Source organism: Adiantum capillus-veneris, chromosome 1 (assembly GCF_014529385.1).
Source record: "Adiantum capillus-veneris isolate H3 chromosome 1, ASM1452938v2, whole genome shotgun sequence".
Classification (NCBI taxonomy): domain Eukaryota; kingdom Viridiplantae; phylum Streptophyta; class Polypodiopsida; order Polypodiales; family Pteridaceae; genus Adiantum; species Adiantum capillus-veneris.
The window spans coordinates 106644379-106716467 of record NC_140931.1 but is presented as its reverse complement, the minus strand read 5'-3'; the positions used below and the strand labels follow the sequence as shown (position 1 = coordinate 106716467).

The window sequence follows — 72089 nt, the reverse complement described above, 5'->3', positions numbered from 1 at the left end:
TCTGATGTGACAACTCCGTCTTATAAATGGAATCTCCCCCCACATTTCAACTTTAGTGGGGAGGCCATAACTTCTACAAATCAACTCCAAATTTGTCAGAGTTTGGGGATTTAGAACCTACTTTCTAAGATCTTTCCATTTATATGTTGGTTGAGAGGGTTTTGACAAAGCGTTTATATACTTCACCAAGTTGCCCACTTTGGACAAGAGAGGCAAATACAAACCTCCTTATAGGGCCCCTTTGAGAGTCCAAATTTTCTGTAATGCAAAGCTTGAGGATTGGAGAGCACCATTGGAGCTTGGCATAGAAGCAGGGGGAAAGCAGAGAAAACACAACAAAAACTTCAGCATGTTTTTGCAAATTTATTTTGAATGTCAAAAGGGAGGCAGATTTCTACAAGTCTTGATCGACTTTTTGTGCTCTTCGACTTTGCAGAAGAAAGTTCTCAGAATCCTTACAAATTTTGAGTTACGTTGCTCAGACAGCTTGCAAATTGAGTAGGACATGCTACAGATTCTTGCAGATCAGATTTTTGCTGATAAAAATTAGCATTTCAAGTCGATTTTTGCCACTCCTTACCATTTTCGTGTGCTCTATAACTTTGCAAAAATTTCTTTCTACAAATTCGGCACGGTTTAGGAGTTATCTACTTCAGACAACAGCGTGGCCTACTTTTGTAGGTTCTTTTGCATACAGGTTTCTACTGCAAGAGTTTCTTTTTGATGTGTATATGTGTATGCATACGCAGACATACACTTGCAAATTGATATGCAGACCATGTATGCATATTGTGGTGATTTAGAGTGCTTTTGGAGCTGATTTGCTACATCTATAGAGCTCGGATTGAGCTTGGTTGCTGTCTTGTTTTGTGTATTTATAATTTTCTCTCAGTAAGAGAGTGTCGGTTGATAATTGTAGCAAATTTATGTGCATAAATTAAGAATATTTCGTGGATGTATGCACTCGTGTGGACTCTCAAGATTTGACAGTGGATTCATCACACATTATGCACATTGACTTGTACAATTGAGTCGATTTCGGAGAGTGTGGTGCGTCAATATGCAGAGAGTTTTGCGAGAATTTTGGCATGATTGTGAGCTGATTTTTCAGCTGATTCGGATGATGCACATTCAGTGCATGCTTTGATGCTCTTTTGTATTGCCATGTGGATGCACATGATGTGTGCTTTTTGACGATAATATTCTTTGTTTTGCAGTTGCATACATGGGCTAATTTTCATCTATTGTTTAGTATCAATTTGTGCCATATTTTGGATGGCTTGTATCCAGTTTTGGCCAGGTATTGCCTCTTGTGTATAGTGCAGTTTGATGCCCTATTGCATTTGCACAAGTTGCTTGGATTGCAAGACTTCTTGGTGTAGCTCATGTATGCTTGAGTGCGGATTATTCTCATGATCTTGAGCATGTTAATGGCATGTATGGTTATTATGGTCAAATAGCCAAAATATTGTCTGTCGGATTTTTTTCGCAATTGTGTGTTCATGCGCATGGTTTGCAATCACGATTTGATTGCATTTTGGCATTCAATGGTTGCTTTCCCATAGTGTTTTGGCATTGCATTGTGAGAGTGTTTTCTCTTGTGGGCTTGAGTGTTTGCTATTACCATTAAATGTGGTAGTGATGTGTGTGAACACACTAGGACCGCCGGGGCATTTTTTCCCTCTTTAGGAGGTTTTTCCCCCCGTGCATTGTATATAAGCCCATCACTCTAGGTCTATCTATCTTTCCATTGCACACTAAGTAACACACTCTCTATTGTGTGCCTTGAGCTTCCTTCGTCTTCTCCAAGCTGTGTGCGTTTATCTGCAACCCTAATTCCAACAATTTGTATCATAGCAGGTTGCGTTCTCTCGAGCTTAGTCGCCAGCTGCTCCAGCATACGCCTACTCACTTTCTACGATTTCAGTGAGCTTTGGCGAGCGTTCGCAGGTCGACAAATATTTTGGGAAAGCTCGTAGAGCTAGTAGAGCTAGTAGAGCTTAGTTTGCTCAGATTTCTGATTCGGGCTCATTTCAGCCTCCGTTTCCACTACAGGCAGGTCTGCACAGGCAACTTCGTCATTTTGTGCACAATTTTTGTCAGTTCCGTTTTCTGCATAACAGGTGCCTCATAGTCTTCTACGGTTTGTGCTATATAGCACGTGTTGTTCCTGCTTTGTTTCTCCTATTTTCGGGCAGTTTTCACATCAAGTGCAGCATTTACCATGGCTGACAACAACACAGATTTGTTTAAGATGTTTGCTGCTGAGGATGGGTTGGATGGGGGCAACTACCCTATGTGGGCTTATATGATGCAACATGTTCTTGTGTCAAAGGGCGTCTGGAACATTGTGCAGGGCATTGATGTACGTCCTGGTTCTGAGGATGTAGGCGATGTTGAGGATGTTGCAGGTCTTGAGCAAGGATTGTTGCTATTAGAGTTGTTTTGCCTACGGCAGAACAAGCTCGTTGGGATGTAAAGGATGCGTAGGCTCATGCATTGATTGTGTCGTCTGTGAAACGCACCATTGTTCCTCACATTCGTTCAGCAAAATCTGCAAAACAGGCTTGGGATATTCTAGCAGGTCTTTATGCAAGCTGCAATGAGGCTAAATTTGTTTTGCTACGTAAAGAGATGGCGTCGAAGATTATGCATGAGGAAGATGATATGGACACTTTCCTTGCTAGTGTCAAGGATATCAATGACCAACTTATTTCTGCAGGTGAAGTCATTTCAGATAGTTCCCTTGCGCAGACTGTTCTTGATGCCTTACGAGATTCTTACCAGACTTTTGCTAGTACTTGGAGACTTATGACCCAAGGAAATCCAGAAGTTGTCAAGTTTGATGCATTATGCACATTGCTGTTGCAAGAGTCACTTTCCAGAAAAAACAGAACTAGACAGCGTGCAGTTGAACAGGCTTTTATTGCTTCTCAAAGAAAGGGTGGTAACAGCAATGCAGCCACTTCTTATGGTTCTGGTGCGAGTGGAAAAACTTCTGTTCCCAAAGCTTCTGTTGGCAGCACTTCGTCTGGCAATTCCGGTGATAAGGGCAAAAAGAAGATGCGTTGCCATTATTGTAAACATAATGATCACTTGATCAAGCAGTGTCCTAAGTTGAAGGCCAAAGAGGCTAAGAAGAAAGAGGGTGGTTCCACTGCAAATGTTGGTTCCACTACAAATGCATCCATTGTTGAGTCTTTTGTGAAAGGAGACTGTGATGCTGATGTCGATGCAGAATGGGCTTTTAGCGCAGAGTGCACTTACAATCCTGCTGTCCATGATGCATGCTTGTCAGTTGCTGCAGATTCACATGTGTGGTATTTCGACAGTGGTGCTACAAAGCACATTACCTCACATCGTGAATTGTTCACCTCTCTCAAGTTTGTCCGTCATGGGAATTCTGTCACTTGGGCCAACAATGCCTCTTATCCGGTTCATGGAGTTGGAAAGATTGTGCTTACTGCTGCAAATGGCAGTTCTTTCACACTCGTTGATGCACTTTATGTACCTGGGATCAAGAAGAATCTCTTATATGTATCCACACTTGCTAGACTTGGACTTGTAGTCAAATTTGTGGATGACAGATGTACAGTTCATGATTTCACTTTTGGTGATGAAATTGTTGCATCTGGCCTTTTGTGCCGTGGGCTGTATAAGCTCACTTTGTATGATAAGTGTGGACAAAATTTTGCAAATGCTGTTGCAGATTCAAGGGCTATTTCAGATGCAAAACTTTGGCATGCACGTTTTGGTCATCTGAATTTTGCCAGTTTGCTGCGTTTGCAGAAATCTGATATGGTTGCTTCTCTGACGCCTCTTGAAGCACCTGTCAAACATGTTTGTGAAGGCTATATTTTGGGTAAGATGCAGCGTTCTAAGTTTCCAAAGGATGGTTCAGTTCGGGCCACATGCAGGTTACCGCTTGTGCATAGTGATGTTTGTGGGCCCATGCAAACTCCGTCCTTGGGCAATTACCTTTACTTCGTGACTTTCATTGATGATTACTCCAGGCATACATGGATATTTCCGCTTAAAGCGAAGTCCGAAGTTTTTATGTGCTTCAAACAATTTCTGGCTATGGCTGAAAATGTCTCGAAATGTACTATGGGCACCCTCCGTTCCGATCGAGGGGGGGAGTATATGTCTCATGAATTTAATGCATTTCTGGCTAGTCATGGGATAAAACACCAATGTACAGTGCCTTATACACCTCAGCAAAATGGTGTTGCTGAGAGAAAAAAACAGGTCACTTACAGAAATGGCACGATGTTTGTTCAAAAGTCAATCTTTGCCGCATTCTTTTTGGCTTGAGGCCATCATCTGAGCCACTTATGTACTTATCTGGTGTCCTACGAAAGCTTTGCAGTCTATTACTCAATATGAAGCATGGCATGATAGAAAGCCTTCTATTGAGCACATGCGTGTTTTTGGCTGTTTGGCATATGCTTTGGTGCCACAAACACAGCGCAGAAAATTGGATGATAAGGCTGTCAAATGTATTTTTGTTGGTTATAGTGCTGAAAGCAAAGGTTACAGGTTATATCATCCACAAACAAAGCGTATTCTGGTTTCACGGGGTGTAGTGTTTGTGGAAGATTCTGTTCAGCCCTTGTTGTCATGTACTAGAGATAGTAATGTAAGCTCACAGGACATTTATGACACTTTGTTGCCTCTTTTCAGTGGTGGAAATATGAATCAAATTTCCAATGAGGCAAATGTACAGCCTATGGGGGTTTCTGAAAATGTTATAGATTAGCCTATTATTGATGCAAATGTAAATGATGTACTTGATGAGGAAAGGGCTGAAAATGAGCAGGCTAGAGGTATGCCAAAATGGCTGGTGCACACTTTGCGTGACAGTAAATTGGATGCACCTTTGTCTAGTCATACTCCTTCAAGCTCTCACCATGCATCTTATATCAGATTGTTAGGCTGTATCTAGCTTACATGATGTTGAGGAGCCTCTGTCTTTTGATGAAGCACAGAATTCAAAAAATTGGATGGCTGCCATGCAATCAGAATATGATGCACTTATAGAAAATGACACATGGACTTTATGTGATTTGCCTCCTAGCAAAAAGGCCATTGGTACGAAGTGGGTTTACAAGTTGAAACACAAGCCGGATGGTGAGATCGATCGCCATAAGGCTCGTCGACTTGTTGCAAAGGGTTATGCATAGCAAAAAGGCATAGATTATGAAGAGACTTTTGCTCCCACTTGTCGTATGACTACTGTGCGTTTTCTATGTGCATTGGCAGCTCATTTTGGTTGGGATGTACATCAATCAGACATTGTTACTGCTTTCTTGAATGGTGAAATATTTGAGAAAGTTTATGTAACGCAGCCTCACGGTTTTGTCATAAAAGGACAAGAGGACAAGGTGTGCAGATGTAAGAAGGCTTTGTATGGGTTGAAGCAATCTCCTCGTGCTTGGTATGAGAAAGCTGACACTCATTTGGTCAAACGAGGCTTTCGTAACAGTCCAACAGGAAGCACATTGTATGTAAAGCGTGAGGGTGATGTACTTCTCATTGTGGTTCTTTATGTTGATGATTTGCTGATCAGTGGACCAAATGAGAGACATATTGCTGAATTTAAGGCTGATTTGAATGTACTTTCAAGGTGAAAGATTTGGGGTTGTTGCATCATTACTTGGGTATACAATATAAGCAATGTGATGGTGGTATTGCCTTGTGTCAGAAAAGTTACATAGAGACATTGCTATGTAAGTTTGGACTTGAGGATTGCAAACCTATTGCCACTCCCATGGAAACAGATTTGAAGTTGAGTCTACATGATGCTCGCATCCTGCTGATGTCACTCTTTACCTAACTACTGTTGGCTGCCTCATTTATGTATGCAACACGAGGCCAGATATTCAGTTTGCAGTCTCACAGGTCGGTAGATTTATGCATAGCCCAGGGTCTAAGCATTGGCAGGCTGTCAAGAGGATTTTTCGCTACCTTAGTGGCACTTTACATCTTGGCTTGTTTTATCCCAAGGGGGGATCATTGCCGCCAGACTTACATGCTTTTTCGGACTCAGATTGGGCTGGTTGTTTTGACACACGAGTGTCCACAAGTGGTTTTTGTTTCATGCTTGGCAGTTCATGTATATCATGGTTGAGCAAGAAGCAACCTACTGTGGCCACTTCGAGTTGAGAGGCTGAGTACAGGGCAGTCTTCACAACTACGGTTGAGTGTGTATGGCTTAGACGCCTTATGACTGATTTGGGTGTTGGACAGGACACTGCCAACACTATCTACACTGACAGTCAGAGCGCATTGGCAGTTGCGAGGAACCCAGTTTTTCATGCTCGCACAAAGCACATTGAGGTGCATTACCACTATGTCAGGGAGAGGCTCTCAGCAGGAGAGATCAGCTTGGCTTATGTGCCAACACAGGACAACCTTGCAGATCTTTTCACAAAGGCATTGTCTCGTGAGAAGCTTGAAGCTTTCCGCAAAGCTTTGGGCTTACTCCCCTTTGTGGACTGATCCTGTCCTCAGGGCATGGCACTTCCCTTTACTCATGTGCCAGCTCTCGTTCACCGCATCACTCCAGGGGGGATTTGTTACCATATACATGTGGTAGTGATGTGTGTGAACACACTAGGACCTCCGGGGCATTTTTTCCCTCTTTAGGAGGTTTTTTCCCCCGTGCATTGTATATACGCCCATCACTCTAGGGCTATCTATCTTTCCATTGCACACTAAGTAACACACTCTCTATTGTGTGCCTTGACCTTCCTTCGTCTTCTCCAAGCTGTGCGCGTTTCTCTGCAACCCTAATTCCAACATTTTCTCATTGGATTATGTCATTTGACATGTATGTAGTAATCTCTTAAGGAGGGAGATTGTTGATGATAGATTCATCAGTTATCGCATAGTGCTCTTGGTTACATAGGCTTTTGGAATAGAGTGGTTTTGGCATCATTTGAGTGTCTTTTCTCACTTGTCTCATTATACTGATAACCATATTTGTTGACAATTCTCTTGGACAATTCATGCCAAAATATATGCTTTATTTGGACAGTGTTTGGTGTATCAGTTAACCAAGCTTTGGCGATTGTTAGTAGATCGATTTGTGCTTGATCTCGTTCATAGGTTATCACCATGGATTTGGCAAGTTCATCATTGTCAGAGTTTACGCTTTTCCATAAGAGGTTTGATGGCTCAGACTTCGAGGATTGGAAAGCACGTATACATGATGCATTGACTCAGTTGGACCATGTATTGCCACCACATTGTAGGGCATGGATGCTAGGCCAAAGTGTATGACTGACGATGAGTGGGAGGACTTGGATGAGCTTGCATGTTTGACGATCATGTTGCGCCTTGGTGAGTGTGTCTATTGCATCGGTTTGGGTGCATGCATAGCTAGAGATTTATGGCAGAGATTGTGCAATTCTTTTGACATAGATGAGTCTAGAGAGATGCCTACAGTCATAGGACAATCTCGCAAACACAGAGACATTATGTGTTGGCACTCTGATCACACAGGGCATGTACGCGGGCATTGTTTTTGGCCGATGAGACAATGCAGCGCATGACGTAGTCGATGTAGGAGATGCTAGACTATCATTGTCAAGCAGTGCATCATACATGCTACACCATGTGCCAGGTTTGATGCAGAGCTTGATCTTTATGAGTTAGTCACGAGATAGTGGATGCGAGGTAGTGTTAGACGAGCACTATTCAAGACTACATTGTGGATAGCTAGTCATGGCAAGAGTTGCTAGTGTTGGCACGATTTATGTGACGCGAGTATGTCACGTTCGAGACAACGCAGTCTTTGTGTCCAGCTTGTGTGATATGCCCAACATGGTTGTGAGGAGGAAATGTCGTGCTATTTTCACCGAATGTGAATGCCTTTGGCCACGTTTTGATTTATATATATATATATATATATATATATATATATATTTATTTATTTAAAGTGAAATCTCTTGAGAGGACATAACTGAGTTGAGCCACAAGTATTATTTGTATGAAAGCCAAAGGACAATACTGCGCCTGTCACAAATGCAGCTAACGAAGCACTCTAGTTATTACAAGGGAAGGTTGGTCCGCCTGGGTGTTGTTTCCACGACGTTAGGCTTAAGCTCTCTCTTCTTCTCTGCACCTTCATTACGTTAAGGGTCCGAAATTCAAATTCTCCCGCTCGTCTTGTCAGCGTGCTAGCGAAAACGGGCCTGTGTTGTACATTTTGCTGAGGCCTGGACAGAACGAGAGCCTTAGTGAGGGCTTCCATCCGTAACAAATACACGGCATTGGCGGTAAACTCTGATTGGTTGGAAACTGAAGAAAGCAACAGCTGCTGCAGGATCGGGGAATTCGGAAAGAAGGGCTTATGTCGTTCAAGGCTTGCACTATGTTTGAGAAGCTCTTTCCTGCGAATGCTGTCCCTTGGAGCCCTTTTTTTGCAGAGTTTGCACAAGAAGATGACGTTGCTCTTTGTACTGCCCCAACGGAATGGATTTTCAACTGTGTTAGATGCTGCCAAGGGATTATGTCTAACAAAAACATTTGAGGCCATTTTCTGCATAAAGATTTGGGTTTTTAAGCTGTATTGATGTCAATGGTCTGTACTCAAGGAAGAGAGAGATGTGTTTTATGAGCTATGTAATCAAAGAAAGTCTGTTCGAATGCTTTGAGTGCAGGATTGTCTATTAAGTGCTAGGCAAGCTAGGGAGCAATGATTTGGTTTTACTGAAAGTGGCATGTTGAGATAATGGAAAACTTATCCTAGCTCATGTCGTATGCAAGGATGGTGTAGCATGGCACAGCAATATGAGGACTTGGAGCTATGTCAATGTGGCATGCCACTCTAGGGCAAAGTATATTCACCTGATTAAAGAGTAAAGGGTTATCATTGCACAATCCGTTAAGTGGTCATGCATCATCAAAATTTGAAAGTTATTATCATATAGTGCTGTTTCTTGGCCAATAGCCTCACAGTGATCTGGCCTGTACATCATGGTTCAAGTGAGTTGGCATTAGTTTGGCTTTAAAGTCGCACAGCGTAAGGGCGTCTGTAGTTCTGGCTAAGGAACAAAAGGCATGTATTTATCAATGTCTGGTGGAGAAGTGTGCCCGCCTTATTGGAATTATTGTGCTGTGAAGCTAGTTGTGCATTTACTTGTTGCAACGTGCTAATAAATGCCATGTTCTGCTTATCTTACGTATGGCTATGCTCCTGTTTTTCATTGGATATGGGGAGCTGTTAATGCCGAACAGGTTAGGAGAACACCACAAAGGCAATGTGGAAGCTTGTGTGTGTGTGGGGAATGGTTTTTATGCTCAATGCAAATGATCCAGTCAAAGTTTTGGCTGATCTGCTAGCTAGACTGTTTTCTAATATGCATGGTGCTCGTGGAATTGTGCCCTTAGCAGATATTGGCACTGACAGTTAATCAAGGTTGTTGTTGATAAGTACAATCTTACATGCGGAAGCAGTTACAGGTTAGGATTTCATCTACTGCAATGAGGAGTCAGACAACCATCCTCAACCCAACCTCAAATGCTAATTGTCCAATATTTGCAGGTCAGTGCTCATGCGTGTCTATTTTATAACACTCTTTTCTATTTCTTACATTCTTGACATTGCCTTTAAGGGTATATTTTCACCATTTTGATTGACAAAGAGAAATTTTTTTGTTGTATATACACCATTCTTTGTTGAGAAACCTATACATGTAGTCAAATTGCGTGCATGATTTTATGAGGACAACTTTGAGGAGCCTTTCTGATAAATTAAGGAACTTATTTGTGATACCTCCAAGGTTTGCATAGGAGATCAAGAATAGAGTTGAGTATAGAGTTCATGTAGCATGGGGGACATTTGTTTAAACGCACGCTACTAATGTAAAGGAATCACTTCAAACTGTGAGATTATGTAGTGGAAATTGATTTCAACGAAAGCCTTGAAGATCTCAAGCAATTTACTCAGAAGGGCTGATTCAAGGTACTGTGGTGTACTGTCAACACCCTACGCCAATCAATTATATTTAGGATACTATTTTCTCAATTTCTTGTCAAGGGTTACCATGAAGAGTTATAGCTGTTTGAGGGGTTGCCTCTACAAGGGACATGTCTCCTAGAAAGGTCACAACCATCTGGACAGTCATAACCATCCATTTGTAAAGGACACATGTAATGATCAAGACCCTACATAGTGGTCGACACTTTATTTGTTATGTTTGGTCCTTATTTAAGGAGATCCTCCGTGATTTAGTACAATTTCTTCACGGAGAGAGAGAGAGAGAGAGAGAGAGAGAGAGAGAGAGAGAGAGAGAGAGAGAGACCCCAATTTTCTCGCGTCAAAACCCTAGTGCCTACATCAAAATCCTAACCCTAACCCTCTAGCGCCGCCTCCTCTGCCCTCACAACCGTGTTCCACCTCGCGCATCTTGTTACACCATCGCCTGTGCCATTGTGTTGCCCTAACCCACCCGCGCGTTGCCTTCGCTCTGCCTCCCAAGCCTTTCCAGCCCTTCCCTACCCTCTTCTGTCCGCGTTTGGCTTGCCCCGTCAAGCCCTTCCCTTGTCATGAACACCCAGCTCACCTCACCCCGCCTCTCCCCTGACCTGGCCGTCACTCCCGTGCCTTGCCTAGCCACTCCCCTACCCTACCTGCCTCTCCCCTGCCCTTCCGCCCCCGGCCTTGCCGCGCCCTGTCCACCACCTCTCTGCTCCCTCCGATTAGCCCGGACCTGTCCCACCTTTCATAGTGGTCTGAGAAGCGAAGTAGGGAAGGTTAAGGTTTTGGCCTCATGTATATCTACACCAGCTCCCTCTCGAATGTTATGGCACCTTCAATGGTAATTCCTGAAGAACTTCAGTGTAAAATTGGTGACCGGATTAATATCCTCTCAAATAGGGGCTGTTGACCGCTTAGTAGGTTGCTCCTACCCTCGAGTCAACATCTGAGAGTGGTTCTCATGCACTCTAACTAGTTCGGATGAGGGCAAAGTGGAGGACATCATCTTGATAGGCAAAGATACTTTTATTCCTATTTTCTCTTCAAAGAAACTTGCCTCTCGAGTCGTCAACCGCACTCCTCTCGGCTTCGGAGACAGATTGGTGTTTTTGCACCCGTGGTATGAGGATTTCACACTTGCTGCTTTGAAGTTAGATGTGAGGTTCCGAAGTATCCAGTAAAAATATCTTTCCAAGAGCTGCCTGCACAGTTTTGGTTGCAAGATATGTTGAGGCAAATGGGTTTTGTCTTTGGCATACCATTTATTCGTTCAGTGTAGCTTCAGATATCTGTTCTATCTATGAAGGTGGCTACTACTCCTTCCACAGTCTTTCCAGATACCATCACTTTTGAGTGGAAAGGAGTGTTGTACTCGTAGAAGATTGTGGTCACGGGCAAACTGAACGAGAGCCTTGATTGCCATGAGATGGGGCACCTGGTGAGGGATTGGCCTAGAGAGCGACAAGAGAGACAAACTGCTCGGAGGAGGAGATCCGAGACATCCCTCTCAGCCACAACAAGCCCCATAGAACTCTGCACAGCCACGTGACCGTGTGCAAAGTTAGTAGCAGTAGAGTGCTCAACAACAACACAGTGTTGAGCAGACAACGGTAGAGACGAAAATAGACAGGTTGACAGGTACATACACATCCTATTCTAGTCTACAAAAGGGTAGCGAGACAGAGGTTGGCAGAGGCAGAGCAGCCTCCAGATAGATCTCCAGAGTAGAGGTTACCATACCAAGATTGACAGGAAACACCAAGGCAAGTGGACAAAGAGATAGAGGAGGATCGACAGTCGATGGCAGTTCAAGAGCAAACTGAGCTGCCCCAAGATAAGACAATCCAACAGACTTTAGATCCTGTAAAGATCCAGTCGCAGTTTCCCCTCACAATAGGCATCGTTCACGGAGAGCAAGAGATGGGGTCCTCGCAGTTTGTTGAGGATTTCGAAAATTCGACTATTTAGCAGGCTTCACATCTTTAGCAGATGTCCCGCTTTCTGAGATCTTGCCATTTCAATTCTTTGTGGTTGGTCCTTGGAGATCTACATATGAAAGGAATTGATCAGCTATTTTGGAATCAAGATTTACACACAGAGTAGCTGCACTAGCTCGAAAAAATAATAGAGTACGGGCAAGAACAAGGCATGTCGGACAAGAGTACATGCCTTTGGCTAGGTCCCGGGGCGAGGCTGTGTGTTAACGCCCCCTACAGGGTTGCCCTTGCCCAGGGGGAGACAAGGGGAAAGATGGAGAAACCCTAGGGTTCGAAACAGACGCGCGCGCACGAGAGAGAGAGAGAGAGAGAGAGAGAGAGAGAGAGAGAGAGAGAGAGAGAGAGAGAGAGAGAGAGAGAGAGAGACCCGATGGGTTCACAACCGTCTTGGGGACATGCATACTTCACATCGTGAAGTTTTCATTTGAGTTACAACCACTTGACATTGTGCTAATCCTTTCTATCTTTTCTGGTGCGTATGTCTTATCTAATTTTTTTGATCTAATGCTTCTTTTAGTGCTATGCTTCATTATGGTTGGGTCTGCCCTTGATCTTCGGAGTCATGCCAGAAACTCAGTACGCTGAACTTTGTGTTGATGTGTCATGTGACACATCTAACCCTATGTGTACGTGGACAAGCTACTTCATGATATGGGTTTAGTTCATTTCAGTTCAGTTAGATTAGGAAGTGATCTGGCACTTTTGTGAGTCTGTTCGCAGACCGTGCATGCCGAGACACTTAGATTAGATGCATATCCTCTGGTTGCACACAGCATGATCATCAGATTTCCATTAGAACCCATCAGGAGCATTTTTACAGTGCATAGACCTATTTTCCCTATTTTTGACATTTTTCACTTATTATTTTTGAGTGACTTTTGTTGGGAACTTGGTAGGGCAATTTTACCAAGCAAGTACATAAGAAACCTAGCGCTAGCACTTTCTGGTAGAAGAGGTAGCAGGAACACAACGTTCAACATGCAACTTCTCAGCAAGATTCCCCTCCCGCAACAAACCTAGCGTTTTCAGCCATCTGTAAGCCTAGCGTTTTAGCATCCACAAAAGCTTGGCGTTTTTGCATTTGCAGAACAACCGGCAATAGCAGGACAGCACATCTAGCGTTTTTGCATCAGAGCCCAATTTCAGCCCTAGCGTTTTTGGATTGCAGATCAACCTCGGCTATTTGCAGTTCCATCGCAACAAGACCACAGATAGCACTAGCGTTTTCAGAATTCAGCAGGTAGATCCTGCAGTACAAGTCCCGAACCTCGCAGATCTCACCTTCCCAGAGAAGATCCTCGCCGCACGGTCAGATCGAGCGTAGTTTGCAGTTTCAGCCCGGAAAACGCAGATTTCAGCATCTGCGTTTTTCAACGCGTCATCGTTGCATCGTCGTCATCGCCGTCGTCATTGACACAGAGTCAGAATTCAGCAGATAAAGATTTGCAGATTTCAGCCCTTCGCATTTTCAGATTTCAGCCCATCTCGTTGTCGTCCTCATCGTCGGCAAGTCCAAGCATTGTAGAGATTTTAGCAATCAATAGTGGTAGAGAGTGGGGCCTTCGGAGGAGGGTTTTGACAACATTTGGTGTCGTATTCTTCTCTCTCTATCTCTCAGTCTCATGCACCTTCATTCACAGTGTGCACCACTTTGTCTGTGTCCATTGCACTCTCTCACTAAAGGAACGGAAGGCTCTCCCTTTCGAACCCTTGAGCACAGTTTGGAGCACTCATCTTGAGCAAAGTTCAACATTCACTTCCACTGCACCGTACATGATGTATGCTCATGTGTGTGCGTGTGTGGTGTGTGTTGTGTTTGGGAGCATATGTTAGTACCTAGTTCTACACCCACTATTGGGCAGTGATGACGTTGTGGGGATGTCGTGGTATTTAATCAATACTATGCATGATGTAGCTGATGGTTATATTGTCTTGTGGGTGACTACCATGGGTCTATACTTTGCACTTTCCTTTAAGTGTGAATATGGGCTTATCCTAGATTCATCTAGGTCTAATTTTTAGTTGTATAGCGGACACGCAGACTTCACATTGTGAAGTTTTCGTCTGAGTTAAGACTAGTTGATATTGTGCTAATTGTTTCTATCTTTTGTGGTGCGTAAGCCCTATCAACTACTCATTTTTGTGCTAATTTTTCTGATTAAATGCTTCTTTTAGTGCTAGGCTTCATTACGGCTGAGTCTGCCCTTGATCTTCAGTGTCATGACAGAAACTTAGAACGCTGAACTTTGTGTTGATGTATGCTCATGTGTGTGTGCGTGTGGTGTGTGTTGTGTTTGTGAGCATATGTTAGTACCCAGTTCGACACCCAGTATTGGGCACTGAGGAGGTTAGTCGGGATGTCGTGGTATTTAGTCAATACTGTGCATGATGGAGCTGATGGTTATATTATCTTGTGGGTGACTATCATGGGTCTACACCTTGCACTTCCTCTAAGGGTGAATCTCCCTTGCAGATTAAAACCTTCTAGTGTTTATTGCAAATATCACGTTTTCAAGTAGATCACCATCTCTTTTTCTGCCAGTGTTTTCAGCCCACCAGTGTTTTCTGAGATGCGCATCAAGTCGGGCAAGAAAGGCAGAATGCACCAAGCATGTATGCAAGGATCTTATGCAGAAGAGAGTAGAATAATACGACGCCACTGACAAAGCGATGTTTGATCTTCCCAATTCGGTATAGGAGTAATAAGGCCTGATGTATGTGTGGAAAGACCAAATCTGTATATACATGCCCATCTGTATCTCTCAGTGCACGAGGAGTACTGCCAGGAACTCTCTCTTAATACGATTGAAAGAAATCCTTGTTCATCCCATCCCCCTTAGCAATGTCTCGGTCTCCATCTCTAAGGACAAGGAACATTCACTTAAGATAAGAGAGAACTCAAAAATTTAGTAGAACAACCGAGCAAGTGGGGTTTATGGTAATGTGTTCGGATTTTTTGTCACGTTTCACAACCACTGCACTTGACGTACATGCCCGACATGGCTTAAATTAAAGTGCTGCTCTTCCAACGCCAAACGACAAGAGATTACCTGCATGGGGAAGGTCATTTGCTGCCTGATATGCTTACTAGACAAACTCCATCCTTCCCTTTGCCTTGCTTGTGACAACACTAGGATAGCTACTTCAATCATTGGCACCCGAAAAATGCAACTGGTGGCTCTCGAGGGCTCTCACTAGATATTGGACTCTCAAGGATGTGGCATCCTTGAGAGTCCTCCATGTGGTGAGTGTGTTGACCGGCTGGGCCGGTGCAACAAGTCATCCTTCGGGCACTTGAACTTTGTGTAAGCCCCACCCCTTGCACAAAGGGCGCATGCTCAATCAAAAAAATGATTAAGCATTGCAGCAGATGCATCTGTGAGATTCGAACACAGGCGCCTGCAGGTATAGGCGAAGCCTAAACCACTAGCATATCCGTCTGCTTGTTCCCTGGCCTGTGTTCAAACGCTTTTAATGTTTAAACATGGGGGGGGGGGGGGGGGGGGGGGGGGGTTTACCTTTAAAAAGCATCCGGTTGCCGGTAAGCGGGACTCCCTGCCACGTCGGCAGAGGGTCCGAAATCTAGATCAACCCGCTCTCGAGCTCCAGAGTTGAGAACTGCCCAAGTGACCAACTCATTTAGGTCTTCAGTAAAAGTGTACGTGAATAGAGCATCTCTTGGGTTGCTCTCTCTGTGTGTGTGTGTGTGTGTGTTTGTTTAGCGCCCCTAGTTGTAGGGCTGGCCACCTGCTAGGTGCATTCCATGCCCTTTAAAACAGGCATTTCATGCTTGGTGTCAAGAGATTTTCTGAAAAGTTTTATAAAATTGGAAACATGTAACACATTCATATATATATGAGTAATTAACCGTGAAATTTCTGCATCATTGATTTCATCAATTTCATCAAAAGAATGACTCAATGACTCTTCTTAGCAAGGCCTCCTTTTGTACTATTAGGAATAAGGTCAATTCTCCGATCCTAGGGGTCTAGAAGGTGTAGAGAAAGGACCCTTAGTGTCCTTTCCCATGTCCTTTCCCAGTAATCATGGCAACCGGCGGGGGCGGGAGCCTTGATTACAGGAAAGGACACTAATTCCCAGCCGTCAAGGTCAGGGGCGCCATTCTTGAGGCGCCATCTGGCATTTGCTCAGTCTCTTAGGGTGAGATTCCACTCAGTCTCCAAGGCTGTCCAAGCCTGTCCGATTGGCTGCACTGCTTTCAGAGCCAATGATTGGCTAGAGGTTTATATTTTTGGTGCGCTGATGTGGCGAGCATCTGACTGTGTAGGGGAAGTATTCCTGCTCAGAAAGTACAGTTGATGGACGGCTGGGAGGGGCTGCCTCCCCGACCCCTGACCTTGATGGAGGTAAATGTGGAGGGTAATTATCTCTATATTGGTGCCATTTAGCACATGGCAGTAGAAGCTCCATTCCATTTACTGAGTGAATTGAAATTTTGGAACCCTTAGTCCCAGCTGAAAAGGGCAATAGTCAAGCCGACAGCCACCGAACAAGAACAGAATTGGACTCTCATTAACCTTTGTTAAAACTTTATTCTTGCAAGCCTCTCTTAAAATGGCTTGTTACAAACTTAATGTATGAGGACAAACCTGTGCAGTTGACATTCTTATAGCCACCGAGAGTTTGAGAGGGCTTACTCCCCATGTATTTTATTGGCGATGGCTTAGATAACCAATAAGGCTGGGCACCCTGCACTAAAAGCACGTGCGCACACAAATACCAATTGGGTCATCTTAGACATCAGAAAGTGAGAGTTTGGGGAGAGGAGGTGAGGATTGATTCCTCATCATCTACAAAATGTTTGGCAAATTGAACTCTAAATCATGCATGTTTTCTACTGTGCATGTTTGACAATATTGACAGCTGGTTTTGCATTCACTTCAAACTCCATCTTCAATCAATCCTCTCTCACCATTAATTAGTGGGCTCATTGCAACTTTTATAACCTGGTCCCTGCATCAAAATCAGCCCAATGAGTGGACTGAGGAGGAGGCTGCATAAACACATAGTTGCCCTCTCCGCCAGTTCCGAATAAATTTTCAGAGATCTGCTGCCAGTCATTGACATTAACGAGGTTATTCATGGTGTAATTGGCGCTACCGCTTTCAGAGCTATGGTGGAATCCTCCAGGTTGCATGCTCTCCGAAAGAGCCCTTTCGTGGTCTTTTGGGTGCCATGGATATGGAGAAAAATAAGGGGTTCCACCTAAAGTAGGCTCATGTGTCTGCTTTAGACCTCCTGCTAGCATATGTAAGGGTGGAGGAGGAACAATATGATGATTGTAGTTAACCTCTTGTTGATATAGAGGCAGCTGGCCTGTGATGGGTGTAGGCTGATTATCTGTCTCATAGTTTCTTGGGTTAAAGACAAGATAACCAGGCGTATGAGGCAATCCATGATTAGTATCAGGGGTTGGATTGGGTAAGCCTACATGACTAGCTATAGTACTGTGGTTTACTCCACTAACATTGATGCTGCCAGGTGCTGATGAAGAGGGCTTTTGCTGATGTGCCGATAATGTCGGTGGAGGTGAAGCCGACGAAGCCGCAAGTTTGGTCTTAGATCGCTTGTTCTTCCGTAGACCACCCCCTACTGGCACATTACGTAGAGTGCCCCCGTCTGTCCAATACCTCTTGCAATTCTTGCAAAAGTAGCGAGGTTGCGTAGTGCTGTAGTTGTTGTAGTAGCAAAATTTGGTTTCGGAGGAATTGCAGCGTGGGCACTTGACCATCTGTTGAGGATGGGGCCTCACCGCCCTCTTTGCCTCTGCTGCCATAGAGTGCTACTTCAATTGCCTGAGAAAATCTCACATAGAAGTAGCCTGTGGATTGAGCTGATAAAGAACCTCCTCTACACTTGATAAGGTAGCTTAGATGTATTTCTGCTGCTGCTGCAACCATGAATCAATGATCCATCTAGAACATTTGGTGGATGCAGAGTGGTTGATGTTTGCTAACGTTTTACGGTAGCCTTGAAACCTTAGCCCGGCCTACAAGCTGCTTGATTTCTGCATATCAATGTATGGGTGAGGTTCATGACAACTCAGTGTTTTCCACAAACATTGTGTTGAGCGCATGCACGCACATGCAGGTTGATCACAGATTCATCAACGTAAAACATTTGTGTATGCATGCATTGGCTAGGTATTTATTTGTAGCAAATTTACTGTGTGTTATCGTTCGAACATCGGTTCCCAAGTCTGTCTCTCTCTCTCTCTCTCTCTCTCTCTCAGTTTCTTGTGCAGATTTGAGAGTTTAGATAAAGTGTATAACAATTGGGCTGTGTTGAAGGCTGTATATTGGGCGTATTTTGAGTACTAGTTGGACTGGCGAGTGCACTCAATTACAGGATTTCAAACAACAGCTGCACGAGAGCACGCACACGCACACGCACACGCACACGCACACGCACACGCACACGCATACACACACACACACACACACACACACACACACACTCAATTACATGATTTTAAGCAACAGCATCGCACAAGCGAAAGCGCACGCGTGCACACACACACACACACACACACACACACTGTCTACTCTCTTGAAAGTGGGATAACTTACATAAACTTGCCATTTGTGTGAAGAGTTCACTCCTGCAGCATTCATATCAGAGAGGCGCAAACATTTGTTGACGGCACATGTAGATCAGGACTGGAGAGAGAGAGAGAGAGAGAGAGTGAGTTGCAGGGAGGCGAATTGTCTATGTTTATGAATGAGGGCGGGGGGCAGTGATTAAGAAATAGAGGGCCTGCGGCATCGGTAACAGAGGCAGCAGCAGCAGCAGCAGCGTGTGATGGGCTGCTGATGCAGAGGTTGGCTAGGTGCCCAACTAGCTGATGTCCTTGATTTCATAAGCAAGCAGCAGCAGCAACAAGAGCTGGGCAGTAACTACAACAGACGGGTCAATCATCACTTGCCAGGCGATATCATAGCTGCACCGAGCTGTGCGCGCGCAGTAAGAGAAAGAGAGAAAGAGGGCAGGTAAAGCTTTCCTAGTAAAAGACGAGAGAGAGAGAGAGAGAGGTGCCTCAGAGGTGTACGTCGTACGCAATAGCTCTGTGTGTTTGAGAGAGAGAGAGAGTGGAGAGCACGCGTGATGGATATGTCGACAATGAGGGGGACAATGGTAACTGTATACTCAGCCTTGTACTCGCTCCGCCTTCATCATCATGATAGCACCTCCTCTAGTGGAGATGATGGGCGCTCCTGCACTTCAACTCCCAGTGCCACCACTATACGCACGCACACACTCTAATGGGAGAGGGAGAGAGAGAGCGCCTCTAGTGGCCCTCCACTATTCATATTTGCACGGAGAGAGAGAGAGAGAGAGAGAGAGAGATTTGCGCACCTAATCTAGTAGATATAAAGACTTTGCACTTGTGTAATCTCTACATGGGAGTAGTGACAAACAAGCACTTTCTTACAACCGCATTCAAAACAAGGGAGACGGTAACCACGTGGATATTAGTAAACACCCCATGTCTGTTGCCATCAAGGATTAGTGGTGGATCGTGCTCCTCATGTTAAGTCTACAAATACAATGTAAGGCTGGCTTCAGACTCCAGAGGTGGAAGAAAAGCACGTCCAAGCAGAACACAGGGTGCTGAGCTCTTTCGCCGCCCTAGTGTTCACACAAGGTGATAGCCATAGGGGGTCCCTTTGCTTGCATGGTAATGCTCCATTGGTTGGAGAAGAAAAGCGTCAAGGTGGAAGTGCTCACGAGGGGAAGGGGGGAGGGGGGGATCGAAAGCAAAACATGGCAAGGCGGAAGAGAAAAAGGGAATCTCTTCCTTGATGTGGCTGCCCGATCAACAGTTTCCGCTGCCTTATGTGAACAGGACAGCGAGAGAGAGAGAGGTTCTGATTGGCTCGCAAGAAAAAGTCACCTCTACGGCCATGCGATGTGAATCCAAGTTAAGGGCGTGTTTGCACGGCTAGGATTGAACCCCAGCCTGCATATGTCACCAAACGAAACCACCCTTCTCAACTCTGTTGATTTCGACAGAGTTGCAAAACCCCGTGTTCTACCCCCGCCCTCCGCAAGGCAACCAGAAGAGAGTCCACTGTGTTAACAACTCCTAAACATTTTTGTTGATGCACGGTAGGGGTAGAACACCGCTCGTGCGAATCCACCCTAATAACAATGTTGTATCAAAACCTACTTTGAGTTGACGCCCACCTTAAAGCTTCGGCATTGGCATGGTAGTCCTTTCGGACATCTCTTGGATGGGGGCCTTTTTCTGCCTTGCTCGCCTTGGGCATGGCAATTCTATCGGATGTGGGCCTTTTCCTACCGGTTGAGAATCTTGGACTACCAAGGCATATCCATTTTCTATTGGAATGAAAAGGGTACGACCCTTGTCCTCAAGTGCATCATTGTGTGGGAATGATTCTCCTTTGATTCCTTAACTTCACCTCCGGGTGGCGTGACTAACACGGGGACATGCAATAAATGACATGGCATGAAAATATTTTATACTCTGGCGAGGGAGAAACTTGCTTCCTACCCCCATTGATAGCAAGCCTGTTGGAGGCTCTTTTCCCCTCGTCGGCTCTAGCCTTAGAATATGTTACCAAACCTACTCTTTGACTAATCTTATTGATATCAAGGCTTTGAGCATACACATCGTATACCTCATATCGCCTTTGCCAATTAATTATTTTCAAATATTGGAGGTTAACATGAATATTGTTGTCCCCAAAGAGTTGGTCTAACTGTAAGGTTTTGGCCTCTCAACCTACGGCTTGTGGGTTCAAATGCCCCATTGGGTCACACTCTAGAGGGACACCTTGTGCTCACGTGGTGTTCATGTTGCTAGGGCTCTTGCCCTTGGACACTTGAGTGCATCTGTTACCATATACATGTGGTAGTGATGTGTGTGAACATACTAGGACCGTCGGGGCATTTTTTCCCTCTTTAGGAGGTTTTTTCCCCCGTGCATTGTATATACGCCCATCACTCTAGGGCTATCTATCTTTCCATTGCACACTAAGTAACACACTCTCTATTGTGTGCCTTGAGCTTCCTTCGTTTTCTCCAAGCTGTGTGTGTTTCTCTGCAACCTTAATTCCAACAATTGGTATCAGAGCAGGTCACGTCCTCCCGGGCTTAGTCGCCAGCTGCTCCACCACACGCCTGCTCACTTTCTCCGATTTCAGTGAGCTTTGGTGAGCATTCGCAGGTCGACAAAATTTTTGGGATAGCTCAAAGAGCTAGGTCTGCTCAGATTTTCGATTTGGGCTCATTTCGGCCTCCGTTTCCACTATAGGCAGTACTGCACAGGCTATTTCGTCATTTTGTGCAGAATTTCTGTCAGTGCCGTTTTCTGCATAACAGGTGCCTTATAGTCTTCTACGGTTTGTGCTATATAGCACAGGTTGCTCTCGCTCCGTTTCTCCTATTTTCGGGCAATTTTCACATCAGGTGCAGCATTTACCATGGCTGACAACAACAACACAGATGTGTTCAAGATATTTGCTGCTGAGGACAGGTTGGATGGGGACAACTATCTTATGTGGGCTTATATGATGCAACATGTTCTTGTGTCAAAGGGTGTCTGGAACATTGTGCAGGGCATTGATGTACGTCCTAGTTTTGAGGATGTAGGCGATGTTGAGGATGTTGCAAGTCTTGCTGCAAGGATTGCAGCTGTTAGAGTTGTTTTGCCTACGGTAGAACAAGCTCATTGGGATGTTAAGGATGCGCAGACTCATGCATTGATTGCGTTGTCTGTGAAACGCACCATTGTTCCTCACATTCGTTCAGCAAAATCTGCAAAACAGGCTTGGGATATTTTAGCAGGTCTTTATACAAGCCGCAATGAGGCTAAAATTGCTTTGCTGCGTAAAGAGCTGGAGTCGAAGATTATGCACGAGGAAGATGATATGGACACTTTCCTTGCTAGTGTCAAGGATATCAATGAGCAGCTTATTTCTACAGGTGAAGTCATTTCAGATAGTTTCCTTGTGCAGACTGTTCTTGATGCCTTACGAGATTCCTACCAGACTTTTGCTAGTACTTGGAGACTTATGACCCAAGGAAATCCTGAAGTTGTCAAGTTTGATGCATTATGCACATTGCTGTTGCAAGAGTCACTTTCCAGAAAAAACAGGACTAGACAGCGTGCAATTGAACAGGCTTTTATTGCTTCTCAAAGAAAGGGTGGTAACAACAATGCAGCCACTTCTTATGGTTTTGGTGCGAGTGGAAAAATTCTGTTCCTAATGCTTCTGCTGGCAGCACTTCGTCTGGCAATTCTGGTGATAAGGGCAAAAAGAAGATGCGTTGCCATTATTGTAAAGCCAATGATCACTTGATCAAGTCGTGTCCTAAGTTGAAGGCCAAAGAGGCTAAGAAGAAAGAGGGTGGTTCCACTGCAAATGCTGGTTCCACTACAAATGCAGCCATTGTTGAGTCTTCTGTGAAAGGAGACTGTGATGCTGATGTTGATGCAGAATGGGCTTTTAGCGCAGAGTGCACTTACAATCCTGCTGTCCATGATGCATGCTTGTCAGTTGCTGCAGATTCACATGTGTGGTATTTCGACAGTGGTGCTACAAAGCACATTACCTCACATCGTGAATTGTTTACCTCTCTCGAGTCTGTCCCTCATGGGAATTCAGTCACTTGTGCCAACAACGCCTCTTATCCAGTTCAGGGAGTTGGAAAGATTGTGCTTACTGCTGCTAATGGCAGTTCCTTCACACTTGTTGATGCACTTTATGTACCTGGGATCAAGAAGAATCTCTTGTGTATCCGCACTTGCTAGACTTGGACTTGTAGTCAAATTTGTGGATGACAGATGTACAGTTCATGATCTCAGTTTTGGTGATGAAATTGTTGCATCTGGCCTTTTGTGCCGTGGGCTGTATAAGCTCACTTTGTATGACAAGTGTGGACAAAATTTTGCAAATGCTGTTGCAGATTCAAGGGCTATTTCAGATGCAAAACTTTGGCATGCACGTTTTGGTCATCTGAATTTTGCCAGTTTGCTGCGTTTGCAGAAATCTGATATGGTTGCTTCTTTGCCGCCTCTTGAAGCACCTGTCAAACATGTTTGTGAAGGCTGTATTTTGGGTAAGAATGCAGCGTTCTAAATTTCCAAAGGATGGTTCAGTTAGGGCCACATGCAGGTTGCAGCTTGTGCATAGTGATGTTTGTGGGCCCATGCAAACTCCGTCCTTGGGCAATTACCTGTACTTCGTGACTTTCATTGATGATTACTCCAGGCATGCATGGGTATTTCCGCTTAAAGCGAAGTCCGAAGTTTTTATGTGCTTCAAACAATTTCTGGCTATGGCTGAAAATGTCTCGAAATGTACTATGGGCACCCTCCGTTCCGATCGAGGGGGGGAGTATATGTCTCATGAATTTAATGCATTTCTGGCTAGTCGTGGGATAAAACACCAATGTACAGTGCCTTATACACCTCAGCAAAATGGTGTTGCTGAGAGGAAAACAGGTCACTGACGGAAATGGCACGATGTATGGTCAAAAGTCAAGCTTTGCCGCATTCTTTTTGGCTTGAGGCCATCATGTGTGCCACTTATGTACTTAACAGGTGTCCTACGAAAGCTTTGCAGTCTATTACTCCATATGAAGCATGGCATGATAGAAAACCTTCTATTGAGCACATGCGTGTTTTTGGCTGTTGGCATATGCTTTGGTGCCACAAGTGCAGCGCAGAAAATTGGATGATAAGGCTGTCAAATGTATTTTTGTTGGTTATAGTGCTGAAAGCAAAGGTTACAGGTTGTATCATCCGCAAACAAAACGTATTCTGGTTTCTCGGGATGTAGTGTTTGTGGAAGATTCTGTTCAGCCCTTGCTGTCATGTACTAGAGACAGTAATGTAAGCTCACAGGACATTTATGACACTTTGTTGCCTCTTTTCAGTGGTGGAAATACGAATGTAAGTTCCAATGAGGCAAATGTACAGCCTATGGGGGTTTCTGAAAATGTTTTAGATCAGCCTATTACTGATGCAGATGTACATGATGTACTTGATGAGGAAAGGGCTGAAAATGAGCAGGCTAGAGGTATGCCAAAATGGCTGGTGCACACTTTGCGTGACAGTAAATTGGATGCACCTTTGTCTAGTCGTACTCGTTCAGGCTCTCGCCATGCATCTTATGCATCAGATTGTTATGCTTTGGCTGTGTCTAGCTTACATGATGTTGAGGAGCCTCTGTCTTTTGATGAAGCACAAAATTCAGAAAATTGGATGGCTGCCATGCAATCAGAATATGATGCACTTATAGAAAATGACACATGGACTTTATGTGATTTGCCTCCTGGCAAAAAGGCCATTGGTACGAAGTGGGTTTACAAGTTGAAACGCAAGCCGGATGGTGAGATCGATCGCCATAAGGCTCGACTTGTTGCAAAGGGTTATGCACAGCAAAAAGGCATAGATTATGAAGAGACTTTTGCTCCCACTTGTCGTATGACTACTGTGCGTTTTCTATGTGCATTGGCAGCTCATTTTGGTTGGGATGTACATCAATCAGACATTGTTACTGCTTTCTTGAATGGTGACATATTTGAGGAAGTTTATGTAACGCAGCCTCGCGGTTTTGTCATAAAAGGACAAGAGGACAAAGTGTGCAAATGTAAGAAGGCTTTGTATGGGTTGAAGCAATCTCCTCGTGCTTGGTATGAGAAAGCTGACACTCATTTGGTCAAACAAGGCTTTCGTAACAGTCCAACAGAAAGCACATTGTATGTAAAGCGTGAGGGTGATGTACTTCTCATTGTGGTTCTTTATGTTGATGATTTGCTGATCACTGGACCAAATGAGAGACATATTGCTGAATTTAAGGCTGATTTGAATGCTACTTTCAAGATGAAAGATTTGGGGCTGTTGCATCATTACTTGGGTATACAGTTTAAGCAGTGTGATGGTGGTATTGCCTTGTGTCAGAAAAGTTACATAGAGACATTGCTATGTAAGTTTGGACTTGAGGATTGCAAACCTATTGCCACTCCCATGGAAACAGGTTTGAAGTTGAGTCTACATGATGCTGGCGATCCTGCTGATGTCACTCTTTACCAAACTGCTGTTGGCTGCCTCATTTATGTATGCAACACGAGGCCAGATATTCAGTTTGCAGTCTCACAGGTCAGCAGATTTATGCATAGCCCAGGGTCTAAGCATTGGCAGGCTGTCAAGAGGATTTTTCGCTACCTTAGTGGCACTTTACATCTTGGCTTGTTTTATCCCAAGGGGGATCATTGCCGCCAGACTTACATGCTTTTTCGGACTCAGATTGGGCTGGTTGTTTTGACACGCGAGTGTCCACAAGTGGTTTTTGTTTCATGCTTGGCAGTTCATGTATATCATGGTTGAGCAAGAAGCAACCTACTGTGGCCACTTCGAGTTGTGAGGCTGAGTACAGGGCAGTCTTCACAGCTACGGTTGAGTGTGTATGGCTCAGACGCCTTATGGCTGATTTGGGTGTTGGACAGGACACTGCCAACACTATCTACACTGACAGTCAGAGCGCATTGGCAGTTGCGAGGAACCCAGTTTTTCATGCTCGCACAAAGCACATTGAGGTGCATTACCACTATGTCAGGGAGAGGCTCTCAGCAGGAGAGATCAGCTTGGCTTATGTGCCAACACAGGACAACCTTGCAGATCTTTTCACAAAGGCATTGTCTCGTGAGAAGCTTGAAGCTTTCCGCAAAGCTTTGGGCTTACTCCCCTTTGTGGACTGATCCTGTCCTCAGGGCATGGCACTTCCCTTTACTCATGTGCCAGCTCTCGTTCACCGCATCACTCCAGGGGGGATTTGTTACCATATACATGTGGTAGTGATGTGTGTGAACACACTAGGACCGTCGGGGCATTTTTTCCCTCTTTAGGAGGTTTTTCCCCCCGTGCATTGTATATATGCCCATCACTCTAGGGCTATCTATCTTTCCATTGCACACTAAGTAACACACTCTCTATTGTGTGCCTTGAGCTTCGTCTTCTCCAAGCTGTGTGTGTTTCTCTGCAACCCTAATTCCAACAGCATCTCCCTCTTGGGGTGGGTCACCTGAGGAGGAGGTTCCTAGTTGGTTGCTACGAGTTCTCTTCGTTGTTTATAGCACATGGTACATCAATTAGGTGGCCATGGTGATATGCACGTGGCTCTTGCCCGATGGTACGTTGCCCTTGCCTGACCATGTAACATGGCTAATATTTGGAAGGGATAATCACCTTCCCATATGGGCCCTTTGGTGTGTCGAAAAAACGAAACATGAACATTGTTGCTAAAGCTAAGCTTGCGTCTCAGGTGAGGATGAAGGGTGGTGTATTTTCATCTCATGGGGCTTTACCCAATTTTACTTGCTTTGTCTACTTCGCGATGGGTGGATTGTTTTGATACAGTCCGTTTCTGGGGTTGAGCAAGAAGCATGATTGACGTAGAGAGCGAAAAGAGTCCAATACTAAAGCAAATTTGAACCCATTATTGAAGTCGTCACAAGCACTCCACTTTAACCACTATGTCAATATGTCACTTGCGAATTGCAAGTGCAAAATGCAAGCGTAGGAGCAACATAAGAGGCATCCAATATCAGTAGCAATGGGGGCCATCAATATATGTAGCTCAACAGTAGGATGGCATTAGCTATTTTGACCTTTGCTATGTAGCTTTATCATGGGAAGCGTTAACTTCTTGCAGACACCGTCTAAGGTGATGCCCACATGGAGGGGGTAATCGTTATGGATTATCCCTCCCTCCCTCCCTCCACCAACTACACCTCAAAAGGGTGCAGTTAGAAATGGGCACGCTACCCCCTCCCTTTTTCGCGTGTGTGAGTCTAGCTTATCAGATCATCTTGTCAATCTAATCCTACAAATTACCCCTATACATGCTTCTCGAAGAGGTTCAACAAACTACCTAAGTAGTAATGTTCTACGTAAATGCTAACAAGAGGGAGGAATAGTTTGCGTCTAATTATTTTGATTTTGATCATGTGTTGTAATCCATGATCTTGAGCCTACTAAAGGAGAGTTGAACGTCGTAGGACAAACAAGATAAACTGGCAAGGGATTGCCTTATTGAACTTATGCACCCTCATGATCACTTTGCAGTTGTATGTTTCGCATCAAGATTGGTAGGCATGTAGTGTGGTGTAGCAAGTGAAGGGGATTTGCAAGTGACGTAACACCAAATCTAGAAGGATCTTCTACGTTGGATATTCCAACATGGCCTACAAGGTCAATCGTAGAAATCTATGGAAAGAAACCTTGATTAGAGAGATAAGATGGAATGCATTTGCTTAACCAACTTAAGGTCATAAATTTGGGCTCTCAATGTGACCTATTTTGGCTTTTGCGATGCACAATGAGATGTGAAGTTTGCGTACGGATAACCACCATACACAATGTTGATCTCCCTTGCAAAGCCAAATTAGAGCTGCCTACCATTTTACTTACATGTTAGATCAATACACTCAGAGCTTATGAACTTACAAAGTTTAAGAAAGATTCACACTTAAGCTATAGGAAGGAGTTTCCCAAATGAGTATCTATAATAGAGAGGTTAGATACTGTGGCATCCCCCTTGAGGGTTCCAATTGAAACCAAATGATACAAACCTCAACAATAGAAATTGTTAGTCTACGTAACTTGCAATCAACAATACAGTTGGAAGTAATGAAAGTCACCCAATCATGTCAGATGGATTTCAGAAAATAAATGCACTAGCTATACCTAGAAGTGTAAGAAACAATGCACTAGGTATACGAAGAAGTGTAAGAAGCCAAAAAGATGGGAAAAACTAAAGAGACTGATAGAGTCACAAGACTTGAGCACATAGAGTTGGCTAAGATGGTGGGGAAAAAAATGTAGGGGGTGGGGCAAAACAGTCCATTGATGGTATATATACCTACATTCATAAGATCAAAAAGTCCGTGGTCAAGGCCCATGTGAGGGCAACCCCCAAGTTTGGTTCTAAAGGAAGTAAAGGAAACATTTATCCCGAGGAGAACTAGCCATGCAGTAAGGAGATTTTGAAATGTAACTACTTCAGAGAGATAAAAAGCCAAAGCTAGCATATTGCTCGAGAATTCAAGTTCAGTCCAAATTAGGAATGAACCTTGTATGGCTAGACATACTGTCAAGTTTAAAATAGTTTATAGGCTATTATACCGAATTGATATGAGAACTTCATTCAATCAAACCTATCTTTTATCAATAGATGGCGCCTTGCTTTTGAAGTGTTTAGCAGTGCATATGCTTTTTAAAAATTGTGCCTTGGTAAGGTTTCAAAATGTGATGCTATACATAACTTTGATAGTGTTTAGACAATTCTAACTTGGCAGTTGTTCGACCAAAATGTGACCATGTAGATCATCTGATAATTCTTTACAAGTTAATTTCTTCATTTCATGAAGAGTGACCATTCTACATCGAACATAACACATTAGAGGTCCTCTTTTTCCCATTACTCTCTAACTAATATACAGGAAGGAACACAGAAGGGTAGAGGCAATGATTTAGGTACACTCAAATCGTATGAGCCAATTTAAAGAAATTCAAATCTTCCTGATTCAATCTCCCATGATATTTCATGATTTAAAATTATAATGATGTCAAAAGATAGCCGATCTGAAACTCTTTAAGTACAAAATGTCAAGTGAACATATCGTTCACATGATTGTAAAATTGTATTTTTGGGAGCAAAGCTTTAAGCACTTAAAATCCTAGGCTCCATCCTTTGGTCTTTGGGGTAATGTGTCAAGGATTATAATTTTTTTATATTTCATGATCCTCAATCCAGTGCTAAGTTTGGTGTAGTGCAATTTAGAGTAGAGCAATTAACAATGTGCCCAATCGAACATCTAGACGAGTGGTTGGGCATAGTGCCTTCATCCCAGCATATAGGAATAGTGAGTGATACCATGCATTTTGTAGGCCTTTCTACTTTGTTGCTGGGTATGGGGCTACCCCATTGGCACAATCTAGAAAGAAGTTTTCATATCAAAGGCAATGGATGTCGTTATCAAGAGGTGTGGGTGTTGCTACAAGGAGAGAGTACATATATTGTGCACGAAACGATGTAGCTAGACTTTTTTTTTCCCCCGGGTGTATTGGTGCTTGAATTTGAACATATAAGGTGGGCTTTACAACTTTTGACAAAGGGATTTCAAGATCACCGTTCTTTGCAACGATGTAATGATTATTTGGTATAATGACTTCTTTTGGTGGTCGTCCTTTCTTGACTCCTTTTCGAGGGGCTATCAACATGAACATGATGTAAAAGAAATAGTCAATTGTGGCTAATAATAATGCCTCCAATCGTTTCAATCCGAACTTATTAGAAGCAGTTCTCTCCAGGTTTTCATTTCTTTGTTTCTAGAGGTTTTTTTTTTTTTTTGGGTTAAATTGTGGCCACCTACTTTTCAAATTGGCAAACTAGCTAGTGTATGGAGAGAGAGAGAGAGAGAGGCTTTGATATTTTCTATGGTCTTGAGTTAAGGCTCCTCATACTAGTTGCCTCTTAATAGTTACTTTGCTTATCACTTCTCTCTCTCTCTCATATATATATATATATATATATAGAGAGAGAGAGAGAGAGAGAGAGAGAGGTTAAATATATATAATATATTATTTATATATATATTTATATATTTTGCACGTGCGCACGCGCATGTACACACACACACACTCCCCTTACCTTATAGTTGGTTATAACTTGAAGGCATGCATTGAGAATTGAACTCTTGGCTTTAAGGACCTAACCAACAAAATTCTCTATCTTGTGGTGTGCACATAAGCCTCCCTTAGTGAAAGGCCTGTAGAGGGTGAATGCCCTAACTCAAGAGGGAACATCCAATGTAGAAATCTTGTTTTTTCTTGTTCAAATAGTAGGCTCCTTAGCTTTTGGCACGATGTAGAGCTCCAAGCCAATAAAGAATCTTCCTGCCATGCGAACAGCTATCGACCTTTGTGAATGTTAAAATGGGTCATGTGGCTTTGCGGTGGCGCCGGTGAACGCCTTGGTGGTTGAGTACAAGGCCATGGTAGGCCTCTGGTGGTCTCTCTCTCTCTCTCTCTCTCTCTCACACACACACACACACACACACACACACATCAATTTTAACTCAGTTCCCTTTTGTTCTTGAGTTTGAGTCTTGTGGGGTCGATAGGTTGTTGATATCTCTCAACATTTGGAGTATCAAGTTTTGAGCTCAAGACTCATGGGTGAGGTCTCTTGGGATTGTTCCTACAAATTAAATTTTTCTCCTCTTCTTCTTCTTCTTCTTCTCTCTCTCTCTCTCTCTCTCTCTCTCTCTCTCTCCCCCCCCCCCCCTCTTTAAGGATAGATCTTTAAGGTAGTTTCCTACGATGTTAAAACAATCTTCTTCTTCTTCTTCTCTCTCTCTCTCTCTCTCTCTCTGGATAGTTTCCTACGACGTTAAAACTCTCTTCTTCTCTCTCAAATACGAGAGCGGCTGTACACGATGGGTGTGCACATGTATGCACATACGGAGGTGCGGACACGAGTGCACATGTGTGCACTCACACATACACACACACACACACACACACTTACACTGTACAAACGCAACACAAGACACAAACAGAAGATGTCGAAGATGTCATGGTCTTATCCCATCAGTGGGGCATCCCCTGAGATTACCTCATTGGAAATATGATACGGACCTCATAAGGACGCGGGGCCACTCAGCCCGTTGTGTGGCCACTTTTTGGTCCACGTCAACTTCCACCATAGAAGTACGTCGATCTCATGTCCCGTCAGCAGGGCGTCAGCCATGCAGGCCCCCATGATGTCTCCACTCTCCGAGCTTCAATTATTAAACTGGACTTTTGCTACACATTTGTTAATCTGCTTTGCTTTTTATTCTGTCCTTTCAAACTCATTGCTCACAACTCATGAGTGCCCCCCCCCCCCCCCCCCCCCCCCCCCCCCAAAAAAAAAACCCCTAGGTTTAGAGTAATACCACCTGCAAATTTTGAGATTTACCTCTCAATTTTAAATTTTAAGGTGAGAGAACCTACAAGAAAAATCAGACAATTTCAGTGTAAAAGCTTTTTAAGTGTTGTCAATTTTACCTCTAAAATTTAAATACGTTGGTTCCAAGTTTTTTGGAATTTTTTTCCTTGGAGCCTTGGTCATGAGTCATGACTCATTAGGCCTAGTAAATCGGGGCAAATTTGTAAATTCGGGCAAACTCGTAAATTCGGGGCAAACCTCAAATATGACTGTCCATAATTGACACACGTCGCCTTTTCCTCCTCCACCATTGATCCCATTTGACCATGCCCATGTGATATAGTGATGAGCCCCCCCCCCCCCCCCCCTCGGCCCCTTTTCACTATATGGCATGGCCATATGGCTCAAAGAGGCCTAGGGCCGTTAGATCCCCTAGTTCACCCTTAGTTCACCAAAGTCGAACGACTGAGATCAAAGCCTCGTTGCACCCTCCAAATTTGGGTCTTAGAACCCCCCTCATTGCCCCCGTCCCGTGTAAGATAATGACGAGCCCCCCTCCTCGAAAAAAAAAAAACAAAAAAAAAGACCCCAACCCAAAAGAAAATAACTCTAGATTTAAAATAATCCCACCAACAAATTTTTTGCATCCATATGTTACACTTGAAGGTGAGAAACCCTATAAATTTTAATGTTAAACCTTGAAATATGGTCAATTTACTTCTAAAATGTCGCATTTGTAGGTTTCCAAGTTTTCGAAAAAAATGTTCCGTCCCCCCTTCCCAAAAAAACCCAACGAACACCCCAAACCAGAAAAAAAACCCCTAGATTTAGAATAAATCCACCAACACATTTTTTGCATCCAAATTTTAAATTTGAAGCTGAAGAAAACCTACAAAATTTAGTGTTAAAACCCTGAAATATGGTCAATTTGCTTCTAAAATGGTCGCATCAGTTAACGCCCGCCCTGAGCCCTCCCAAAAAAAAAAACATATAAAAGAAAAACAACCCCCAACTCCCAAAAAAACAAACCCCAAAAAAATAAAAGAAACAATCTTGTATTCTAGGCAATTCAATTAAGCTATAGCTTTTATACCGCCGTTTTGCAGCGTTAAAAAAAATGACTTTTGGTATTATTTCCTTGGACCTTACATTTCAAGATTCACATAAAATCTTTGTGAATATTTAGATTTAGATTTTGTGATGCATCCAAGTAATAAATTTTTTTGATGCATCCAAGTAATAAATGATAAATAGGGCATTTTTCCAATTGTGCCATCAACTTCACCAATGGGCTGTATCCTAGTGGTAAAGTGCGAGTATAGAGTTGGGTTGATCCCATGGGGGATTCAAGGTATTGGCAACTAATAAATGAATTGTCAAATTGGGATGGGACCTTGGTTCAAATCCTAATTTCATCAAGTTTAAATTTGATTAAAACAATCCAATTCAATAGAAATTTTTCAACGTTTTTACTTTGAATTTTGTTTTTGCTCTTACAGGTTGTCTTTACGACCCTCGCTACAAAATCCCATGGGATCTTTAATGAAGACCCCGTCATGGGATCGACGACGACCATTTGCATGTGGGAGATCCGAGACAAAATTGGCCCACGCCGAGTCGTGGGATCTAAGACCATTTGCACGTCGTGTGTGTGTGTGTGTGTGTTGGGGGGGGAGGAGGGGGGTGGGGGGGGATGCCGCACATATTTTTTGTTGGTCATTTGATCTCCTCGAGATCTGTGTGCATCGATCCCATGACTTTTGAGGCTTGACGACATCCATGACTTTTGGGTTATCCACAACTCTTTCAAAATGGTAGTTTAGATGATGGGAGCTGAGACCTGTGTGCTAAATACCCTTGATCTCTCGTACAAGAAGCATGCTACTTCCTAAATCTTTTTGTGAAAATAGATATTTAAAATAGAAATGTGCATCCATGTGCCCTCGCATTCGATGGAGTCCAAATCGGGACTTGCTCGGGAAGAAACCTAGGTGTGGTGGAATCCCACCTACAAATTTTGAGATTTAACTCAAAATTTTATGATTGAAGGTGAAAAAAGTTACAAAGTCTAGAGAAATTTAGTGTAAAAACCTGCAGATATAGTAAATTTAGCTCTAATATTTCCATCGTATGCGAGCTTCTCGACCATGGCGCAACAAGGATGGCGCAACAAGGGTGAAGTAGTAGCGTCTTTAAATTGTCATTAGTTTGCTACATTTGCTGGTATGTACTCATCGAAGGACACTTGCCATGGGTTCAGTAATTTATGCCATTTTTATATGAGTAACTCGTGCAATTGATTCGGTTGACGGGCTTTTCCTATAGAGGTTGGAATTTTGAAGATAATTTAGCTTTTTTGGTATAGTCAAGTGACTCCAAGACAAGGCATGCTTCTTATTGGTCTCTTTTTCAGCTTTTATTAAGAGCCATGGTTTCCCAACCTCCAGATGCATGTGACTTTGATGAGATTTTGGTATGCATGTGATGGGACGAAAAATTGGTCTTTGGAGTTGGGTCTTTTAAGCACTTTTGTACCTATAACTTGATAGGTATCCTTCCCAAAATCTCTCTCATAGGGTGTTGATGTGTCAAAACACGTGCACAACCCCCCCCCCCCCCCCCCCCCCCCCCCCCCCCCCCCCCCCCCCAAAAAAAAAAAAAAAAAAAAAAAAAAAAAAACCAGAAAAAAAAAGCATGCACACCACAAAGCAAAAAAGACATACACAACAACACCAATTTGCTCTCCGGGTAGAATTGAGGGTAGATATGCCCTTGATAAGACAATGACTCAATATATTGATGAGGGTCTCCTTTTGATGAGAAGCGGGGTTATAGTGAGTTCTCCAAATAAACTAAGAAGAGAGTAGGTCAGTGCGATTCAGAAAACGCGTTTATTAGAGGGTATTTAAGGAGGTACTCTCTTGGTTAATAAGGAAAGGAAAGGAAAGTCTCTCTCTCTCTCTCTCTCTCTCTCTCTCTCGTTGGGGTAAAAGTGGTGTGTCTTATTCTGATCGGACATGTTAGAGGCGTCCGATCGTCCATCACTTGTACACACCTTATTCTGTACTAAATAGAAGAATAAGGGGCTCTCACATACACATTGTGGTGAGCTGCTCCATCCACATCGTGCTCTCTCTCTCTCTCTCTCTCTCCTCTCTCTCTCTCTCTCTCTCTCTCTCTCTGCCCCTTCGCACACGTACTGCATTCGCCCACTCACAATTCGTATCAGAGTGCATTGGCGATAGCAAGGAAAACGGCGGTGGCACATTTATTGCTCATGTTTGAGCTTGGAAACTTGTTGGTTATTTGGGTTTGATAGCCATTTTATAATCGAAACTATGACATATTTTTTCCAGCAGTTTTATGCGCATGATTTAATGCAATCCAGGTACGTCGGGCTTTTGTACGATATTCTCTGCAGGTAGGAGACCAGTGTGTGTATGCCTTGATACCAAACTTGGTGAGCTTGACGATTAGCTCGCAGGTTTTTAGTGTCTTGTATAGCAGCAGGTACATCTCATGTATTGACATTGCGGGAGCTTTACGCTCATTGATTCCGATTGAGGGATTCCCCAATTGTTTGTCATTGTGTCTGGCATCGTGCTATCGTGTTTTGGCATTGCTTATTTCCTTGTTTTTTGGTGACATTTTTCTCCATTAAAGAGGAGACTTTGTCGGGTTTTCATCAGGTCTTATGCGTTTTGTGATAGGTGTTAGATAGCCGTTTTAGCCAAGTTTTGGCTTGTGCCTATGCAGATGTTCATTTCGCTTACGCTCTCATTGCATATATCAGGCAGAGGGTTATGTACTTTATGCGATCTTTGCCATAGGTTTGGTGGCAAGTTTTGATCAACTAGTTTTCTTTTGCATTGTGCTGAGCGGTTATGCTCTTGTGAACAATGCATTTACATTTGGTGTTGGCTGATCTTTAGACTCATTTTGCGCTCAGTTATGGCATCTTGCAGTGAAAATTCCTCATTGGATACCGAGGTTGGTGCATCAAGAAGATCTCAGAGGTGCAAACATGTGGTTTGTTGGCATTGTGACAGACCTAGACACATGAGGAGACACTGTTTCAAGCGTTGGAGATAGTCGAGGACTCCATTGGTTGTTTCTGAGAGTGAGTGTGGTAGACACTCCTACTTTCGCAGGTTCACCCATACATATGTGGACTTTGTCTCACGATTGAAAATTGGACAGCAGTAGTTTACGCCATGTTACTGCTTTGAGGGAGTGATTTAGCACGTTTTCTGCTCCGAGTTAGAATGATGTTTATGGTATGGGTAACATTCATTTGCACTTCACCAATGGGAGTATTCTTGTGCTCCATGATGTTCAGTATGTGCTTGATGCTCATAGGAGTTTGATTTCCATCTTGCAACTCAGAGATCATGGGTGTCATGTTCAATTGAATATTGAGTTTTAATTTATGAGGAGAGGTTAGCTTGTGATAGCAAGAGGCCATCATGGTGCTCATTCAGCTCTTCTCTACGTTCTTGGTGTTAGAGATGCCATAGTCTCTGTGAGTCTATTGTCATGCAAACATTCATAGTCTAGGCGAATACGCTTTGCTGATGGGTAGCGTGACACTTCGCTCATTGTGCATGCAGGGTCTGAGGACATACATGTATAACATGAAAACTTTTTGAGTGCATAACTAGAGCAATCATTTATGGTTATGACAGAATTCAATGCTTGGCCAGTAAGGTTGCATAGCAGTGTGCCACATGTGCGAGATGGTGCAGTCTTAGTGATTTTGCAGACGTGTACTTAGCAAGAGACTAGACACATATCTTTTGCAAATTAGCTCCAGAGTGCTGTGCACGACATGTCTATAGATGCAAAGTTAGAGCAGCCATGCTCTAGCGAGACACAAAGAATTGATTCTCTTAGGATAGAGATGTCTTTTACCATGGAGATGAGCGATATGGAGTCATTAGGAGATTTTGGAGGTCTTTGAGAGAGCCTTATTGAGACGTGTCCAATGAGAAGCAAGCAGTATGTTGGAAGAACTAGCAAGAGCCTTGAAGATGAGTGCATTTATTTCTACAAGCACTTCTACGAGCTCAACCAGAGAAATCAGAAAGGTACTTTGGTTAAACTCCCTCTCCCTACCAATTGGACCTGTATTGACTGGCCAGTCTCGGACACCACAGTGTGTGAAGCTCTCCGAAGTAAGTTGTTTAGGGATGTGCAAAAGTCCCTACGAAATTCTGTACCCACCAAATTGGTGAAGATTGATAATTTCTGTCCTATAAGTTTATTTGTGGAGCTATTTCACACCTGCCACATACATGCTGCAAAGACAATGCTAGTATATAAATCTGTAGACAGTTGCTTCTGTGACAAGCTTCTTGATAGAGGGTGGTATGTTAAAGAGGTGGACGGCATACATTGCGAGGCTGCACTGGACACTTTAATGGCCAAGTATATGATCGGCACACAGTCACTTCTCATCTCCTTGTGGTACAAGCACTCTCAAATTGTTGTAGGCTGCTCTCAGTTTGTCTCTATTGATCAAGAGTCGGTTGGCTTGGAGAACAATGCTGTCATAAATGTGGAGGTATTGGACAAAGAGCTCAACCTTGTGTGTGACAATGGTCACAGTAAGGGAGCAATAAAACCTTCTGCAATTCTGGCACGACATAGTGGATGAGACTGTGGACAACGAGCCCTCAGAGTTCTATTTGTTACAAGGTGGAGGCAAAGTAATGCAACAAAGGGAAAAAGAGATTGCCTGTAGAGAGCTAACTGACCGAATTCAAATCGTGCCAATGTAACTTAGAGGAATTCCAATGGGTGTAACTTCTTCTTTAATTGAAATCTATATTCATGGCTTACATTTCAACGTTTCTCTCAATTGAAATCTTTTATTTCAACTATGAGATGATTTCGACCATTTGGTTGTAAGAGGAAACTGTCTGTCTATCTCTCTTTCTTTGTTAAAGTAGTATGTGTCATTTCTTTACATTTTGTACAACATCTGTAGAGTTTGATGTCTAATCTCTCTCTCTCTCTCTCTCTCTCTCTCTCTCTATATATATATATATATATATATATATATATATATATATATATATTATATATATATATATATATATATATATATCACACACACACACACTTACATCCACGGCACTACAATCAATGTACAAAGAATCTTATTAATGTACATAGTTAGCATTGCCGAGAGTATTTGTAAGTACCTATTCTGAAATAGTCAATAGGCTGCAATACAAATTCCGCAGATAAAGGATCAAAATGTCCTCTAGGTAGAAGTCATGGTCATGCTCTTCAAATGAGGGTGGGGAGAGGGTTGTGTCCGGTGGATCAAGTAATCCCTTATGTGGTGTATCATCCATCAACAGAGTGTTGTCAACATCAAATGGGACATGGCTTTGAGAAAAAGGTTTGTAATAAAGCTGTACATTTTGTTTTGTAGGGTGGTAGTGGCCATCAATGACAACACATTGTGATTGGCAATACACAAAATTAAATTGCCAATGCTCAATTTTGGCTATGTTACAAACTACGGCTACAAGGGGGTTGAGGTTTCTCAACTGTATAGAAGACCATATCGCAACGCGAAACCTAGGAAAAAGAAATCCTTGGCGCTTGGCCGTAAAATTGTGACCATATACATGTGGTAGTGATGTGTGTGAAAACACTTAGGACCGTCGGGGCATTTTTTCCCTCACTAGGAGGTTTTTCCCCCCGTGCATTGTATAAATGTCCATTCATTCTAGGGCTATCTATCTTTCCATTGCACACTTAGTAATATACTCTCTGTTGTGTGCGTTGAGCTTCCTTTGTCTTCTCCAAGCTGTGTGTGTTTTCCTGCAACCCTAATTCCAACAATTGGTATCAGAGCAGGTTGCATCCTCCCAAGCTTAGTCGCTAGCATCTCTAGCACACGCCTACTCACTTTCTTTGATTTCTGGTTCTCGACCTCCATTTGTACCTCAAGTAGTACTGCACATGCTATTTCGTCATTTTGTGCAAATTTTTTGTGAGTGCTGTTTTTTGCATAACAGGTCCTTATAGTCTTCTACGATTTGTTCTATATAGCACGTGTTGTTCGTGCTTCATTTCTCCTATTTCAATTTGTTTTCACATCAGGTGCAACATTTACCATGGCTGACAACAACACAGATGTGTTCAAAATGTTTGCTGCTTAGGATATATTGGATGGGGACAATCACCCTATGTGGGCTCATATGATGCAACATGTTCAAAGCAGTGTGATGGTGGTATTGCATTGTGTCAGAAAAGTTACATAGAAACATTGCTATGTAAGTTTGGACTTGAGAATTGCAAACCTATTGCTACTCCCATGGAAACAAGTTTGAAATTGATTCTTCATGATGCTGGCTATCATGTAGATGTCACTCTTCACCAAATTTCTATTGGATGCCTCATTTATGTATGCAACATGAGATCAATTTGTAGTCTCACAGGTCAGCAGATTTATGCATAGCCCCCTAGGGTCTAAGCATTGGCAGGGTGTCAAGAGGATTTTCCACTACTTGAGTGACACTTTACATCTTGGCTTGTTTTATCCCAAGGGGGGATCATTGCCGCCATACTTACATGCTTTTTTGGATTCAGATTGGGCTGGTTGTTTTGACACGCGAGTGTCCACAAGTGATTTTGTTTCATGCTTGGAAGTTCATGTATATCATGGTTGAGCAAGAAGCAACCTACTGTGGCCACTTCTAGTTGTGAGACTGAGTACAGGGCAATCCTCACAGCTACGGTTGAGTGTGTATGGCTCAGACGTCTTATGGCTGCTTTGGGTGTTGGAAAGGACACTGCCAACACTATCTACACTGATAGTCAAAGCGCATTGGAAGTTGCGAGAAACCCAATTTTTCATGCTCGCACAAAGCACATTGAGGTGCATTACCACTATGTCAAGGAGAGGCTCTCAGCAGGAGAGATCAGCTTGGCTTATGTGCCAACACAGGACAACCTTGCAGATCTTTTCACAAAGGCATTGTCTCATGAGAAGTTCGAAGCTTTTTGCAAAGCTTTGGGTTTAGTCCCCTTTGTGGGCTGATCATGTCCTTAGGGCATGGAACTTTCCCTTTACTCATGTGCCAACTCTCATTCACCGCATCACTCTAGGCGGGATTTGTTACCATATACATGTGGTAGTGATGTGTGTGAAAATACTTAGGACCGCCATGGCATTTTTTCCCTCACTAGGAGGTTTTTCCCCCCGTGCATTGTATATATGTCCATTCATTCTAGGGCTATCTATCTTTCCATTGCACACTAAGTAATACACTCTTTGTTGTGTGCCTTGAGCTTCCCTTGTCTTCTCCAAGCTGTGTGTGTTTTCTTGCAACCCTAATACCAACAAATTGACTCTGTGTCTGCCTACACAAAAGTTGTGCAGGTTGAGAGATCTTGCATTTGAATGATATGGCTCTTGAAACAAAAACAATCCGCTGATATCAAGAATAATTAGTTTCTGCAAACATTTTGTAAAACAAATAAGTAGTTAGACAATAGGATGACCTTCATATTCTTTTACATTGGTTATTACCGAAACAATCATGTCAATGTCTAGCAAAGGTCCATACTGGGTTTGGGAGTTGTGGAGGTTATCCACTCCAATGTTGCCATCCTCGAGCTTTTTCTCACCACTCCCTTGTTTTTTTGCATATGAGACTCTTGTGTCTCCAATGTAGAACGGTCCATAGCTAAAGAATTAGCTTCTAACGTGCTATGCTCTCTTTGTGGGTTGGGTAGCATTGACTATTGATCATTTTCATGCTCTATCGAAGGAATTGTAGGAGTGGTATGCTCTGCTTGAGGGTTGTAATGTTCTTCCTTAGCCCCTCCCTCCGCATTATCTTCTTCCTTTTGAGACCCTCCAAGTGTAGAGGGAGTTTCGATCTTATTTTCTTCCTCATCCCCTCCATGTGCATGATCTGGCTCCTCTGCGCTCACACCGCCCTTGCCCTCATCCTGTATCTCCTCTCTATCAAACTCTCCCGCTGTAGGATTTCTCTTCTCATCAATCCATTCCTCCTCTTCCTACTGTCCCTTCTAAATCGATTATTGGTGTCCCTCATCAGTCATTGTTATCTCTACAATATGGTCATCCAAAAGGGTGTCTTCTGCAACCATGCTTACAGGATGTGAAATAGAAAGAAGGTGCTTGATCAGAGGGGCACGATATTGATGCAAATACTCTAGTGTATACTTCTCCAATGCCCTTTGTAGATGAAAAATCAAAACAAAAAGGACCTGAGATATTTATTTATTGGAACAATTATCGTCTCCCAAGTAATGGTTTGAAAAATGATTACCTTTGACATGAATGGCTATAGTGCAAATAAGCTCTACAGTATGTACTCAATGTGAAGGAGACACCTCCATCCACACGAGTTCACATCCGTCTGTTTGGGAACTGTGATTTAGTTAATTTTTGACTTGTACAACTTGTAACTTTCACACATCTTTCCATATATAAGCGACAATTTTTTCATGCAGCTGCACAAGCGGACAAGGTTGTTATGGTTTCAACACAATCAATGTACGCATTCCTTATTCCACATCAATCCAAATCTAACTTTTAATACTCACAAACTTAATTCTGGATGTGTTCCTTGAATTGAGTTTAGAATCCAGACAACTGGATTGTCAAGCTCGATGCAAACCAGGCTCTAGTGGTGGTTGCTCTCATATGGAAAAATGATGGTTGTGACTTCCAACATCGGACAATGGGCAAGTCACTTCTTAAATGTGTCTTGATGGGTGTTTTTCATTCTAAGAAAGACAGAGAGTTGAGGATCCATTATATATATTTTTGACTAACTTTATGCAGGTAGATGGCTCTTGATCAAACTACAAGACAATTATTGGAAGTTATTCTCTAATCTAATGGGTGAATAAAAGTATGGTGAAGCTAGTGAAAGCATCTTACTTTAGGCACATGTACATAAAGACAATTGAATTAGTTATTTGATCATATGGATCTTCAATATATTAATGCCAACAGAATCTAATGCAAGTTTCCTTGAACTATCTGCTAGTGGTACATTTGTTATTAATCCTTCCTTCCTAGATGATAAAATTTCATTGTTGCTGACATCGATTTCATGAGTAACAACGTGGTAGCTCTTAATCTCCTCTTTTAAAGCATTTTTTGCTTTTTCTTTCTCTTTTAGTCTTGCTATCGCCTCTGCACGCTGGTTTTCCTGCCGAGCTCTAGCCTTGGTATTCACCTCATGAGTGAGCTCCACAATCTTCACCTCTCTCTGTGGGCTAGCTTGATGCAAGAGTAAGAAAAATTTCCTTCATTTTATTGTCTATAAAGTTGTTGGGTTGAAGCCTTTTATCATATCTTCACCTTACTCTTTTCAGCTTTCACTGTCCTTGTCCATAACGGTCACCCTGTGTGCATGTGCTGCAACAATAGTTATATCATTAAAGTATTCAAGAAAAAAGTTTTATGCTACCTCTTGAAGTGCCAACAATGCAACATGTTTCATCGTGCTAAAATACGTCTCCTCACATATTGACCTAACTAGCCTATGAAATAGAAACTTTGGTACAAGGAGATCAATGCATTTCTAAGCCTTCCTAATTTCCTTAACACAGCTTGATGTGTCCTTGTAGCATATGCATCCTTGGATCTTTCAAAATCTTCATGGGCTTTCCAGGTCTCTTCTTCTTATTGGTAGACCTTCCTCCTACTTTAGTAGCCAAAACAGATCCTTTGCCTGCCTTCCTAGCAGTCGCCTTAGTTCTTGCCATATCTCTGTAAGACTATAGCCCCCCCCCCCCCCTTCTCTCTCTCTCTCTCTCTCTCTCTCTCTCTCTCTCTCTCTCTCTCTACCCTAGCCGCTTCTCTTTCCCCTTGCTCCCAAGTCTTCCCCAGGGTGAGGGGCTGCCCTGTGGGGGGGCGTTAGCCATAGCTTGCCCCCACCCCAGTCTGCTCAACTCAGAAACGCCCGCTTTGCTCTGGTTTCAGATTTACACGACCTACAGAGCTCGCCTTGCACGACATACAGATCTCGGCCCTGCTCGTCTCGGCCCTGCTCGTTCCACTCGGCCTTGCTGGTCTCAGCCCTGCTCGTCGATTGCACCCTGCTTCTTCTTTCGATTACACAGGCAGGGGATGATTCTTGCACAAGCTTCGACCCCGATTTAGGCTTGCATTAAACAGGCAGGGGATGATTCTTGCACAAGTTTCGACCCTTGCATCCCCAAGCCCAAGCCCACAGTTCTCTGTCTCTCAGGCATACAAAGCCTAAACTAAGCAGGGATTCCCACAAAACTTCAGTTTGGTAAGTGCACTCAACAACAAGAAGATTAGCATCGGAAGAATGACGACCAAAACCAACACTCCGAAGAGCTTTGCGAAAACACGACCAAGCTTTGCTGCTGTCCTAGTAGCGCCAAGCAAATTTGATCGAATCAAACGCCTTCAAGCAGATCTTGATCACGTCATGGAAGAAAATCGCGACCTCAAAGCTCGCCTTTGCAAGCTTGAGGCGCGATTTGATTCCATGGTCGATCTCGCCACCAATAAAGTGAAAGAAGTCGAAGGCAAGGCCATCGAAACCCACTCGGCAACCCTTGCGAAGGTGAAGACATGTGTGACAGTAGAGCTTCGAGAACAACGACTCCAAGCAGAAAATACCCTCAAGATCCGCATCGGTGGGCTACCTCAAGCATGGGAAACAACCGAGCTCGACTTCTCAGAACGCATCAACTTCCTCAACGAAACTCTCAAGCCGATCAAGGTCGACCACAATGCAATAAGTCGTATCACTTGGAGAGGCCCTGACCTACCTATACCAAGTGGACATGCCATCCTTGAATTTGAAAGTAGGGAATGTCGGCTCAAGCTTCTCCAACAATCACGTCTTCTCAAGGACACCAAGTTTTGGATCGTAGAAGAACTCACCCCGCTACAACTCAAACGCAAAAGTGAAGAGCTCAAGAAGGTACATGAAGCCCGCAAACAAGGCAAATGGGCAGTCTACCGAGGTGGTAAAGCCATCATCCAGGAGTTTCGAAAACCCAAATCAGCTCTCCCCACAGCTAATCCCTCTTAGGTTTTTGTCCCTTTTCATTTTTCATCTTTCCAATGGACCCTCAGTCCTTAACTGATATGTATTCAGTGCGATTTGCTACAAACGTCACCGTTGTAATGTTTGTTTTTGGTCCCATGGGTCATATCTAACCTCCGTGGACGATAATTGAATCTATCTATCTATCTATCTCTCTCTCTCTTTCAAAATATTCTCTTAAGAAAACCCCTTTACTATAAGACTAGACTTATATCTATTTTCCCACCTTCACTACATCACGTTGTGTGAATATGACGCGTGTACCAATGCAAAAAAAATTATGTTAAAAATAAAAAGCATCGGTGTAAGCGCCGGTATATTTGTCGACATCATAGCAATGGTGTGCATGTCGGTTTGCAGCTCGTTAGAATAAATGATGCTAGTAGTATCGATATGCACGTCTAAAAGCACATTGGAATTACATGTTTATTTTTGACGCTTGTGCCAAAGCCTGTATCGACGTTGCTTTTGATGCATATACCAACATCTGTAGTATCGATGCTTAGACTTGCAAATTTGTTTCGGGCATACATGACTGGCAACTGATGTTGCATGTACTACGTCACCAAGAACGATCCTCTCTGTTCAAAGAAAGAGTGCAAAAGCAGTCACACTCCACCTACATTTTGGCACTCAAGAGTGAAGTACAATTAGTACAGATCAACAAAATTGTCAGCATAACAAAACTACAAAATCAAACCATAAACATGACAGGCTTCCAAAAGCATAACCATAACTTTAAGTCCCAAACCATAAGCACAACGATATGAAGATTTCCTAACCATAACTAAAGCGTGACTTGTAAAACCGTAACTATAATGATATGAACATTCTCAAACCATAATTGTACCATGACTTGAAAACCGTAACCATAACGATATGAAGATTCTCAAACCATAAATGTAACATGATTCAAAAAATGTTACCATATTTACAACGTAATTGCAAAACCATAACAATAACCTGATTGCAAAACCATAACCAAAGATTATATCCACAACATATTTACAAAAGCATAACCATAACCTGATTGCAAAACCATAACCAAAGATCATATCCATAACATAATTACCATGCCATAACCATAACCAGATTGCAAAACCATAACCAAAGAGTATATCCATAAGATAATTACAAAAGCATAACCATAACCTGATTACAAAACCAGAACCAAAGATTATATCCACAACATAATTACCAAGTCATAAGCATAATTTGATTGCAAAACCATAACCAAAGATCCTTTCCACAACATAATTACCAAGCCATAACCATACATAATTACCAAGCCATAACCATAACCTCATTGCAAAACCATAACCAAAGAGCATATCCACAACATGACTATAAAATCACAACCATAACCTGATTGCAAAACCATAACCAAAGATCATATCCACAACATAATTACCAAGCCATAACCATAACCTGATTGCAAAACCATAACCAAAGAGTATATCCACTATATGATTACAAAACCATGATTGTAACATGAATGCAAAACCACAACCATAACTTGATTTCCATACAATAGCAGTATCAGATCGCAAGACCATGGGCATAAACGTCTAAAAAAGAGAATAAACATCTAACCATAAGCATAAACGTCAAACTGTACATAATGAATACAATCATCAAGATGACCATAACTACAAAAAGTCATAGATGAAAGATGTCCCCCTCATGGTAATGCCTCCCATTCAACTGCCTCTCCCTCCTTGTGAAGCTAAGTCAAAAGAGCCACAATGCTTGTATCCATATTTCTCCTCTCGGCTTGTCGGAGGGAGCTACATGGAAATTTCTTTAGAGCAGTTAGCCCTAAGTAGACCAGGAAATGGCCGAACTCAGTGTTTTTGAAGTCCGTTTGCATTTTTTTAAAAAGTCCTAAGAAAGCCAAGAAATGGTCGAACGTTTGCGTTTCTTACGACCGTTTGTGTTTCTAAAGTCTATTTGCATCTCCAAAGTGCACAAGCCATTTCTGAAGTCTGTTTGTGTTTTTTCTATCCTAACTGCCCAAACACAGCCACATCCTAGCAACCAAACCATAAGCATCTTTGTACGTCCAAACGTTCATCGATGATAACCTTTTTTTGCTTGCTCTAACTACCTCACATTCTCTAGCCATGCCCGATCCCCGTACACCTTGGTCTAGAGGTGCACGAACATCAGGACCATGAGGTAATTGTTTTGTCTTTATTGGTCAATGCCTATATTTGAGGGTGCGACATAAGTACACACCCACATCTACATGACAATGCATGTACATCCAATACAAACCCTAATCCAGTAGAAACCTAAAATTTATAGCCCAAATCTAAAGTTGCTAACCCTAAATGGTTGACCCTAAGCGACCTAAAATAGCTAAATTGTGAAGTACCAACACCTAAAGCGGCATGCCCTAACCGGTTAATCCTAAGCGGCTAACCCTAAGTGGCATGAAATAGCCAGATTGTAAAGACCTAAAACCTAAGAAAGTAGCCCTAAGCCTTGAACCCTAAGCAAATTGAAACACCCCAATTGCTTAAGTGCTACATCCCAAAGCGAAGTAATTTTACTGAAATGGCTAAAATAATGCTGTAAGACATAGGGAACTGGAACATGCTTATCACCACTCAGCCAGGCCTGCTAAATATAGGGACCCCCTTGATTGCATGTCCGTCCAGGCCCTTGGCCGTGCCTGGTCCTACCCTTGGTATGACATTACTCCCCCCTTGTAGAAGTGTTTTCGTCCTCAAAAACAAGAGTGATGATACACTAATGTTTTCTATAGTGGAATCCTTCATGGACCCAGTTGTTTGGTTGACCGGAACACGGTTCAGCAGGAGGTTCAATGAAACCAAGAGTAACCTCTTGATTTTTCACATTGTTGTCCATTTGAAACCAGCTTGTGTTACCGATTCCTATCCAATCATAGTGTGTAGACTCCATTTAGAACACACATGAGTATGCAAAACGAGTTATCACACAAAGATGTACCCTAAAGAGTACCTCTTTTCACTTTCCATGAAAATAACTTGCTAACATAACTCATCAGCCAACTTTAAGTCCTTGACTTGTTTTCCGATTTCAGCAGTAAACAACCCCACCATCACTAGTGTTCAAGGTTGAGGAGTTGATTTATACATAAAGAGTCTACACCTAGTCGCAAACATGCTTTAACTTATTGTAAGAAAACTCCAAGTAGAGCAATAAATGCTTACTAATTGGATCGCTTGGTGCTAACATACACACTTTGCATATCCTTCAGCACAAGATTACACTTTGTAATGTGCTTATCCCCTTGGATAACTGACAGTATTGAGGTGTTTTCCCCACGATTTAAGGACAGTCCTCCCAGATGGCCCGTAAACGGAGATCACAATATCATACAACATTGCTAAGCAAACAACAATGTCCTAATGAATAACCATCTTGGTTAACGTGAAAAATCCACAAGCACCCAAACCAAGCCATGACCTCTACTGGTGATTGGTAGATCCAAAAGTAAGCTCAGAGAGATACTGCACATAGAGTGCAAAATCCTTCATAAGCAACGGATGTGATGAATATGCATGCTTCTCCAAATCAGCCTTTACTAAACACCAGGGCCCATAACACCTAGTGTGCATGCATTTAGCAAAAAACAGATTTGGACCTGTATATCCATGATTAGCTTTGCCACTACTTATGGTGAATGTGATGCTCGTAGCACACATTAAATAGTTCGAAAAAGAAACTAAATAATGTCTACTGCAATCATTTGCAAGCCTTGCTAAAACATTTGAACCATAATAGAAGGTGAAATATTAATCACTTCTAGGGACAAACAATTAAACTTTTAACCACTTAAAGCCTTGCTATATGTATAAACAACCATCTGTAATGTTGTTTAGTAGTACTTGTACCTGAAAAAGTCATTCTAAGTATCCGGAAATTTTTGGCCGCCGAAATTGCTTCTGATACGTCGTGCTGAAAATGATCTAGAAAACAGGTTTGACCAGCACCTAGGGACTTTATCGTGACACATACTTGAAATAATGGGCACCAGTGTCAGTCCAGAGACTCATATTCTCCACATGTGGAATATGTCTCATAAGGATGTTTTAAAAAAAAGCTTCAAGTACAAGATGTACTTGTGTGTGGAGGTAACTCTAATCACTCCGCGACAAGAGTGAAAGGGATCCTCATTCATTGCTCCACACTGGCTAAACCGAACTCTTTGAGTCCCTAGACCATGTTGTATCCCATGTGACAAGATGTGCCAAATCGAATCCGACAAGTGGATTCATAACATCATAACGTACATTGTAAACTATGGCCCAAAATACTTGTTCCGACATGCCCTTGGTACGGGCCTGGGGATTGAACTAAAAGTTCAATTACCCGTATTCAAATGCACAGGAGCACATCTCCCACCTGTGAAAAAACCAAGCAACATTGCACTGGAAACCCTGGGTTTTGCCTTCGCAATCCAAACCCGTTGGGTAGAATCTACGTAGTCAAACCCCTTGGTAAGACCCTTTGTAGAAACTGCTCAACTAACAGGTAACGATAACCAACATAGTTAACCGTGTATAGAACGATGAGAATCAACTTGAAAAGTTGAAGTTGTCCACTACCCCTTGGTTGATTGTGGACTTCTTTCTTTGAAAGTACAACTGGGATAGATCAAACTGTGATCCTGAATGCCTATGGGGTGATTTAGTAAACACCCACTGGGTCATACCCCAAAACTGTGATGCCATAGACACTCGTAGTGCTATAGAGAGAGTAAGAAATCCACACAAGTGAGATGCATAGCTTGTATGAAACCCGGGGTCTTCACTAAGGATTACCGTATGGTGTCACGTGAGTGTACAATAGGGGGGGTTTATGAGGCCAAAAAGGTAGATTTTACAAAGGAGGGTACCATATAAAGGGGGTAAAATGGCAGTTTTGGTGCACGTAGGTGACGTCTTCCAAGTACTACCAGTGAATCCCCTGGGGTATGAACAACCATGTTGTCTCTAGATTCCATAGTATAGATTAGCTGATGTGAGTTTAAGATTATCAAAAACTCAACTTGAGCGTCACAAAAAAAACAGGTAGTGCGTACAGAACACCCAAAAGATCTGTAATGGCAAGACTCTTGCTTGGCCATTAACATCAATGGGAACTCCATGGGATAGATCTGTTCAAGCTGGAGAACAATCACCCAAGAAATACCAACATTGGGTCTTACCCTAGTTCTCACAATGGCTAGCCTGTGTGGCTCATAGCCCTTATGCCAACAACAAATTAGTGTTCAATCGAGAAACCAATGAAGAATAATTGGAGTGGCATCTTGGCCACTTACTAGCTGAGAGTTAGAGCACCTTGGTTCAGGCTGACTCACGAGCAAAACATGTATCAAAATATTCTTAAAAAGTTTTATTATTCTTTGAGAGAAATAAGAAAGAGAGAAAAGAAGAGCATGCTGGGTTGAGGAACTTTCCTTAAACGACTATGAAGTGTATAGTTGATTGCCATGCTCTTGTGCATCTTATGCCTAACGTGAAGCTTATCCTATAAGCATGCAACAACTTTTTGCTATGACTCTCATCGAGAGAGGTAACAGAAAAACACAAAGAAGTCACAGACTGACCCACCTACCATGTATGTGGTTGTGAAGACACCAGTGTGACTTAATGATAGCACTTTGCCTTTGAATTAAGTACCAGTTTTAGGGTCTTTTTACTGTTGTTGTATTTGGACAACAACCCAAAAATCATGTTAAACAACCCAGAACTTATCTTGTCCGCGACAAAATGTCTGCTGTTATAGTGGAAGCATAAACTAGGAAGTGGTGGAGTTCATTCCACATGGCTAGCATGCTGTGCATGCAGAGTGGTAAGCCCTTGGTGAGAATAACGGCCTCAAACGTGAGAGCCAAAACCAGAAGTGCCTTGCACAGTTTATACTGGTAGGAATTTTGTGAGGTGATATTCCTTATGTTACCAGTTTCTCCAAACTTGTGTGAAAATGCCGCGTGATTCCAAGTCAATGGACAATATCTTGGCACAAGTGAGAAGCCTTGCTTCGTATTAAATTGTGAAAGCACTTTGGATTGCACAAAAACAGGAATTTCCAAGCAAAGGTGGAAACCATGGAAAAATAAGAAGAACTCAAAATTGGCTAACCTGGTCGTTGCGGTGACCAGTGGTCCTAAGATGTGGAAGGAAAAAACTCAATCCGAGCTAGCTCATAGCCATATCTGCTTTGCGAGAGATTGTTGCAAGAGAGTTATTGTATATGCACATATACCCTTGTGTATCATATAAGTCCGTCTTGTATGTAATGAGACAACTTGCAATCATATTGCCAAATCCTTTCCAAGTGTCTATGCTCATAGCATATGCCAAAAGTGGGAAGGCTCAATGCAAAATGAAAAAATGGAAGCCTTGCTTCACATAAGGAAGGATTAGTTAGCCAACAGATGCTGTTGTCGACGTACAAATATCATTGTAAACAAAAATTGACCTTGTCAATGGAAATTGGCTAGTGCTGTGTGGCTAGCATCTTTGCCGGTTTCTGAATCAGTGACAAGAAGTTGGCCATGCTAAGACCTATGCACCCTTCATCGAGTCAAGCCACATGGTGTGCCGATCTCCTTGAGAGTCCATTGGCACAAAAGTTGACATGCTGATGATCCATGTGGCGGATCAGTGCGGTAGGGGCTCAAGCCATGCTTGAGTCGATTTTGCAAGTTAAGCATTGAGGTGATGCCAACAATGAGGTGTTGAGATACCTCAACTACCACGTATCACTTGAGGAGTCAAGACAAGCCATGCTTGTAAAAGACAATCAAGCCAATGCTTGTTACATGGCAACGAACCATAAAAAATAATTGATTGCATAACTAATTCAAAAAGTAATGCCAAAACATAGACATAAATACCTGGAATCATGTCAAAAATTTGTGAAGGCAGCACAGTACTGGAAGGCTGAAGCTCTTCGTCGAGCATGCCAAAAATCTTGATTGTCTTCATCAATCCTTGTTGGCATTGCTTTTGCTCTCGAAAGATTTTGGCCACGATCATAATCCTTGGTCGAAGTGAAATCATTGTTAATTTTGAATAAAAGCACCCTTGGAAATCTCTTTCTGATGAGATGCGGGAGCACTTTGCTTCCTCGCTATTGCCATGGCCTCTTTGCCGAGGTTTGAGCGTGAGCATGCATGACACAACATTCATACCTTGGAAAACCCACCTTTGCCTCCCTTCGAGGCAAAGCTCACATGCATCCTGGAAAACCGGGTAGGGCATCCTTGAGTGGCCCTTCCACCTTTTCGAGGCTCGCATGCATCCCGGCAAGCCGAGCAAGGAGTCTGTGAGTGGCCCTTCCGCCCCTTCAATCCTCGTATGCATCCAGGGTGGCCCGGCATCCGACTCTTGGTGGGGCAGGCCGCTAGCATAACGAAAGGTTGTTTTTTCTATTATATATATTGTTTAGAAAAGTCACTTACTGTTTCTGACGTGAGAGATGGTGCTGCGGGCAGAGATGCCGAGAGGGAGAAAGAGAGAGAGAGAGAGTCCTTGTTGCTCGACTCGACCCGTCCCTGTGACAGCTTTTTCTCAGCTCCCTTGCGTGCTCCTACTGAGTCCACCTGGGCACCGCTTGGTGCCGGCCAAAAACATGCCTTCCTCCCCGCTTAGGGTTGCTACCCATGGTCTTGTGGGATTTGATTGTACCTCCCCGAATTCGGACAGTAGCACACGGTGCTTGCTTCTTTGGCTTCCATGCCTTCCTCGTCGGAGAAGAGCCATGCAATCGCATGCAAAATTCCATGCACAAATTTTTCCATGGCTGCGAGAGAGATTGAGAGGGATGCATTGCAAAAGAGATAGAGAGAGAGAGCGAGCACGAGAGGGAAAGAGAAGACCATGCTTCTTCCCCTCCTCCATGCCTCCCTCTCCACCTGAGCTCTGATACCAGTGTAAGACATAGGGAACTGGAACATGCTCATCACCACCCAACCATGCCCTATATAGACCCTTCCCCTGCTAAATATAGGGACCCCCTTGATTGCTTGTCCGTCCTGGCCCTTGGCCGTGCTTGGTCCTACCCTTGGCATGACAAATGCGACACTAAGCTAATTTAGAGCGGCCAAATCTAAATCTGCTAAGTTTAGGTGGTTGGTACTAAGCGTCTTAAAACAACCAAATTGCCATGCTCGAAGTGGATTACTAAAATGGCTATAGTAATGCGATACTAATATCAGCCAATTTAGAACGTCTAGCCCTAAGCGACATGAATTTAAAGAACGAATACCTAAGCGGCTAACCCTAAACGGACTGAAACAACCTAACCGCTTACCCTAACTTGCATACCTTAAGAGGATTACGTAAATGGAACGATCTAATATGAACCGCCATTCGTGAGTGTTCGGGTATAAAGCCCAATGTGGTCGCCCAGGTAAGTGGGCGGGCCGCCAGGTATGTACACATATTCTTTTGTAAAAACCTAATAAGAACTCACTATGCTCTACACATTACAGTAGAGCGAGTTCACTATATCGTCGTGCTCTTCTTCTCGCACTCTCTCTCGCGTCGCACTTCCGCTCGTACTCCTTCAACTGGTATCAGAGCTCAGATCGAGGCTCGGGGCAGCACTGCAGGAGGCTAGAGTCACTAGCTCAGATTGGAGTGAAATTCGACAGGCAAAGACACGGCCCCAAATCTTGTGGGAGAGGCTGTAGGTCTTGGTGTGCTCAGAATTTCATTCTGAGGTCATCTCGGCCACCGTTCGGCTTCGACAAAGGTCTGCGCAGGCCATTTTTGACTACGTGGTCTCGGCGGGTGCAGATCTGACTCTGCAAATTTGGGGTTTTCGGCCTATGACTACAGGTGCTGAGGATATCGACACTCCCAGAGTGTTGATTTGTGGCTATCTACACATCGAAGGACGGCTCACAGTTCTTGGAGGCGTGTCACATACGACACGGGCGCATCTACACAGACTGTAGGCGACATCCACTAGTTCATCAGGTAGCTTGTGTTTGCTGCTTGATATTCCAGATTTCATCCTGACATTGCAGGTACTTCCACATGGGATGTATTGTCAGAGATGATGTATGTCTGCTGAGGGTTTGCTGGCTGTGAGTCACGTAGCAAACAACCGCCGCAGCAGTTACAACATACAGTGGGAAATTTGTGGATGTATGACTTTGTGGGAAGTCTATGTACTGTCAGATTTACTGCAGCCTTTGTTGAGGGTCGAGTGAGGTTTTATTGAGCCGGGGGATTCTCGAATGTTGAGATCCTTTTAGTGATACAGGTCTTGGAGCGATCCCTCGAGTACCCTTAGATAGGCAGCTAGGATGTATTGATTGTGAGTTAGACAGTTGGGATTGCATCTTTGCTTTACTGCCGTTCAGGCATTGTCGCAGTCTATGCTTACAGGACAGTGATAGGACAGTCAGAGACAGTACAGGTGAAGGAGAGGTTTACCCACAGCTTACAGTGTTAGAGAGACAGTGGTTTTTTGAGCTGTTTTTTGGTCTGTTTTTTAGTACACCAGATCCATTTTACAAAGGAGACTCTGCCGAAATTTATGCAGAATCTAAAGCTTTCTTGGTTCATTTGACAGGTTGATATTGGTTCAGAGGTCAGTTTACAGGGGAAACTCTGCCGAATTTTTCCCAGGAAAGTAAACTACTGTGAAGTGTAGCTATGGCTGGATCACAGGACACTGCTCTTTACAATATCAAGAAGCTGGATGGAACCAATTTCCCATTGTGGAAGAAGCAGATTTGGCACGTGTTGGTACAAAAGAAGCAGATAAAACCTATAAAGCTCAAGGGGATAAAACCAGAAGATATGGACGAAGATGAATGGAGCGAAATGGATGAATTGGCACTTTCTACCATTATGTTGACTTTGGCAGAAAGCGTTTACTTCAATGTAGCAGACGAGATGTCGGCTTATCAAGCATGGTTAAAGCTGAGTGATATTTATGAGAAGCAGAGTGCAGCTTCACAGGTATACTGGCTTAAGAAGCTTGTTGACTTGAAGATGAAAGAAGGGACACCTATGTCCAATCATCTGAATGAATTCAACACAATCTATAGTCAGTTGTCAGCTCAAGGTGTCAAGTTTGATGAACCTGTTAGAGCTATGTTCCTGTTGATCACATTGCCGGAAAGTTGCGACACTTTTCGCACAGCTTTGAGTAATTCTGCACCTCCAGATGGTTTGAACATAGCAGGTGTAGAAGGAAGTCTGCTTACTGAAGAAACCAATAGAAAGACAATGGAAAAAGGCAAAGGAACAGCCTTAGTTGTCAGGGGAAGGACCAAAGAAAAGTACAAAGGTGGAAAGAGGAATCAGTCTCGTAGCAAGTCCCGTAGTGCTAAAGGCAAGAGTGACATAGAATGCTACCATTGTGGCAAGAAGGGTCACATGAAAAGAGACTGCCGAGAATGGAAAGCAGAAAAAGACAAAGAGAAAGCTGAAGGCCATGGTGAGAAGAACAAGTCCTCAGTGAAGATTCAAGAAATAAATGTGACAAACAATGTTGCAGAGGATAACAGTCTAGTGTCAGGAGACATCTACTTCTTGAAGAATACAATGGACTCAGCTCTTCTTACAGCATCTGATGGAAATGCACTGAGTGACTGGATTATAGACTCAGGGGCATCACTTCATGTGTCTCCAAACAAGGAGTGGTTTACTTCTTATGTGACCACTAAAGATCATGTTCGGCTAGGCAATGGGCAGACATGTGAGATCTTAGGTGTTGGAGATGTTCAATTGAAGTTTTAGAATGGCTCTTCTTTCACGCTGAAGAATGTGAGACATGTTCCCGCAATTACAAAGAGCTTGATCAGCACAGGTTTACTTGATGATGCTGGCTACGTCACCACTTTTGGACAGAACATGTGGAAGATATCCAAGGGTTCTATGACAGTAGCACATGGAGTAAAGTCTGGAGGACTTTACATGATTTATGTATCAAATGTCTCTAAAAATGTAATCAATGTAACCGAGCAGCCGAACGTTTCTTTGTGGCATAGCCGGTTAGGACATATGTCCAAGAAGGGAATGGAAATCTTGTCTCGTTCTGGTTATTTACCTGGTTTTTCATTTGATGATTTTGAATTATGTGAACATTGTCTGTATGGTAAGCAAACACAGCAGCCACATAAGCATAGAAGCAATAGAAGAGATACACAATTGGCACTTGTTCATAGTGATTTGTGTGGACCTATGCCTAACCTATCTCTAGGGGGAGCTTCTTACTTTATGACATTTATAGATGATTACTCGAGGAAAGTATGGGTTTACTTTCTCAAGCACAAGGATGAAGCGTTTAGTGTTTTCAAAACGTTTGTAACACTTGTGGAGAATCAGAGTGGCAAGAAGCTTAAATGCTTACGCACTGACAATGGTGGAGAGTATGTTTCAAAGGCGTTTCAGGACTTTTGTGAGTCAAAAGGTATAAAATGTGAACTTACTGCTCCTTACAATCCTCCTCAAAATGGTGTTGCTGAGAGGATGAATAGGACCATACAAGAGAAGGTCAGAAGTATGTTGTCTAATGCACAGCTACCATATGGGTTTTGGGCTGAAGCTGTATCAATAGCTGTTCATCTTGTAAATAGATCTCCTAGCAAGGTTTTGCAGAAGGATTCAGTGCCAGAGATGGTATGGTCAGGAAAAACGCCCTCATACAAGCATCTCAGAGTCTTTGGCTGTGAGGCATATACTCACGTTCCTAAGGAATTTAGGAACAAACTTGAGCCAAAGAGTAGAAAGTGCATCTTTCTAGGCTATGGTAATTCTGGTGAGATGGGGTACAGACTTTGGGATCCCGAATCCAGAAAGGTTGTCCGCAGCAATGATGTTCACTTTAATGAATCCAAATATCATTCTAAACCAAAGAGGGTTGAGGAGATTAGAAGAGTTGTCTTCCAAGAAGATGGACCTGCACGTGCAAGACAAAATGTCAGGGGTCAAGAGGAGCAAGGACAGGATAGAGTGGAACCACAGGTTGTGGCCGAGCCTGAGCCACCTATTGTGTGTAGATCTGGACGTGTCACGCGACCTCCTGATAGGTTTGTTCCATCTATGAACTATGTCATGTTGGCTGATTGCAATAAGCCTTCATGTTACAAGGAAGCAATGCAAATGAAGGACGCCGGGAATTGGCAATTGGCTATGCAGTCAGAGATGACAGCTCTGCATAAAAACCAGACATGGAAGCTAGTTAAATTACCACCGGGCAAAAAGGCTCTACCCTGTAAATGGGTTTACATGTATAAGATCACCGCTCATGATAGTCAGCCAAAGTACAAAGCAAGGCTTGTTGCCAAGGGCTTTAAGCAAGAACAAGGCATTAACTTTGATGAAGTCTTCTCTCTGGTGTTCAAAATGACTACATTGAGATGCTTTCTTGCATTGGTTGCCATATTAGATTTGGTGTTGCACCAAATGGATGTCAAGACAACGTTCTTGCATGGTGATTTAGATGTGGAAATTTACATGCAGCAGCCAGAAGGGTTTGTTGAGAAAGGCTAGGAAGATTGGGTATGCCAGTTGTTAAAGAGTCTTTATGGCTTAAAACAATCACCGAGGGCATGGTACCATAAATTCCACAAGTTTATGCTTTCTCAAGGCTACAAACGTAGTGAGTTCGATCACTGTCTATATACAAAGAAGGCTAAGGATGGCAGTTGGCTGATCCTTATTTTGTATGTGGATGACATGTTGATTGCTGGCAAGCACTTGGAAGAAATTTCAGCTTTGAAGTCAAAGATGTCAAAATCGTTTGACATGAAAGACATGGGTGAGGCAAGTCATATACTTGGTATGCACATTGAGAGAGACAGATCAAAGAAGTTGATTTGGTTATCTCAAACAGAGTATATTGACAAGGTTTTGCAACGTTTCAATATGGAGAAGGGAAAGGCATTGAGTGTTCCATTGCCACCATATGTGAAACTTAGCAAACAAGATTGTCCTGTGTCTGAGGAAGAACATGCTGAAATGGATAAGATTCCATATGCGTCTGCAATGGGTAGTTTGATGTATGCAATGATTGCTACTCGCCCAGACATTGCATTTGCAGTGGGAGTAGTAAGTCGATACATGTCAAACCCAGGCAAGAAACATTGGGAGGCAGTGAAAGGAATATTGAGATACCTGAAAGCTACAAAGAGTATGCGTATATGCTATGGGAGTCAGAAGCTAAGTGTAAAGGGTCTTACAGACTCAGATTATGCAGGTGACTTAGACAATCGAAGGTCTATGTCAGGGTATGTCTTTACATTGGCTGGTGGAGCAGTATCATGGCGTTCTAAATTACAAGATTGTGTTACTCAGTCTACTACAGAGGCTGAATATGTTGCAGCATCAGAGGCATGCAAAGAATCAATTTGGCTTAATCGACTAGTAACAGATTTGGGAATCAAAGAAGAGATGCCTGTGTTATATTGTGATAGTCAAAGTGCTATACAATTGGCTCGCAATCCAGTTTATCACTCAAAGACAAAGCATGTGGATGTGAAGTATCATTTCATCAGGGAAATGCTCGAGGATAAGCAACTTCAGCTTATCAAAGTTCACACCACAGAAAATCCTGCTGATCTACTTACAAAAGGACTTCCCTCAGAGAGCTTTGCGCATTTTCGCAAGTAGTTAGGTGTAGGGTAGTACATCACTTCTCTACATCTCTTGTATATTAGCTTGTATAGTAGCTTCTCTCACACTTAAAGTACCACATTGGACTTTAAGTGGGAGGTTGTTGGGGTATAAAGCCCAATGTGGTCGCCCAGGTAAGTGGGCGGGCCGCTAGGTATGTACACATATTCTTTTGTAAAAACCTAATAAGAACTCACTATGCTCTACACATTACAGTAGAGTGAGTTCACCATATCGTCGTGCTTTTCTTCTCGCACTCTCTCTCGTGTCGCACTTCCGCTTGTACTCCTTCAGTGAGGACCGTTTACATTTCTAGAGTCCATTTGCGTTTCTTAAGTCTATTTGCATTATTGAAGCCCACTTGCACTATTGAAGTCTGTTTGTCGAGTTTGTTTGTGTTATTGAAGTCGGTTTATGTTTCTGAAGTGCACAAGGTGTTTCTAAAGTCCGTTTGTGTTTTTTCTACCCTAATAGCCCAAACACACCCGCATTCTAGCAACCAAACCATAAGCGTCTTCGTACGGCCAAACATTGATCGGTGATAACCATTTGCTGCTGGCTCTAACTACCTCACATTCTCTAGCCATGCTCGATCCTCATACACCTTGATCTAGAGGTGCACAGAGATCAGGACCATTGGGTAATACTTTCGTCTTTATTGATCAATGCCTATAGTCGAGGGTGTGACATAAGTACACACCCACGTCTACATGACAATGCATGTATATCTAGTAAAAACCCTAATCCAATAGAAACCTAAAATTTATAGCCCAAATCTAAAACTGCCACTAACCCTAAGTGGCTTACCCTAAGCAGCCTAAAAAGCCAAATTGCAAGTACCAACACCTAAGTGGCATGTCCTAACTGGCTAACCCTAAGCAGCCTGAAATAGCCAGATTGCAAAAACCTAATACCTAAGCGAGTATCCCAAAGCCCTAACCCTAAGCAGACTGAAACAACCCAATTGGTTACACGCTATATACCCCAAGTAGTAATGTGACACTAAGCTGATTTAGAGCGGCCAAATCTAAAGCCGCTAACTTTAGGTGGCTGGCCCTAAGCGGAACCAAATTGTCATCCCTGAGCCGGATTATTGAAATGGCTAAAGTAATGTGATACTAATATCAATTGATTTAGAATGTCTAGCCCTAAGCGACCTGAATACAAAGAACTAACACCTAAGCCAAAGAGCTAACATCTAAGCGGCTAACCCTAGGTGGACTGAAACAACGCCCCAACAACTTACCCTAAGCTGTATACCTTAAGCGGATTACTTAAATGGATCGATCTAATATGGGCCATTGTTTAATAACTAAATCTATGTATGAAGATAATCAAATATAAATAAAACATAGCACTAAAACTTTACACTATAACCGAATACTATAATTTAAATCTAACTCTATAACATAAACCTATGTGTGAAAATAATCTAACCTAAATAAAACCTAACACTAAAACTTAACTTAAAACATTCTAACTAACATTTATAGCACCTAAAACATGCCACACTTTAAAAAAACAGCATAATATACTAATGTTCAAATAAAATTGCATAAAACTAACAAAACTATTATACATAAACTAAATCAAATTAAATATATTTTTTAATTATCAAAATTCGTTATGGTTGTTTGTGAATGATAATTTTTAATAAGATTTATAAAATAACAAATTATTATTTTTAATTTCTTTTTAATTTGAACATGTGTGTGTGTGTGTGCACACGTGTACGTAGTGTGTTTAGATTCTTAACAAACTAATGTGCATTTTTATTTATTTGTGTGTTTATGTACATGTGTGTGATTACGTGTGTGTGTCTGTGTATGTAATAGAAGAGAAGGATAGGGAACTCAAATGCGGCCTATGTGAGCACAAAACACTTGAGAAAATGTTGCCAAATTTGCAAAAAACACACACACATTTTGACACATATATACACACAAAATGAAAAAATCTACCATAAACTTTGAAAAGAGTCCTACCTTGTTGATGCAAGGGAGTATGTGAGTGGATATCCAGAGAGAGAGAGAGAGAGAGAGAGAGAGAGAGAGAGAGAGAGAGAGAGAGAGAGAGCTCACACATGATGTGTGTGGCTCATGCAAGTGTGGGCTTGTCCATGGGAAAGCCGCCACTCTATGGCTTTACACTTCAAACTTGAAATAATTACATAGGGGTTAGGAATCCTTAAGGGTCCTCCCACCTAATTCTCTTACTACCTTGTAGTTCTTGCTTCTTTTCACCTCTCCTTTCTTCACTCTCTTTTTGTGTGTAAAAGAGACCTCCTTTTATAGTTGAAAGGAGTCTCTATGGGCTGCCCTCTCTCATCCTGTCCATGTGTCCATGTGTAGCCACCCATTGGTAGATGACTCCACCTAAAACTCAGCCATCGTCCATTGAATGCCAGCCACCGGCCAGTGGCCATGTCTAACCGGCCATATTTTGATCACTTTTTGACCATTGTCCGACCAAGATATTTCCGCAAAAAGGAAGAGACCGGGTATGAATTTTAGGTTTTTTGGCACAAATGATTTTTCTCATGCACAATGGATTCTCCTTAGTAATATGGGCCTTACAAATGTGTGTTTTTAGAATTAGAAATAGAAAGGTAAATCAAAATCCATAGCTAACAATAGGTTATACCATCCACAAACAAAACGTATCTTGGTTTTAAAAGATCTAGTATTTGTGGAAGACTATGTTCAGCCTTTGTTATCATGTACGAGATACAATAATGTAAGCTTATAGGACATTTATGACACTTTTTTGCCTCATTTTTAATGATGAAAACTTGAATATAAGTTCCAATGAGGCATATGTTCAACCTATCAAGGTTTTTAAAAATGTTACAATCAACCTATGGTATGCCAAAAGGACTAGTGCAAAATTTTCCTGACAATGAAATTAGATGGATATATGTCTAGTCGTACTCATTCAAGTTCTCGCCATGCATTATATGCATCTAATTGTTATGCTTTGGATGTTTCTAGTTAGTGGGATGAAGAGAAACCTCTTTCTTTGGATGAAGCATAAAATTCAAAAAATGAGATGGCTGCCATGCAATCAAAATATGATTCACTCATAGAAAATGACAAATGAACTTTATGTGATTTGCCTCCTTTTATAAATTCCACTGGTACAAAGTGGGTTTACATGTTGAAACATAAGTTGGATGGTGAGATTGATTGCTATAAGGCTTCTCAAGGTTATGCACAACACAAAGGCACTGACTATGAAGAGACTTTTGCCACCACTTATCATACAACCAGTGATACACGTATCAATGATGTCGAGACTACCCCAAGAAAGAATATGCTGAATTAATGAAATCTAGGAATTCAAGAAACAAAAGAGCTAAACAAAAGGTTTTAATACCAACCCAAAAATGCACAAAAGGCCTACAACGTTTCCTACTACAAGAGGGAAATCTGCAACAACAAGAAAAAATGCAAAACAAGTAATAACTTGGCTAGGAAATCCCAAATCACAACAAAGAAAGACCAATAGAATCCCAAAGATAACCTTTTGACAAGAAATCCTTAAAGCTAATAGTAAGAAAGCTCTATACAAAATAATGTGAGGCATTTTTTGACAACGAAGGAGGCCAAAAACAAAATTAGGCACACCAACATGGGCCAAACATTTGCAAAACCTATTTAGACCCAAAAGTTGCAAAGTGATAAAAATTGATATAAGCAAAAGAAGAGATTTTCAGGGCCCAAGTAACTCTAGATTTGAATCTACGGTGATCAAAGGGGAGAAAATATTTGTCTTAAAGGCTTGCTAAGTGAGAAAAATGACCACATAGTGTGTAGGGAAGTGTCCTGCCCTGAGGACATGATAAATACACAAAGGGCAACAAGACCAAAGCTTGCAAAAAGCTTCAAACTTCCTCATGAGGCAATGCCTTTATGAATAGATTTGCAAGGTTGTCATGTGTCGGCACATAAGCCAAGCTGGCGTCTCTTATTGAGAGTCTCATAGTGATAATGTACCTCAATTTTCTTTGTGCGAGCATCAAAAAATGGGCTCCTTGCAACTACCAATGCGCTCTAATTGTCATTGTAGATGATGTTGGCAGTGTCTTGTCCACCAACACCCAAATTATCCATAAGGTGTCTCAACCATACACAACACTCAATTGTAGCTCTGAAGACTACTCTATACTCAACTTCACAACTAGAAGCAGACACAATATGTTGCTTCTTACTCAAGGATGATATGCACGAACTACCAAGTATGAAATAAAGACCACTTGTAGACAATCCTATGTCATAACAACTAGCCTAATATGAGTCCTAAAAATCATGTAAATCTGTCAACAATGATCCCCCCTTAGGATACAACAACCCAAGATATAAAGTTCCACTCAAGTACCAAAAGATCCTTTTAACAACCTGCTAATGCTTAGATCCTAGGCTATGCATAAATTTGGTTAGCTGTGAGATTGAAAATTAAATATTTTGTCTCGTATTGCATACATAAATAAGGCATCCATGATAAAGAGTGACATGAGCAAGATCTCATTCATCATGAAGACTCGATTCTAAACCTATTTCCATTGGAGTAACAATAGGTTTGCAGTCCTTAAGTCCAAACTTACATAGTAATGTCTCTATGTATCTTGCTTGACACAAAGCAATACCTCCATCACATTGCTTAAACTATATGCCCAAGTAAAGATGAAAAACCCCAAGTCTTTCATCTTGAAAGTAGCATTCAATTCAGTCTTAAATTCATTAATTTGAATATCATTGAGAAAATTAATCATTGAAATCATCCACATATAAAACAATGATGAGAAATCATCACCCTCACATTTGACGTACAAAGTTTTCTTAGTTGGCCTATTACAAAATCCTTGTTTAACAAAATGAGTGTCAACTTTCTCATACCAAGTACGAGGAGATTGCTTCAACACATACAAAGCTTTTTACATTTTCACACATTATTTTCTTGTCCTTTCTTGACAAAACTACAAGGTTGTGCTAAATATATTTCCTCAATTATATCACCATTCACGAAAGAACTAAAAAAGTTTCATTGATTTATATTCCATAAAAAATGAGCTACCAATGCACATAGAAAACAAGGGATGCGGTGCAAAGAGAGGGAAGTTGAAGGGTCTTTGCACTAATGATGGCAAGGTTTCTACCCTAGTGACTAGTAGTTTATAGTGTTCTAACTATTTTGCTCACCAATTGGGCATGAGAGACTTTTGTAGAACTTGCTCATTTAGCCAGGTTGATCTATCTTTACAATTCTCACCTTCTACACTTCATATGAGAGGAAACTTACATCAAGGCATGAATCAAGTGAAGTTGTAGCAGTTAAGTTTTAAATTGAAGTTCACAAGTAGAGGTGGATCGTAGTTTTCTCCCTTAATCCCAATTAGTTTGATATGTATCAATTTTTATTTAAGCTTATGTGCTTGCTCTTTGACTACCACTGAGTCTCTTGAAGTTGCATCTTTCTCTCTCCAATTTTCTTGCTACATGCAATCTATTTAACATATATCAACCCCTTTCATGTTACTTTTGAATTTACTTATCATTTATATAGTTTTCCATGGGCTGGCATTCTGCAACATAGCTGTCTTGCACTAACATAATTCAATACTCAAGGAAGTGACTCGGATGAGACATGGAGACTCTTTGAAGGTGTCAACCTCAAGTAGTGAACCTAGTGAACTAAGCTATCATCACCACTAGCAAACTATCACTCTCTAATCTAGAAAATCCGCATATGTCCTATCTCACTGCTCTAGGTCATCATGCCATTTCACCAACCAAATGAACTCAGAATGCATCAAAACTTTAGGAGAAGCTATAATAGGCCTAGAGACACTATCCTACAAAGTATGTAGGTCATAAAACAAGGTACCAAAATCCCGATTCATCATGGTCTACGTCCTAAAAACTACAACACAACAATACAGATAGGTCACCTCATGGTTTATGAGCACTCTCTTGTGGTCAAAATATAAAAAAACAACCATTTTTGCACTCAAAACTGTAGATTTAGCTCACAGATTTGGTAGTTGTGAACCACAACAAAACTGAGAATGATTATACTTTAACGAAAGAGCAAGAGACAAGGAACACGATGTTGTTCTTGGAACTACATTTTGATTACTAGATTAAGAGAAAGATCTGTTACAATGTGCTACCTACTAGTTGTTCATAACAGTACGTACAAAAAAGCTCTCACTTGGTTAATGTTACAATGTTTTGAGATTTATACTTAAGGCTTTTCTTATTGCTAGTGGTTGGCTTACAAAGCTTTATGGGCTCCACATAGAAGAATACATCTTTGAGTGTACAAAACGCGGCTCAAAAATCATAATATCTTTTATACAAGGCTTTTCAAAAAAATGATCTGAGTTACAAATTACTACAAAATCTTACCTCTTAGGTGCATACACGAAAGACCTTGCGCTTATCTGGTGTTACATTAACATCATATGTTGTAGTGGGAAGGATAAAGTTCAGCACAACCATAGGAAATTGTTGAGAATTAAAGGATCTGTACAGTTCATTCACTATTTTGCTAACCTTTGGAAGTTCAATAGGTCGGCTATTGATATAAAAGAATTGACGATCTCACAGGGCCAGCCAGAGCCAGAACCTGGTTTTGAGACAAAACCCTCAATTCGACATCAACTACGTACCAAAAGATCCACCGGCTCCAAGCAAGCTGCCATCTTTGTACCAAAATTAGGTATTATGTTGTCCTTTATGGAGCTGGTTCCTTGAGTCTTTAAGATCATTGTTCAAGTTTTCCCAGTCAAATGTGTACAAACTAGTCGAACATTCTTGGCTATCAAAGCATATCCCTTCAAGACAAACACTAAAGGCTTGAGTGAATGTTACAAGTTCTGATACATCAAAGACACCAAAATATTTCTCTGATCATAACCTCACATGTAAAACCGTACGAAGTTGGCTGTACTCCCGGCGTATATTTTCGTGAACTCTTTGTGACAAACCGGTAGAGATTTGAATTGTGGGATGGGGAAGGTGTGATTGGCTAGAAGGGTACTCCTCAACTGCATCTTCCAAACACTCCCCCTGAGTCCTAGATCCTTTGTCGACCTCTCTCTCTCATATTTTTTTCCTTGGTAAACACACCCCGATCCCACATCATCATCACTATCTCTTTTGACCCTCATTCGGCCTCGGTCTCTCTCTCTCTCTCTCTCTCTCTCTCTCTCTTCTCTCTTTCTCTCTCTCTCTCTCTCTCTCTCTCTCTCTCTCTCTCTCTCTCTCTCTCTCTCTCGTCTCTCTTGGTCATTACCTTGAATTTTTAACTTTTGGAGTGTTGTTTTAATGTAAATACTAATACATAGTCCCACTTTTGAAACTTCTTATTGATCACATGTTGATCACGGAATTCCTTCATGTGTTGTTTTTGTGTGCATGTGTTGTTTTTGTGTGTAGATGGTAGGAACAACTCGTACACGCAATTCATCTAGCTTTTATAAATGGTCTATTCTATCAAACAACTAATGTCTTGTCCACTCTAAGTTCTTGGCTACTTGAAGTGTAGGAATCAAGAATTCCATGAGTAGTATGGAGCTAATTTCAAACACCATAATGAAAGGTGTTGTTCCTATTGTTGATTTGTAAGAAACTCAATATGCCCAAAGAGTTGAATGTAAATTTTCTTCCCACTCTGCTCTTGATTCATCCACTATTTTGGTAAAAACTGTGCCACATAGAATTTTGTTGGTGCTCTTTGCTTATTCGTTTGCTTGAGGGTGATATGGCATTGATTTATGATGAATCACCATGAATCCTTCAATAAGAATTTAATCATTTATTTGTTGTTTTTCTTGGACATTATCACAATTGGTGACACCCAATCTATGTGTTCAATCTCATAGATAAACTTTGCTTTCTTAAGGTTTTCTTATCCCCTCTAGGATATTTTTAACAAATGTCTCATTGTAAGTATAGTGACGTTGTTTGCGAGGTTTGACATTACTCTTGAGGGGTATAGTACGTTGGCAAATTCTCAAATCAACACCCTTAAGGTCCTTGTATCACCATGCAAACACATCTCTATGTTTGAGAGTAGCTATCAATGGCTACTCTTCCGCCTTTGTGAGATCTGTGTTTTAGCAAGGATAATGTGTTTGGCATTTTCAGGTCCATCATAGGATGTTCCCAGTCCTTAGCGTCTCTCATTGGTTGTTGAACTACAATCCTTCTGTCTTGTATTGTGTCCTTTTTGTAGTGAGAGGATGTATCAAATTTGTCAGTGTCAAATCCCTCTTCACTTTCTAGTTCTCTATAAGTCCAAACCTCGTTCAAGGCTTGCTTGAGCTTTTGGTATTCACATTTTTTCTCCGTTTTGCAAATTTTTAATGATGTTAAGAGAGTTTTACCCATGTTTTCATCTAGGTGAACATGATGAGGAGGGATTTGACAGTCCCATCTTTTTCAAATTTTTGCCCATTTGGCCCCATAGATGCGGTCTGATGTACAAATTTTTTGAGAGAGAGATGGTACATTGTATAGGAGACAAAATCAATTCATGGAGGCTCTTGGTGTCCATCATCTTTGAAAGTGGCTTCCATTAATAGGGCACAACCTTAACCTTTGATTTTGTTTTGTGCTTCCCTATAAAAGATAGTAAATTTGTTAACATTTTAGCCTTGTTCTCTGCAGATACTTCCATCCCTGCATCACCATATAATGGATGTAAATCCCCCATGTAAAACTCATGATCCATGTTGATTCCTGTGATAGGTGCAAACTTAAAAGTCGCACTATCATCTTTGCGGTTTCTAATTGTTTCCCACAAGGCTTGTGGCCATGGCTCTTCCATTTTTGGAATGGGCATCATTCTTGTGACATGGCATCATCTGTTGTGTTTGCCACTACCCTTGTATCCAATGTTGTTTCGATTTTAGGTCTTGTTTGATTATAATACAATAAGCTCAATAACACATATTTAGGAATTTTGGGAATTATTCAAGTCCCTTTAAAATGAGACTCAAAACTTAAGTATTTTGTGTTGTGTTTGACCTCATAGTTGTTTTTGGGGACCCTTTGTGCCATATAAAAATGAGGCACTAGCACAAAAAAAAGGGTCTCACTTGTTGGAGTTGTGTGGTATATTAAGAAGAGGATTGAAATTAAGTTCAATCCTCACATGCCTTGTCTAAACTAGCAAGTGCACATACTCAGACTTAGTTCAAGGCACTAGCACAAGGATTTGAGACTCAAATATAAGCTCAAGCCTCACTTGTTATTGCTCTGTAGGATACTAAGATAAGGATTGAACTTAGGTTCAAGCTTCACATCCCTCACCTAAACTAGCATGTGGGCATAAGGCTCAAACGTAGTTCAAAGAAAATCTATTGTGACTAGAGGTTGGTATCATAAATTTAGCCTTAACACATTGCCATAGCTTCAACACATCGCTATATTGCTTCGTGAATATACAATGACCAAATTGGAGGATGAATTTAACATTGTTGATATGTAAGAACAATGCTTAAATGAATAGCACTTTCAGCAAATATTGCACCACTCAAAACAATATATTGTCAACAAATTCAAGATATTTTAAAGAGATAGATACCAATGGAGTCAAAAGCATCATTAGAGAGACTACAAAATGGGATAACAACTGAGAAACAAAAATGGACTTGTTTACGAGCCTTGTGCAACAATTTTTTGTGTTGAGGGGATCTCAAATGACGATGGTGTTTAGAAACACCAAGATAGAAAATGAAGAACAAATAGATATTAACAAGTACCCTTACTTATGTAGGCAATTGATGAATATTCAAAGGGCTAACCCAATACATATGTATCCCTAGTGATAATCTATTTACATTTTTTGGCTTCGTTGAATCGTCAATTTCAAATAATACATCTTGTATTGTAGCATCACCCTGCATTCCTAGACAAAAAATTGATTCTAGCATGTTTCACATATTGTGATTCCAAAAAGTCTTCATTCAAGTGCTAGTGTTTCCTCAATAAATAAATTGAGTTCCTTCAAAGAGAGATATCAAAACTTTGGAAGAGACATGAAATATTTATCTTCAAATAGCACCAAATATCAAACTTGTCAACACAAAGAAAGCATTACATAACTTTACCATATCGTCATATACCAAACTTTGAACCCACTGACCGCGATGAAGTAAAAATTAGCAAGCTTGGAGCTATACTTACGAGTCTGTAGGTGAGGAGGATCGCATATATAAATTTTAGCCTGGTGAGGTAGAGACTTTTGATAATGGTTTATAGCTAGAAAGAGCCTTGCTAGAGCATCATTAGGATTGAAATTGAGTCTCCAAGTCATGAGGCCCAAACTAATGAGCTAGAGACTTATGAATATTGCTATCAATTAGAAAACTTTTTTCAAGATTCTCTAACTCATGAGGCTTGAACTTAACTTCAATCCTCAATGAAGTATAAGAGAATTTTGCACATGTTTTCAAGCTAGAAAGAGTCCTGCTAGATTTCTGATGAGGCTTGAAAAATGAATCTCCTAATCATGAGATTCAAACTTAAGTTTTAGCCTCATGAGCTAGAGACTTAGATACAATTCTGGATGGGCTCTAGCCTAGAAGAGCCACACTAGGGTGTTCATGATGGTTAGAAATAGACTCCTAAGGCAATGAGACTCAAACATGACTTCGGGCCACATGAGGTAAAGACTCATCATAAAGACTCTTCCAGACATTTTCTAGGTAGAATGAACTCTACTAGAGTGCTCATGGAGGATTGAAATTGAGTGTACAATGTGGGAATAATAATCCACATCATCACCCGATCAGCATACTAGGTACACAACACCATCCAATGAACATCATGTGGCCTTGTAATTGCGCAACATTCATGTACTCAATTATCAATGGCTTCTTTTTTACCTATTGTTTCTTGCCATCTCTCCTACATACCTTTGTCTATAGCTTAACAACTTATCTCTCTCTCTCTCTCTCTCCCTCTCTCAAGCTTCTTCTCTCTATGAGGCTCTTGCCTCCTCTACATGGTATCATGGTAGCAAAGAAGAAGATCGGACTCTTCTTTGAGAATCCCCACCATGCATCCCCTACGCATACCCTTGGTAGCAGATACCCCTCGTGAAGAGCCCCATCATGTAGCCTACTATGCTTCTCCTAATTTGGGAAACAAATATTGTCATGGCTCGTTGGGATGCTTTGCAATGAGCCCACCATAGCTGATGTGGAGCATCACCTTGCACTTTCAACCCCAACATTCCTTGGCTCGATCCTCTAGCCCTACCTCAGTTTTCCCATGAAATGAAGACCCTTCTTGTAGCCTCATCATGTGACCTCAAGCATGGTTTGCAAGATTTGGCTGGGTTCCTACTTGCAGGCATCATAGAACACCCTCTTAGTTTCTGCCTCCCTCCTATATTCCATGATGAAGCCGAGCTCCTCAAGCCTACCTAGCCCCTCATCGTTCATATTGTTGGTGCCGCTACCATCATTGAGAGCCTTCTTGCCAACCACGCTGCTCCTGTGGTTCAATGTACCCAACTAGCGTGGACTCTTGGAAGCACTTTCCACGTTGCCTCTAATATTATCTCTTTGGTTAAATCCACACAGAACAGGCCCCTCGCAGGCACTATCAACCCAAAAATATACGACTTGATTGTTTGCACCACCAAAACCTTCATTGGCATAAACTAGTTACAAGTTATAGGCCAAGCTCGTGAATGTCCGCCAGCTCTTGGTGAAGCCACACCTATTTGTGATTTTGTTATTGATGTGACTGTGATGCCACATTTACCTACTCGTGCCACTACTGCAGCAATGTACCAACTTGCCCTCCATGTATCCATGCCTCCATTCTTGGAGACAAGCATTCGCCCCTTCTGAATGACGTTGCTACATATGTTGAGGATGATGGTGATTCTGCCATCATTGTATACTTCCTTCAAAACCTATGTGCTGCAAACCATGCTATGGTTCAACACAACCAGACACCATCCCTTTCTAGTTCTCCCCACTCAACATGTGCCCTGGTTGTAGGCAACATTGTAGCCCCTCCAGATGCTAGCCATATAAGGCTACAAGCCATGCTAAAAAAACCCTTCATCAACTTTCCATGAGTGCAGCCATGCATGTATCTTCTCATGGCCAAATAGCTAGCAAGGCTACCATCCATTTGACGCATTCAACGCCTCACACTCCTATAGCATCAACCGTGCTCTCATCCGAACAAATCCTGCACATGGAAGAAAAATTATTGATCCCCTCTAGCACCTTCTTGTGTGAAGATGTTACAACCAAGGCCACTGCTACAAGCAATGCAGTATCTATTGCCTCTGGAGACTCTATACCACTACATGGCATTGCTCTGCACCACAACTTAGTACTACAATTTGAAAATGGCCACAATGGTTTTTGTCTTCAAATCTGGTATTAGCCCGAGTAGACCCAACAATGCTGCAGAAAATGTCAGAAATCCATGGGTTGTAGAGAGAGAGAGAGAGAGAGAGAGAGAGAGAGAGAGAGAGAGAGAGAGAGAGAGAGAGAGAGAGAGAGAGAGAGAGAGAGAGAGAGAGAGAGAGAGAGAGAGAGAGAGAGAGAGAGAGAGAGAGAAAGAGAGAGAGAGAGAGAGAGAGAGAGAGAGAGAGAGAGAGAGAGAGAGAGAGAGAGAGAGAGAGAGAGAGAGAGAGAGAGAGATTATGTTTTTGATCAGGATTAAGATCTCACAGAAAAAAGAGGCAAAGAAAAGATCCAGAGATTGTGTTTGGCCAACAAGAAGCACAAGAGAGACCACCTCAGTTGCTAAGAGGTTTCTTAAAGAGAAATGTGGACTTTGCAGAGCCCACGGATATATTTCCTGGCGAGGATATTATGTAAACTGACAAAACTCCCAATGACATAGAAGCATTAGAAAATAAAGAAGTCCCCGTAATCTTGAAGCTTCAATTACCTAGCACCAAAGGATGGATATTGAATTTTCTTCTACAAGTGAGCCAGCTACAAAATGTAAGGAGGAAGGGGTGAAGAAAAAAGAGGTAGTTGTTGTTGAAGACCCTGCAGCTATTGATAAAAGACTTTTTGATTTTGCAATTTCTACAAGAGCTGGTAATATGTTTGACAAGGTCTCTTCTATCTTTAATGCCCCATTCATTCTTGATGACCTTATATCTCAACACAAGGATATCCTAAAGTCTGAAAGAAATAGGTTGGATCTTGAGGCCCAAAAGGGTAGGGTGAATATTGCTGACATGGGGTGCACTTGAAAGGTTGTGATTCCAAATGACCGTCATATAAGAAGTACATCAACTACCTCTCTTTTATAGACCCTCATAATGTCCCATCATGCACGAACGAGAGTGCAAGCTAGTCCAATAATCCTTTAGCATCCTTCTATTCTTAAATTCTCTATTTGCTAGTCTCACTAAGGAGCCTTCAGAGGTCATGGAGGAAGAGGATCTACCACCGGATGAACATGGGAGGAGGACATGGAGTTCAATGATATGGCCGAGATTGAGGAGGCTATTAATCTTGTGGAAGAGGCTAAGGAGGTGAAACAAAGAAAAATCCTCTCAGTTAAAACATTCAATGAGAAGCAAGCCACATTGATGCTACCTGGACTGCCAAAGTTCAAATTTGGTGAGAGATCATACATTTTCCTCCATGACATTCAAAGTATATTTTATTTAAGGGAGGACTTTTCACTTGTCACCATCTCCAAATTTCAAGAGGAGAGGAGTGGATTTGTATCTGATGACAATAGTGCCAATGAGGCAATGGAAACCTCTAGTAACCCATTGGAGTGTCTCAAAATCTACTTTGACAAGGCAAAAAAATATAGAGAGACACTCCGGGATGAAGCTACCTTCCAAGAGATAAAAAAAAAGCTCAAGTCATCAACCAATAATTAAGAAGTAGAGGACTGGTTCACGCATCCAGGAGAAGGGTCGACAAGGTCAATGGACCTATGGAAGGATGACTTATATATGCAAGATCCGAGCTTCATGATGGTAAGCCCGCCCCCCCCCCCCCCCCCCCCCCCCCCCCCCCCCCCCCTCTCTCACTCTCTAACTCATCCTTGTGTGTAGATTCATGGATTATTGAAAAGGATGACTTTCTTTGTTATTAAACAAGAGAGTATCGTGGAAGGGATGCAACTCTAGGAGAATGTCTTGCCAAACTCTGTGAGAAATCCGTACCAATCTTTCACAATGGAATGTCCCAAGAGGAAAATACTGCAATGTTTTGCCTTAAAGATGCGCTCACGCTCCCTAGGTGGACCAATGCTACCACAAAATGCAGACAAAGTTATCCTCGTTGACAAATTTTTTGCAAGAGAATGTTTCGGATACTGACCAGGGTACACAGGTGGTCGTGTGGCTTATTATCACAAATACACATCAACAAAACTCTCTTTAGGGAAACAACTCTTGGATTATGAAAAAATTTAATGCTATGATACAAGGGTGATGTGCCAAAAGATATCCCTAAACAATCAACAAGTTGAGAGACTCGTGACTTGTATAGGATCTGTTAAATCATTAGGCACCTCTTGTACATGTTGTGACCTAAAATCAAACTCTCTTGGTCCACCTATGGTTAACATATTCCATTGTCTCACTCCACTTTCTTTGCCCTTCACGACCAGTTGAGTTGTTGAATGCCTCTGCTCGTTTCCACCTCTTGTACATGTTGTGACCTAAAATCAAACTCTCTTGGTCCACCTATGGTTAACATATTCCATTGTCTCACTCCACTTTCTTTGCCCTTCACGACCAGTTGAGTTGTTGAATGCCTCTGCTCGTTTCCACCTCTTGTACATGTTGTGACCTAAAATCAAACTCTCTTGGTCCACCTATGGTTAACATATTCCATTGTCTCACTCCACTTTCTTTGCCCTTCACGACTAGTTGAGTTGTTGAATGCCTCTGCTCGTTTCCACCTCTTGTACATGTTGTGACCTAAAATCAAACTCTCTTGGTCCACCTATGGTTAACATATTCCATTGTCTCACTCCACTTTCTTTGCCCTTCACGACCACTTGAGTTGTTGAATGCCTCTGCTCGTTTCCACCTCTTGTACATGTTGTGACCTAAAATCAAACTCTCTTGGTCCACCTATGGTTAACATATTCCATTGTCTCACTCCACTTTCTTTGCCCTTCACGACCACTTGAGTTGTTGAATGCCTCTGCTTGTTTCCTTTTCCTTTGTTGCAAATGCCTAATTTCTTGTGTTGTTGTTGAACCGTCCAATACATGTTTTTGTTGCAAATGATGAAGGACTTTGCGGTGAAAGAACCATTGAAATAACTCTTTGTAACTGTTTTCCTTGTCTCAAGAGCCACCATGTTGTGTGTGTGTGTGAAATATGCATTCCTAGCCATGTAATGATACTTTTCCAACCCTTGGGTGTTC

At 42.1% G+C, this 72089-nt stretch overlaps 2 protein-coding genes across 2 annotated transcripts; one reads left to right on the top strand and one right to left on the bottom strand.

Annotated features, from left to right (window-relative positions):
* Positions 1-16491: 16491 nt before the first annotated feature.
* LOC147465322 (uncharacterized) lies at positions 16492-19198 on the bottom strand. The gene is made up of 2 exons (XM_086519375.1): positions 18573-19198; positions 16492-18010 (listed from the first exon to the last, which is right to left on the bottom strand). The coding sequence occupies exon 2, from the start codon at positions 17777-17779 to the stop codon at positions 16943-16945; it is 837 nt and encodes a 278-aa protein (XP_086375501.1). The 5' UTR covers positions 17780-18010; positions 18573-19198; the 3' UTR covers positions 16492-16942.
* Positions 19199-42430: 23232 nt separating this feature from the next.
* On the top strand, positions 42431-43042 carry LOC147465321 (uncharacterized). The gene has a single exon (XM_086511529.1). The coding sequence runs from the start codon at positions 42431-42433 to the stop codon at positions 43040-43042; it is 612 nt and encodes a 203-aa protein (XP_086367655.1).
* The last annotated feature ends 29047 nt before the right edge of the window (positions 43043-72089 follow it).

Excerpts from the sequence above, each read along its gene's own strand:
- LOC147465321 (XM_086511529.1), top strand. The coding sequence starts at position 42,431 with ATGGAAGAAAATCGCGACCTCAAAGCTCGCCTTTGCAAGCTTGAGGCG.
- LOC147465322 (XM_086519375.1), bottom strand. The coding sequence starts at position 17,779 with ATGGCAGCAGAGGCAAAGAGGGCGGTGAGGCCCCATCCTCAACAGATG.